The 72,089-nt window shown below is 34.0% G+C and overlaps 4 protein-coding genes across 4 annotated transcripts; 1 reads left to right on the top strand and 3 right to left on the bottom strand.

Moving 5' to 3' along the window:
- The first annotated feature begins 23,077 nt into the window (after nucleotides 1-23,077).
- Nucleotides 23,078-24,010, top strand: LOC125124582 (olfactory receptor 14A16-like). Its single transcript, XM_047774650.1, has one exon. It carries the CDS (start codon nucleotides 23,078-23,080, stop codon nucleotides 24,008-24,010), a length of 933 nt encoding a protein of 310 aa, XP_047630606.1.
- Nucleotides 24,011-30,272: 6,262 nt separating this feature from the next.
- On the bottom strand, nucleotides 30,273-31,283 carry LOC125124581 (olfactory receptor 14A16-like). Its single transcript, XM_047774649.1, has one exon. The coding sequence runs from the start codon at nucleotides 31,281-31,283 to the stop codon at nucleotides 30,273-30,275; it is 1,011 nt and encodes a 336-aa protein (XP_047630605.1).
- Nucleotides 31,284-42,224: 10,941 nt separating this feature from the next.
- LOC125124580 (olfactory receptor 11L1-like) lies at nucleotides 42,225-43,175 on the bottom strand. Its single transcript, XM_047774648.1, has one exon. It carries the CDS (start codon nucleotides 43,173-43,175, stop codon nucleotides 42,225-42,227), a length of 951 nt encoding a protein of 316 aa, XP_047630604.1.
- Nucleotides 43,176-63,841: 20,666 nt separating this feature from the next.
- Nucleotides 63,842-64,798, bottom strand: LOC125124579 (olfactory receptor 14A16-like). Its single transcript, XM_047774647.1, has one exon. The coding sequence runs from the start codon at nucleotides 64,796-64,798 to the stop codon at nucleotides 63,842-63,844; it is 957 nt and encodes a 318-aa protein (XP_047630603.1).
- Nucleotides 64,799-72,089: the final 7,291 nt, after the last annotated feature.

The following is a 72,089-nucleotide window of genomic DNA, read 5'->3' as shown; positions in this document are numbered from 1 at the left end:
TTCCATCTCTCATTATTCTTGTGGACAATGTAAATATAATAATATACATGCAGTCAAATGATATCATGTGTCCTGTAGAACACTGTGTCCAGCAGAACACTATGGCTGTAACAGCTTTATCCTTGGAGGTAAATCACAAAAAAAAGACATTATAAATGGGTCAATAACAGTAACCTTGTACTTATGATAATAAAGTAAATGTAAAGTCTTTATTTTCAAAAAAGAATGGATGTGTGTATAACATATAACAGAATTATTTTGTTGTAGAGCAGAAATTATCACAACTTTGTAACTCAAATGTACTTCAATGAAACTTTAAAAAACTGAAAAAATATATATCATATATATAAGAAAAAATAAAAATAAGAAACTCTTCATAAAATTGATTTAGCAAAGGTACATGTGTATTCTTAATTTTGTTGATTAAATATTATACAGATTGCACATTTTTCACAAACAAATCAATTGAATTCCAATAAAGATAAAACAATATTTTATTGTATACACATAAATTTATTATGATGGGCTAGCAGGATAAAAATATGAGACAGAGACAGACAAGACATTTTTACAAATGAAAAAAACTACAAAATATAATGATATAAACTATGATTACAGGATTCATGCTGTGTATCTAAAGTAATATTAGGTTAAACCACATATAATTAGTGATTAATTTTATGAAGAAAAACTACAATTTTCTGTATTTCAATGTAATATCAATTTAGGTACTTGAAAAATATGATAGAAGAATTTGAACAAACATCACAATAGAAGGCCAAATTTCTTTAAACTGACTATTTGTTAAAATATAAAAATTTAAGAAGTTGTTTTGAGGGTTCAGAAGGAAGTGAGGATCATTATACACAAGCCCTATATTGTCTTAGAGAAAACCTAATACATTGTGAACAGACTGATAGGAAAAATCTGAAACTTAATGTGTATGTAAGTTTAAAAGTAAGAGGAGCATGTGTTATTGGATTATGGAGTAAGAAGGATGCTTGATAACGCATTACAGAAATCATAGTGAAATTGTGTCCTGTGGTTATGTGGGAAAGCATGATGAACTGGATTTTGAGATGAGAAATTTTCCAACCAAAGCATTGAAGATGCAACCTGGTGGCTTCTTGCTGATTATAGCAAAATATGTCAGGGAAAGAGATAAAGTGAGGAAAAATGCTTTTGAAAAGGAACCATATCTTGAGGAATTGGAAAATTGTCAGCATATACAAATATACAAAGACATTAAAAATTAGAAATGTCTTCTGAAAGTATCATATAAAGAAAATATTGATTGTGTGTTTCCACTATCTTTTGTTTAAACCTTAACAAAATCAAATGGTCAAATTATTTAAGAATAAGGATATTTCTTATATTTTTCTTAGTCAAACCAGAGGACCTCTAGTGCATCTTAAAAAAATTACTTCAACCATTTCAACATAAGCAAAAAGAAGAAAAAAAACTATCTAAGAATTTTTTTTTGTCTTTTTGCTATTTCTTTGGGCCACTTCCACGGCATATGGAGGTTCCCAGGCTAGGAGTCTAATCGGAGCTGTAGCCGCTGGTCTACGCCAGAGCCGCAGCAATGCAGGATCCGAGCCACATCTTCAACCTACACCACAGCTCACGGCAACGCCGGATCGTTAACCCACTGAGCAAGGGCAGGAACTGAACCCGCAACCTCATGGTTCCTAGTTGGATTCATTAACCACTGTGCCACAATGGGAACTCCCTGAAAAAATTCTGAGGTCTTTTTTGGTAGGTCACTTTTTTCAATTCTTTTATAGAAGAAAAGAACAAACCCCCAAAAATATTAGCAGAGAAATCATAAAAAATCATAGCAGGAGCTAAAAAAATAGAGATTAAAAAAAAATCACAGACACATCAAGAAAAAGGCATATACATCAGTAAAAATTTAAAAAATGAAAAAGAAGTTATAACTAACACCACAGAAATATGAGGGCTCATAAGCAACTACTACAAGCAATTATACATCAATAAAATAGACGATCTACAAGAAATTGAAAGGTACACACTTCTAAGTCTGAATGAGGAAAAAAATAGAAAATATGAACAGACCAGTGGAAAGTACTGAAACTGAGTCAGTAATTTTAAAAGTGCCAGCAAAAAAATCAGACTTGATGGCTTTGCAGGTGAATTCTACTAGACAGAGAATAGTTAACACCATTAACTAGGTAATAGTATCCTTCTGAAACTATTAAAAAAATTACAGAGAAGGAAAATTTCCAAACACAATCTATAAGGCCATCATCCTCCCTATAAAAAACAAGACAAAAAAAATCACAGAAAATAAAATTATAGGTCAATATAATCGATTAACATAGATACAAAAACCCTCAATGAAATATTAGCAGACTGAATATGCACTATATTAAAGTAATCATAAAACATGACCAACTGGAATTCATCCCAGGGAAGCAAGGGAAGCAGGGAAGCAAGCTATTTTTTTAAATATTCACAAAGCAGTCAGCATGATTCATGATATTAACAAAATGAAGGATTAAAATATAGATGAATTAAAAGAATTTTAAATGGTGAAGAAAAAGCTATTGATAAAATTTAACATACATAAAAATTCCCCAGAAAGAGGGCATAGAGGGAACCTAACACAATAAAAGTCATATATGACAAACCCCAAATTAACATCATATTCAAGTGAAAAGCTGAAAGTATTTCCTCTAAGATTAAGGATGTCCACACTCACCACTTTTATAGAACATAATTTTGGAAGACCTAGTCACAGCAATTAGAGAAGAAAAAGAAATGAAAATAATCCAAATTGGAAAAGAGGAAATAAAACTGTCCCTATGTGCATATGGTATGATGCTATATGTAGAAAATCCTAAATATTCTACCAGAAAATTATTAGAGCTCATCAATGAATTTGGTAAATTTGCGGGACACAAGATTCATACACAGAAATCTCTGGCATTCCTATACACTAACAAAGAAATATCAGGAAGAGAAATTTAAAAAATAATCCAATTTTTCTTTGCATCAAAAATAATAAAATAAAACAGTTAAGAATAAATGTACTTTTGGAGGCAAAACCCCTATACTCCAAAAATTATCATATACAGATGAAAGAATTTGAAGATGATATAAACATATGGAAAGATATGTTTGGGGATTGGAAGAATTGTAAAAATGAGTATAATACCCAAGGCAATCTACAGACACAAACAATCTCTATAAAATTACTGATGACACTTTTCACAGAACTATAAGAAAAATTGTATGGAAACACAAAAGACCCTGAATAGCCAGAACAATATTTTTTTTTGTCTTTTGTCTTTTGTTGTTGTTGTTGTTGTTGTTGCTATTTCTTGGGCCGCTCCCGTGGCATATGGAGGTTCCCAGGCTAGGGGTTGAATCAGAGCTGTAGCCACCAGCCTACGCCAAAGCCACAGCAATGCAGGATCCGAGCCGCATCTGCAACCTACACCACAGCTCACGGCAACGCCGGATCGTTAACCCACTGAGCAAGGGCAGGGACCGAACCCGCAACCTCATGGTTCCTAGTCGGATTCGTTAATCACTGCGCCACAACGGGAACTCCCAGAACAATATTGAAGAAAAAAAAATCATGAATCCTGGCTTCAGACTAAACTAGAAAGCTACAGTAATCAAAACTATATGGCACTGGTACAAAAACAGAAATATAGATAAGTGGAACAGGATAGAAAAACAAGAAATAAACCCAAGCACTTATGGTCAATAATCTACGTAAAAGAAGGCAAGACATACAGTGGAGGAAAGACAGTCTCTTCAATAAGTGGTATGAGAATAACTGGAAAGCTGCAAGTAAAATAATTAAATTAAAACACTCTAACACCATACACAAAGATTAAACTCAAAATACATTAATAATCTTAGTATAATGCCACATACTCTAAACTCCTAGAGGAAAACATAGGCAAAATGCTCTTTGACTTAAAGCACAGTGATATCTTGTTTGATCCACCTCCTTGAATAATGGCATTAAAAACAAAAATAAACCAATGGGGCCTAATTAACCTTAAAAGCTTTTGTACAGCAGAGGGGACCATAAAAAAATGAAAAAAAAAATGCACAGAATGGGAGAAAAATCTTTGCTAATGAAGTGACCTACAAGGGATTAATCTCCAAAATTTACAAACATCTCATTGAGTTTTATTTTAAACAGCCAACAAACAAAAACCCAAAAACCCAATGAAAAAAATGGGTGGAATATCTAAACAGACTTTTCTCCAAAGAAGACAGAGAGCTAAAAAACACATGAAAATATGCTCAATATCACTAAATATTAGAGAAACGGCAATCAAAACTACAATGAGGTATCACCTCACACCAATCAAAATGGCCATCATCAAAAAGTCTACAAACAATAAATGCTGGAGAGGGTATGGAGAAATGGGAACATTTCTACAATGGCTTTCTAAGGTGATCAGTCTAATATGGAATAATCTCATCAGATAAAACCAATTTCTTCTAAAATATAAAAAGTAAACTAAATAAGTGTGAAATAAACCTGCCTGAGTAGAGGATAAAGACAAAATGTCTACTTCATCTGTTGTGCCTTCTCTTTCTTAAAGTGAGAGAGAGTTGCTTTGGAGCGTATTCCGAACGTATAAGATTTGATTCCCTACTTAAATTATGGCTTTTAGCCTCTCTTTTTTTCTGGCAAATACTTTCACCAAAATCTGTAGATTTATGTGCACTGCTATTTACCTACAACAGAAAAATTTTCGGTTTTCCACAATTAGAAAAAATCTGGTATTTCATAGATGCAGGGAAATTTGAAAACAAAATAAAATATATATTCATACATTATGGGAGAATCCATTCCTAAAATTATTATACATTTGCATATGCCTAATATAAAGTGAGTGTTCATATATTTGCTCATGTTATCTCTCACAGTATATATATATTAACACATGTACCCATGTCCCTGAACTCTCAGAATGTAATTTATCTTTTGTTTTTCAACTGATTATATGAGAAAGAGAAAATTAAAACCTTACCAGAGATTTTATTGTCATGTACATGAATAAAGAGATACCGAGTTATATCAACTCTCTTAGTCAAATAGAATATATTCAGTTGATTAAAAAATAGTCCTGGCTATGAGATCATAGAGTCACCTCCTAGTATCTTCTCTATTTGAATGCCTTTATGAGGATTAAGATTAAATATACTGACCCATATGTGAAATATTTAAGCAAGTGTAGCATCAATTTTTTTAGTTGTTTCATCTCATAAGGGCTAAAAATAATTTATAAGCCCAAGGTATAAAAAAATCTTTTAATCAATAGTAGTATAAAAGAATAGAGGGAACTCAGCTCACTTAGCATAATTCTGCATGGTTTCTCAATTTCATCACTCTCAAGAAGGCATTCTTTTTTATTTTCTTTTTTTTTAACTACTCAAATGAATTTATCGTATCTGTAGTTGTATAATGATAATAACAATCCAATCTCACAGGATTTCCCTCCCATAACCCAAGCACAACCCCCACCCCCAAAATTTCTCCCCCAGAGACCATAAGTTTTCAATGCCTGTGAGTTAGCATCTATTCTGCAAAGAAGTTCAGTCTGTCCTTTTCTCAGATTACACATGTCAGTGAAAGCATTTGATGTTGGTGTCTCATTGTCTGACTCACTTCACTTAGCATGACAATTTCTAGGTCCATCCATGTTGCTAAAAATGCTGGTATTTCGTTCCTTTTGATGGCTGAGTAATATTACATTGTGTATATGTACCACTTCTTCTGGATCCACTCCTCTGTCCATGGACATTTAGATTGTTTCCATGTCTTGACTATTGCAAGTAGTGCTGCAATGAACATCGGAGTACATGTAGCTTTGCGAGTCATGGTTTTCTCTGGATAGATGCCCAGGAGTGGGATTGCTCGATCAAATGGTAGTTCTATTTTTAGTTTTCTGAGGCATCTCCATACTGTTTTCCACAGTGGTTGCACCAATTTACCATCCACCAACAGTGTACTAGGGTTCCCTTTTCTCCACACCCTCACCAGCACTTATTTTTTGTAGGCTTTTGGATGCTGACCATTCTGGCTGGTGTAAGGTGGTACCTCATAGTGGTTTTGATTTGCATTTCTCTAATAATGAGTGAACATCTTTTCATGTGTTTTTTGGCCATCTGGATGTCTTCTTGGGAGAACTGTCTGTTTAGATCTTCTGCCCACTTTTTCATGGGTTTTTTTTTTGTTTGTTTGTTTGTTTTTTTTGGTATGGAGCTGCAGAAGGTGTTTATAAATTTTGGAGATGAATCCCTTGTCAGTCGATTCATTTGCAAATATTTTCTCCCATTCTGTGGGTTGTCTTTTCATTTTGTTTAGGGTTTCCTTTGCTGTGCAGAAACTTTGAAGTTTGACTAGGTCCCATTTGTTTATTTTTGTTTTTATCATCAATATTCTAAGAGGTGGATCTGAGAAGTAGTTGCTGTGGTTTATGTCAGAGAGTGTTTGGCCTATGTTTTCCTCTAAGAGTTTGATGGTGTCTGGTTTTATATGTAGGTCTTGAATCCATTTTGAGCTTATTTTTGTGTATGGTGTTGGGGAGTGTTCTAATTTCCTTCTTTTCCATGTGGCTGTCCAGTTTTCCCAGCACCACTTATTGAATAAGCTGTCCTTTCTCCATTGTATATTCTTGCCTCCTTTGTCAGAGATGAGTTGGCCGTAGGTGTGTGGGTTGAATTCTGGGCTTTCTATCCTCTTCTGCTGACCTATATTTCTGTCTTTGTGCCAGTACTATACAGTTTTGATGATTGTTGCTTTGTAGTCTGACGTCTGGGAGCCTGATTCCTTCAGCTCTTTTTTTTCTTTTTAAGGATGTCCTTGGCTATTCTGGGTCTTTGGTGCTTCCAAACAAACTTTAAAATATTTTGTTTAGTTCTGTGAAAAATGTCCTTGATAATTTGATAGGGATTGCATTGAATCTGTAGATCGCCTTAGGTAATATAGTCATTTTGATAATATTAACTCTTCCAATCCAGAAGCATGGTATATCTTTCAATTTATTTGTGTCACCTTTGATGTCTTTCATCAGGGTCATATAGTTTTCAGAGTACAGGTCTTTTGTCTCTTTAGGTAGGTTTACTCCCAGGTATTTTATTCTTTTGGATGTGATGGTAAATGGGATTGCTTCCCTAATTTCTCTTTCTGTTCTTTCATTGTTAGTGTATAGAAAGGCAGTCAATTTCTGTGTATTAGTTTTGTATCCTGCAACTTTGCCAATTAGTGGATGAGCTCTAAGAGTTTTCTGTTTGAGTCTTTAGGGTTCTCTAGGTATAGTATCATGTCATCTGAAAATGGTGATAGTTTTACTTCTTCCTTTCCAATTTGAATTCCTTTTATTTCTTTTACTTCTCTGATTGTCGTGGTTAGGACTTCCAGAACTATGTTGAAGAGTAGTGGTGAGTGGTGGACATCCTTGTCTTGTTCCTGATCCCAGCGTGGATTCTTTTAGCTTTTCACCATTGAGAATCATGTTTGCTGTGGGTTTGTTATATATGGCTTTTATTTTTTTGAGATAGGTTCCTGCTATGCCCACCAAGAAGGCATTCTTTACCCACTGCAGAACTGGAGCCAGAAATTAGAATATTGAATATAATTTCAATACTCATGAAACAATATCTCTGGAAAAATTGAGTGTGAATGAAACTGACAGTTTTTGGGGTTTTGTTTGTATTTGTCTTTTTTTTATTTTATTACTCAAAGAATTTTAAAATTTATCATTTTATAATGATCATCACATCCCAATTTTACAGCATTTCGATCTCAAACCCCCAGCTCATGCCCACACCCCACAACCTGTCTCATTTGGAAACCATAAGTTTTTCAAAGTCTGTGAGTCAGTATCTGTTCTGCACAGAAGTTCATTGGGTCCTATTTTAGATTCCACATGTAAGTTATAGCATATGATGTTGAATGTCTCACTGTGTGAGTAACTTCACTTTGTGTGATAATTTCTAGGTCCATCCATGTTGCTGCAAATGCTATTATTTCTTTCCTTTTAATTGCTGAGTAAGGTTTCATTGTGTTCATGTACCACTTCTTTTTTATCCACTCCTCTTTCAATGGACGTTTAGGTTTTTTTCCATGTTTTTGCTATTGAATGTAATGCATCAATGAACATTGGATTGCATGTATATTTTCAAGTCATGGTTTTCTCTGGGTAGATGATCAGGAGTGGGGTTGCTCGATCAAATGGTAATTCCATTTTTAGATTTCTGAGAAATCTCCATAATGTTTTCCACAGTGATTTGAAACAATTTACATTCCCACCAACAGTGTTATAGGGTTCCCTTTTCTCCACACCCTCTCCAGCATTTATTGTTTCTAAACTTTGTGATGACAGCCATTCTGGCTGGTATAAGGTGGTACTCCAGCAAGGTTTTGATTTGCATTTCTCTAATAATTAGTGATGTTAAATGTCTTTTCATGTGTTTTTCTGGCCATCTATATGTATTCTTTGGAGAACTGTCTGTTTAGATCTTCTGCCCTTTCACACATGATGGAGTTGTTTGTTTGTTTTGGTATTGAGTAGAAGGAGATGTTTATATGTTTTGCAGATTAACCCCATGTCAGTCACTTAATTTGCAAATATTTTCTCCCATTCTGTGGGTTGTCCTTTTGTTTTGTTTATGGTTTCCTTTGCTGTGCAAGATCGTTTTTGCTTTGTTTTGTTTTGTACTTTTGTGAGTTAATACCAATTCAATATTAGATCACAGTTTTTCTTCTCTTCCATTGTTTTGATGACTGTGGCTTTGTAGTATTTCTTGAAGTCTGGGAGAGTTATGCCTCCTGCTAGGTTTTTGTTTCTCAGGATTGCTTTGGCGATTCTGGGTCTTTTGTGGTTCCATATGAATGTTTGGATTGTTTGTTCTAGTTCTGTGAAAATTGTCATGGGTAATTTGATAGAGATTGCATTGAATCTGTAGTTTGCTTTGGGTAGTATGGCCATTTTTACAATATTGATTTTTCCAATCCATGAACATGGAATATCTTTCCATTTCATTACACCTTCTTTGATTTCTTTGATTAAAGTTTTATAGTTCTCGGCATATAAGTCCTTTACCTCTTTGATCAGGTGTATTCAGAGGTATTTGATTTTGTGAAGTGCAATTTTAAAAGGTATAATATTTTTGTATTCCTTTTCTAATATTTCATTGTTGGTATACAGAAATGCAACTGACTTCTGAATGTTAACCTTCTATCCTGCTACTTTGCTGAATTTTCTCAGGTCAGTCTCCCAAAGCAATAGAAATTAGAGCAAAAATAAACCCATGGGACCTCATCAAACTGAAAAGCTTTTGCACAGCAAAGGAAACCCAAAAGAAAACAAAAAGACAACTTACAGAATGGGAGAAAATAGTGGCAAATGACACAACTGACAAGGGCTTCATCTCTAGAATATATAAACAACTTATACAACCCAACAGCAAAAAAGCCAATCAATCAATGGAAAAATGGGCAAAAGACCTGAATAGACATTTCTCCAAGGAAGATATACAGATGGCCAACAAACACATGAAAAAATGCTCAACATCGCTGGTTATAAGAGAAATGCAAATCAAAACTACCATGAGATACCACCTCACACCAGTCAGAATGGCCATCATTCATAAATCCACAAATAACAAGTGCTGGAGGGGCTGTGGAGAAAAGGGAACCCTCCTGCACTGTTGGTGGGAATGTAAACTGGTACAGCCACTATGGAGAACAGTTTGGAGATACCTTAGAAATCTATCCATAGAACTTCCATATGACCCTGCAATCCCACTCTTGGGCATATATCTGGACAAAACTCTACTTAGAAGAGACACATGCACCCGCATGTTCATTGCAGCACTATTCAGAACATCCAGGACATGGAAACAACCCAAATGTCCATCGACAGATGACTGGATTCAGAAGATGTGGTATATATACACAATGGAATACTACTCAGCCATAAAAAAAGAATTACCTAATGCCATTTGCAGCAACATGGATGGAGCTAGAGACTCTCATCCTGAGTGAAATGAGCCAGAAAGACAAAGACAAATACCATATGATATCACTTATAACTGGAATCTAATATCCAGCACGAATGAATATCTCCTCAGAAAAGAAAATCATGGATTTGGAGAAAAGACTTGTGGCTGCCTGATGGGAGAGGGAGGGAGTGGGAGGGATTGGGAGCTTGGGCTTATCAGATACAATTTAGAATAGATTTATAAGGAAATCCTGCTGAGTAGCATTGAGAACTTTGTCTAGATACTCATGTTGCAACAGAACAAAAGGTGGGGGAAAAATGTAATTGTAACATATACAAGTAAGGATAAATCATCCCCTTGCTGTACAGTGGGAAAATAAAAAAAATAATAAAATAAGGTAATTTTTTAAAAATAAGATAAATTGTAATGTAGAAACACCAAAATCAAGAAATTGATAGTAATGGAGTTCCCATCGTGGGTCAGTGGGTAATGAATCTGACTAGGAACCATAATGTTGCGGATTTGATCCCTGGCCTTGCTCAGTGGGTTAAGGATCTGGTGTTGCTGTGAGCTGTGGTGTAGGTTGCAGACACAGCTTGGGTCCCGAGTTGCTGTGGCTCTGTCATAGGCTGGGGGCTACAGCTCCGATTAGACCCCTAGCCTGGGAATGTCCATATGCCATGGGTGCAGCCCTAGAAAAGGCAAAAAGACAAAAAAAAATGAAAGTGATAGTAAATAGCTGAGGTGACAAAAAACTGTGTATGTTGCTATTTTTATTTTAATAGATATGAGTCATTATTATTTATAGAATTAACCAAGAATAAAAACTAAAGAAATTATAAAATTCAGACTTCCCTGAATTAGAATCAGGTAAAAACTCTTCTAAGTCATTAGAGTGAAAGTACACTTAAATGAAACAAAATATAACAAGTATGGACTACATGAAAAAAGCTTAAAAAATAAGGGTATAGAGTTAAAAATAAATTGTCATAAGTGTAAATGGAGTCAATGTATAAATATATAAATGTGTTCTGTTTGCTTAACTCACTGACAACATTTATAAGTAGTAGTTTATTTTATGAATAATCTCAGATTGATTGCAATGTTATATGTGTTATCATGTCGCTTGAAACTTTGTTTCTAAAGAGATCCCAAATGGTGACAGCAATAAAAAGTATAAATTTAATGTCTTTCAGTAGGCTACAGGTTAAACAAATCATGACATTCTTAAAAGAGATTAATACCTGCTGTTAAAAATAAAGGTATTTAACATTTTTACATATACCTGTTATTATATTAAGAATTATGTTTATATGTACATAAAAACATTCTGAAATTCTGTGCAGTATATAGTAGTTTGATAAGGGCCCTCCCAGAACAAAGGGAAGGGAATGTAGCATAACCAGCATCTGTGTGCCCATGTGTAACTCTGCAGCAGCAAGACATAATCCCTATCTATGTGCAACTTTGTAACATAGACCATCAAAACAGAATTAAGATAATGTGTTTTACCTTATAAGGGGGAAAAAGGGACCAAAGTGTAAAAGAAACACAATAATGGAGGGTATATAAGACAGCACCCTGCTCTGCTCAGGGCTCAGCTTTTGGATATGAATCTGCTGAGCCAGTGCCAGCATAAATAAATGCTGCTTCCTGGCAAAAAGCCTCAGTGTCCCATCTCTGTGTATGAGAATCCTGCAACATTTCTTGGGGGCTCTTCCAGGATTTAGAGATGGTTATTTAACCTCCTTTGTCACCAGGGGGTGACCCCTGGGATGCCATGAGAGGTGACCTCACTTGGCACTAGTGGACCCATTGATCCTTGGGGGACTAGCCCTCCCAGTGTTAAAGGGCAAGGACTGCAGGAGCACAATGGAACCCAGTGAGGCCCAGGAACCAGCCAAGGGAGTGCCACCCATCAGACTGGTAAGGACCCAGGTTTTGTTTTGTAAGCCTACCCCTAAGAGGCAGAAGGGGAGCCTGATTGCCTCCCAGAATTGCCCATATAATCTCACAGGAGACAAAACCGTGGCTCTAAGGCACTGGGCGGTGGGTTGGAGATGTGTCAATGTGAGTGAATAAGATGGACAACAAGAGAGTTCTGACTTGACCAAGGGTCGAAGTGAGTGTGGAGTCCTGATCCGTGGTTCCATGGAGATCTTCATATGGCTTATGGTGGCTCTCTTCAGAGAGACCCCGACATTGAGCTTTATTCATTCCCACCAACACTGAGGCACCTGAAATATCTCCATGCAGAGACTGGCCAAAGATGGATGAAGATATTGTTTACTGCTTCCCTTTCCTTTCTTGTGTGTGACTGTCACCTTTTAGGGGGAGAAAATGAGTGGTAAACAGAGTAAACAAACCTCCTTAGAATGTATATAAAAAAAAATCAAGAGGGGATATTCACGAGATTATGGCATTAAGTTGACTCCCAGAAAACTCCCAAAATTCTGTGAGATAGATTGGCCTTTATTCAGGATGGGTTGGCCCTCTGTGTTGTCACTAGATAAAGAACTAGTTAGCAAAGTATTTAGAGTTGTTGCAGAAGACCCAGGCCACCCTGATCAATTCTTTTACATTGACAGCTGGAAAGACATAGTCCTCTCTTGGCCACTTTGGCTGAAAGCCTGTCTGGAAGAAAACTGTAAAATCATGATGGCCCAAATGACAGCTTCCTCAAAATGCTGACCAGAATATGAGAAGCCCATTCTGTCTGGGGAGCCAGATGAAGTTCCCCTACCTTATGCATGACTGTATCCCCCTGTTAATGCTGGCACTCCCTGCACCTATTGCAGCCAAAACCCTGCCATTAGCTGACCACACCCCTGAAGCCACCCCTCCCACAAAGCCTCCTGTGACAACCCCTACCATAGCCACTCTGGAGCCACCAGTCTTAACCCCATATACTCTGGCCCAAGGTGCCAGGAGGACCCTGCTGACAGTACCCCTTCTCATAGGTGCCAAGATGCCTTACAAATGCCACTGAGGGAAACTCAGGGGCCCCTCTACTGTGTTCGGGATGGTCAGATACAAGGGGGACAATGTACTTTCTTATATCAGCCTTTTATCACCACTGATCTCCTGAACAGGAAGAACCATACTCCCTCATTCGCTGAAAAACCTCAGGCTATGATTGATCTAATGCAACCCATCATCCAGACCCACAAGCCCACCTGGATTGACGGCCACGAGCTACTCTTGACTTTGTTCAACATTGAAGAGCACTGTCAAATTACTCAAGCTGCTTTCAAATGATTAGAGGAACATGCCCCACAAGGGATAATGAATGCACAGGATTATGCTCAGGATCAATTCCCTGAGAAAAATCCTCAGTGGGACCCTAATGATGCCAGGGGATTTAAAATACTTGAGCACTACCAAGAGGCTTTTTTAGGTGGCATTAAGGATGGAGGGAGGGAAAAAGTCTATGAACACGAGCAAAATCTCAGAGGTGCTCCAGGGACCTGACTAGAGCCCAAGCCAGTTTTATGAAGGGCTATGTGAAGTGTTCCAACTTTATACTCCCTTTGACCCAGAAGCTGTTGAGAATCAATGGATGAGTAATGAAGCCTTTGTTGGCCAAGTCCCGGGAGATATCTGACATAAGCTACGAAAGTTAGAGGGCTTCGCTGGAATGAATGCCAGCCAACTGTTGGAGGCTGCAATGAAGGTATTTGTCAACTGAGACCAAGAGGCATGACAAGAAGCAGACCAAAAAATGAAAAAGAAGGAAGACTGCTTGCCACCACCCTGGTGGATTGAGTGGGACACTCCCAGAGAGATGCCCCACAGGGCAGGGGCCAAGGTCAGAGAAGGAACTGACAAGAGGGACCACCTCACTCAGAGATGAGATTGGGATGAAATAAATGCACTCACTGCTGCCAGGAAGGTCACTGGAAGAAGGAGTGCCCAGAATGGTCAGAAAAGTATTATGCAGCTCCTGGACACAGGAAGAGGGTCCAGATGACTCAAGGATGGTATCAACCAGTGCAGTGACCATATGAGGCCCCTGAAGACAGTTTTGTTGGTCTGGTTGTCATGGGAAACTATGAGGAAAACTAGGACAGACTGGGCTCCATTCTGTTAGTCCCCTAGGAGCCCATGGTCTGAATGACCATAGGAGGCTGGCCTATTGACTTTATGGTAGACACCAGGGAAGAACATTCTGTGGTGACCCAACCCATGGGCCCCCTCTCACAGTGTCTTGTGACACTGTTGTGGGAGCCACTGGCAACTGAACCCATCATCCTTTCTTACTACCTTGATGATGCAATTTAGGCGGCTATGAAGTCATTCATGAATTCCCATACCTCCCTGACTGCACTGTGGTTTCAATTGGTCAGGACTTATTGGGAAAGCTGCAGGCCCAGATAACTTTCAACTCCCATGGCCAAGCAGCCCTAACCCTAAGGAAAACAGGAGCAAAAATCATGACTCTCATGGTCACCTGAGAAGATTGGCACCTCTACAGTCTTATAGAGGGGCCTCAGCAGGGATCTAAGGACACCCCTGGAGTACAGAGTGTTGGAGGGCCCCCATTTTAAAACATATTTGTGGATTTAACTGAGCTTCCCCAAGTCTGAGGCTATAAATATCTGTATATCTTGGTGTATACTTTTTCAGGCTGGGTAGAGGCCTCCCCTACTCACACGGAGAAGGTACAAGAAGTGGTCTGATCTCTCTCTTGAAGGAAATCATTCCCTGATTTGGAATCCCAATCACCATGGGATCGGATAATGGGTCAGTGTTCATGGCTGAGGTGGTACAATTGGCACATCACCCCCAGAGCTCCAGGAAAGTGGAACAAGTGAACCAAACTCTAAAATTGCAACTAAGTAAACTGTGTCAGGAGACCCACCTACACTGGGACCAAGTGTTGCCAATTGCTGTGTTAAGGATTAGGCCCAGCATTAATAGACAGACATGGTTTTCTCCTTATGAGATTCTTTACAGATGCCCTTCTCCCATTATCAGGTGTATATGAGGGAATCTAAAATAACTGGGCAACATTACCCTGATACAGCATATGCAAGCTCTTGGCTCAAAACTAACCACTCCACACCATTGGATTAGGGAACCTGTGAGCTTGACCATAGGTGCCCACCCCTCTAAACCAGGAGATGCTGTATGGGTAAAAAAGTATAATGTCCAACCCCTGAAACCCCTCTGGAGGGGTCCATTCACTGTCATTTATCCTGCAGTGAAGGTAGCCGAGGTAGTCCCTTGGATTCACCACAGCAGAATAAAACTGGGTGGGAATGCACTTTTGATCCATCAACACCATACAATCTGACCATCCAGAGGAAGTGAATTGAAACATCAGAGGCCTTAGAGGAATGCAGCCCTGCTCTGGTCACTCCAGAAGTGAGTAATCTATGCACAGCAGAAGCTTGAGGAGTCAGCTGACTGACAGGATAAATAGACTCATTTTGTTTTCTATTTTGGTTCTCTTACTGCGATGCACTGTCATCCCTTGTCCCTGTCTGTTGTTGTGATCCTTGACCTAATCTTGGCCATAGGGATGATGGAAGCCACTCCAGTTGACTGAAAATGTGACAAAAGGCCTGGAACGAAGTTGACACAGACATCGAATGGTGGGACCCAGGTGGACTATACTGGATATGTAGGAGAACAGCCTAGACTGTACTTCCCCCAAACTGGTCAGGATCTTGTGTGTTAGGATCTATTCTTCCATCCTTCCTCTGCTCCCATTTGCCAGAGGGAGACACTTGGGAGTCCTAGTATATGAGGATTGGGAGACCCAGAGAAAATAGCATGTCCTACAGATTGGCAACTGGAAAGATGACAAATGGGTCCCTGAACATTTAATCCATTACTATGGTCCAGTCACCTGGGCAGAGGATATGTCTTATGGATACCGTATTCTCATCTATATGTTAAACCACATCATCAGGCTACAGTCAGTTATTACAAATTTATTTGAAGGATAGTTTTCAACTATCAGGGGATTCAAAACCCTCATAGGTGTTGTGTTTTTAATTTAGGGGACTTGCTTGATCCTACCCTGTCTAGCCCCACCTAGTTATAAAGTGTGTCTCCAACCTCATTGAGGCCATGGTCAAAAGAAAAATGGCCACACATGTAATGATGTTATGGAAATATAAACCCCTAAACTAAGGTGATGCCCTTTTACCTCAGAGGGGGCTCTGAGCATTAAAGAAGGGAATGTGGTAAGGGCCCTCCAAGAACAAAGGGAATGCAACTTGGCATAACCAGTGTCTGTGTGCACAAGTGTACCTCTGCAGAAGCAAGACATAATCAGTACCCATGTACAACCTCATAACATAGACCATCCAATCAGAATTTACAGAATGTATGTTATCTTATAAGGGGGAGAAAGGGACCAAAGTGTAAAAGGAAAACAATAATGAAGGGCATATAAACAGTGCCCCGCTGTGGGTCTCTGCATTTGGATATGAATCCACTGAGCCAGTGCTGGCTCTAGTAAATGCTGCTTCCTAGCAAAAAGACTTGGTGTCCCTTCTTTCTGTACAAGAATCCTGCAACATTTGAAGATGATTATTTTGCTTTTGTCTTCAATATAACATCTTTATCAAGATGTAATTCATGAATCATACAATTTATTATTTTAGTATATTCAGAGTTGTGCAACTATCACTACTATCTAGTTTTAGAATATTTTCACCATTTCAAAACCAAACTCTCTACACACACAAAAAAAAGTCACTTATAATTTTCTCCTCACACAATTCCTTGGCAACCATGAATCCACTTTCTAGCCCTATGAATTTGCCTGTTCTGGACACTTCGTATACATGGAGTGATATAATAAATGACCTTTGGAATCAAGATTATTTCACTGAGCATAATGTCTTAAAATTTCATTCATGTAGCACAGCTATACTACAAAGTTCACTTAGGGAAGAGACATTGGGACTAAGGAGATTTGATTTTGAATTGTTTGCTTCTTTTATTTTTTGAAAACATTCTTGATTTATTTAACATGCATATATGATTATAAGGCTTATTATAATTTTTTGCATTCTGCATTTTTTAAAAAAATCTACACAGTGAATACTCAGAAAAAATATACAATATGGGAGGTGTATTTCTTTTTCTTTTGTTTAGTGATTTTTATTTTTTCCATTATAGTTGGTTTACAGTGTTCTGTCAATTTTATACTGTACAGCTAAGTGACCCAGTCATGTACACACACACACACACACACACACATACATATATATATATATATATATATATATACATACATTCTTTTTCTCACATTATCCTCCATTATGTTCCATAACAAGTGACTAGATATAGTTCCTTGTGCTATACAGCAGGATCTCATTGCTTATCCACTCCAAATGCAATAGTTTACATCTATTAAACAAGTGAACATATATGACTAAAGCAATATTAACTGTTATCCAAAAGCTGATAAAACCTATAGCATAGCAATTGATTCATTCCATGGGTCAAATTGGTTTCAGTTACAAGAAATTTATTAATATATTTCTCTATTAAATTAAAAAATAATCATGTCCATCTTAAACCTCAGTACTTTTAGTAAAACCTAATAATAATTTAAGCTTATTACTACAGTGTGTATAAAATGTATGACATAACGTATAGTTCCAAAAATGTCAGAAATAAGAAAAGTGTCTTTGCTATTCTTTTTTCCTATTTAAATATAAAAAATAAATCTGAGCTTTGAAATTGGAAGAAATGGTTATTATTAATAGAAGATTATGATTACACACCTGGAAATATATTAAAACAGTAATTCATTAATCAGTTGTTACAATGCCTGCATTAATCAAGTAGTCATAATCTACATATAATTAAACAGTTAATATCTATGAAATATAGTGGAGGAATTGATACATTGATAGATTAGTTAATTATCATTTATTAACTTCCCTGGAAAATGAGCTATAAAAGAGTTTTATATAATGCTGCAAAAATGAACACTCTGCAGTTTTTTTGTGGCACAACAAGTTAAGGATAGAGTGTTGTTCATGCAGTTGTTTGGGTTGCTGCTGTGGTATGAATTCTATCCCTGTCCCAGGAACTGACACACACAGTGGACACTCTCAAAAATCAATAAACAAAAAAAAAATTACCACTTCTGAATGAGGAGAAAAAAGGATATGTACTTGAAAAAAACTGGAAAACCATATTAAAAAATAAATTGCACAAAAAATAGTGAGGGAGAGAAAATACTTTCTATTCAAGAACCCATACTAGAAGCCATGAAGAAATAGAATTTGACTAGTTTAAAAACATCTCATGGACAAAATATCATTACAGAAGAATTGAAAACAAACAAACAAAAAAAGAAAATTGCTCATATCTGAGAAGCATGAGGCTGACTAGATCTAAATTTCCTGATATATAGAGAGCTTAAAGAAAACATTAAAGATCAATAAAAATAGGGAAAATCACACACAATTAAGACAAATGGCTCACAAATGTATTAAAACTTGCACAACCTGACAAATATATTCACTTGAACATAATAAAGCTTCATAGTGTTAAATAAAGCTGACTCATGATTAAAATATTGAAATTTATTTTTATTGTTGTTTCCCCCAACACACTTTTTTTCCCCCACTCTACAGCATGGGGACCCAGGTACACATACATATATTCATGTTTTTTTCTCCCATTGTTGTGCTCCCTTGTAAGTATCTAGACATAGTTCTCAGTGCTACACAGCAGGATCTCATTGTTAATCCATTACAAAAGCAATAGTTTTCATCCATTAACCCCAAGCTCCCAATCCCTCCCACTCCCTTCCCCTCCCCCTGGGCAACCACAAGTCTATTCCCCAAGTCCATGTTTTTTTCTTTTCCATGAAAAGTTTCATTTGTGCTGTATATTAAATACCAGATATGAGTGATATCATATGGTATTTGTCTTTCTCTTTCTGATTTACTTCACTCAGTATGAGAGTCTTTAGTTCCATTGTGTTGCTGCAAATGGCATTATTTTGTTCTTTTTTATGTAAAAAAAAATAAAAAATAAAAAATTGAAATAATCTGTGTCTTTTGAGATTTTGTCACACCTCTAGTGATAAATGAGGCAACTCCTCTAAAGCCCTTTTCTTTCAAGGTACAACCAACATTTTTTTTTAATTTGATTCTATTTACAGGGTATTTGCTTACCCAGTTTAAAGAGAAACACTATAAAATGTGAAGAAGTATGGACAGGAATCATGTTTCACCATGTCTGGGAAAATTTAATACATATACTGAAGCTGCAAAAAAATCCAGTGAAATTCATGCCACTGATAGGTTCTGAATCTATTGTAACTCTAGTTGAATGTCTACACTTCGGTATTTATTTTCTTTTTTTTTTTGTGTGTGTGTAATCTGTTTTGAAGCTCAGAAGAAGTAACAGGAGTGAAGTAGGCAGAGTAAGAGTATTATAAACATTAACTCTTAGTATTATGCTCTAGAAGCCCATAAAAAAATGGTAGAAAGGAGAAGATACCATTAAAGAAACCCTCTGCCAGCCACTGTACTTTGATGTATCACTTCTAGAAAAATAGCGAACTATTGGGATATGAAGTCTGTTTTCATAAAATGAAGCATCATACAACAGAAGAGGGCAAAAGAGATCACCTCTGCAAAAATGCTTAATGACAACCTGGGATAAAATAAATCTGAGTGTTTACATAGCATAATGCATTCTAGTGTATACATTTTAGGAATGAGGCTACCTGTATTCTAATCCTGCTTCTATCCTGGTGATGTGAGCTTAGTTTCTTAAGCTCACCACAGATCTGAGCTCTATGTATAAAGAGTGTATAATGTGTTGTTTTGAACATGTAAGCATATCGTCACACATGGAAACATTTTAGAATGTGGCTAGTGAAGGTAAGTGCTCAAGATCTCACATTCCTAATAGTACATTTCACCAACTATGAATCATTCTTGCCTTGAGATATCCTGCCAAAATGCAAGCTTTCTCAGGACCACTTAAAGAAAATGAAACACCAGTCTAAGTATAAAGTCTGTTATACTCAGAAGGAATAGAGTGATAGAGTGTAATGATGAATAAATTATCCTCCACAAGTACATAGATCTGACTTCTGAGCTATTAAAAAAAAATGAGCAGTTAACATCAAAATTATCTATGGACCTAGAATATATTAAGAGCCTTGTCAAAATATAAGAAACTTCAATTTCATTCCAAAAAATATCTGTTTTAGTTGACTTATTTAAATCATTAAAATAAAAGACTTTTCGTAATATGTTGGTTTGGTCAATGAAAAGTGTTTGCCAACGATTCCCACAGGTATGGCTAGGAGTCTTTCTGTTGGTGGCAGGAGTAAGGAAAGGAAGAGAGGACAGTGCCAGTTTCATCCTAACCCCAGGGTGAATGAGGCTATTGGAAGTCTGCTAATATTTAAGGGACAAATAACAGCTTTATCATCCCCACAAAACACCCCCAACAATGCATTGTTGATGCAAGGACATTCTTAAAACCAGTAAGAATTATTATTTTTAAACATTTTCTTTCATAATTTACACAAATGCACATAACCATTTTATATTGGGATGTAAAATAAGTTGTCCATCATCCCAGAAGTAAGAACAGTCTCTTGCAGGCCTTTTCTTGCAAGTCTTTAAATGAGCAGGGAAATTTGCTATTGCACTGGGGTTCAGAACATAGACAATGTGGGAAAGAGGCAGAGTAATGTGAAAACAGACAAGCACATTCTACTTCTTGCCTGGTTTCAAAGTATAGGTAGAACAATTCATACCCCACCTGTGTCCAGAGTTTTATTTTAACCTTTCATGTGTTCAATAATACATTCAAAACTTCCACATGTCTTTCTCATGTTTAAGTTATTTTGTCTTTTCTCATTGCATTTCATACCTGCTTCATTCCAGATGTTCTTTTAAGAAACATGCATATATTATTAAAACAATATGCTCACTGTTTTTGCTTCATCAAAAAAAAAATCTTCCTTTTAAAAGTTACTAAGCATGAAGAACTGTTAAGTTCTTGGAAATGCCACCTTTATTATGTCACCCTCTTTCAGCCCTAAAGTTTCCATTGTGATCAGTGTAGACACAGTGAAAGCTGAACCACTGAGCTCATGACCCACAACTCCTCACTTCCCCACTTCACGTCACATCCACACACACTTACTTATTGAACATTCTACCTACACATTCCTTAGGCTGCTGAAGTCCTGCTTTGTTCATCTGTTCCCTGGCTTTGAAGAAGTATTATTCTCATTTTGCCTCCTAAATAGTACCAACATTCCTAAGGTTAAGGATTTCATTTCCCACATTTCTCCAGCCAATCCACAGTGATGCCCTCAGAACGAAGCATTAGTGCCTACCAATTTGGCCCAATAAATACCATCTTACTTATTTATTATAATTGTAGAGTAGGGAAATACTATGATTGCATTTGTTAACTAAGATGTAAATTCAGAGTAAATTTGAGATAAATTACTGTATTATCAGAGGAAAGTTGGGATTGTTGCTGAGAACGTATTTTGATTGCTGAAACCTCCAAAGTAGGCTTGAAGATGGACAAGAAGAAAAGCAAAAGCAAATTGGGTAAAATAAACTATTTTTTACAGTTATCTTACATAAGTTTAAGATATAGAGTATAGACATTATATATATGTATATATAGCAAAGTGATTATTGCATGTGTAATTAACATATGACACCTCACATAGTTTTGAGGGCTTTTTTTTGTTTATTTTTTGTATGGTGAGAATTTTAAAATTTACTTTCTTAGTAAATTTCAGATATACAAAAATGTATGGTTAACTATAGTGAACCATGCTATTTATTAGTCCCCAGAACATACACATCTTTTAACTGGAACTTTGTACCATTTGGCTATGCTCACTGTTTTTCTCATACCCACTCTCAATCTTTGCAAAACACCAATATCTATTCTATGTCTCTAATGCTGGCTGTTTGTGTGTTTGTTTGTTTTTTCACATATAAGTGGGATAAATTACTTTTATAGGGGAATAAAAAAGTTCTTAATACCAGCAGTTGCTATTCATGTCAAGTGCTAAGAGATATTTTTAAAAAGAGGAAAAATGCACACAAAAGCAAACAGAGGTCAAAATTTTATTGAACTCATTAATTATAAGGGAATCAGCAAGCTATTTTAATGAATTCAAAGGGAGGTAGAAAATTAAAGTGCCACATATATAGGGGCAGAAAAAGAAGAGTATATACAAGCAGATGTAAATGGGTCTGACCACAGAGTGATAGTCAATATTCTATAGAATGCACCTAATTTGTATTTCAATGAACAAGAATAACTTGAGTTATTGACCACTTCCTACAACTACAAGAAATGTAAAACACCTCAAAGATAATAAAATGTAAAGATGATCTAGTAAACAGACACACACACACATGCATGGACATGGGTGTGTGCACACAAACACACACATAGTTTTCTTATTTCATAGTTTTTCATAATTTTCCTGACTCTGAAATAAGGAAGAAAGATTGAGTAGAGAAAATTATGTTTGTTAAGGATCTTTCTGTCAATGAGTTATTCTAGTTGCTGCTATATGTATTGTTCAATTGAATCAAAATTATAATCAGATGAGAAAGGTCACTCTGGAAATGAGTAAACTAACACTTGGATAATTTACTCATTGAAAAGGAAAGGAATGGCTAGGTGAAATTTGTATTTGGGACTGATGGCTCAGAATCCATGGCTTTTCACACTACATTTTGCACAATATAATATGTAAATTTCACTTGAGTGTGATACAGGGCAAGGGCATTGATTTAGATAGAAACATGAGGTAGATGATTTGAACTGGAAGTATCTACCCCTTTAGTAATATTGCAATATGATCAGTGTAGAAAAGCAACCTCAATGGAAGCTTCCTGGTGTTAGTTCCACGTGGTCTCAAATTTTCTAACAGATGTGCAAGTGAATGGGAGAAAGAGCAGTGAAGAAATCAGAACAGGAAAACTTCTCAGGCTGAGTCTCAAGTTGTTTGCTTCTTTTTTTCCTTTTCTTTATTTTTTTTATTTCTTCTGCTTTTTTTTTTAGAGAGAGAAAGTGATTAAAAGAAATGAACAACTTTACTTCTGGAAGCACATTCTTCCTCATGGCATTCACTGATATTCGGGAGATCCAGATCTTACATGCTGTGTTCTTTTTGCTAATTTACCTGGCTGCCCTATTTGGGAATCTTCTCATTATCACCCTCATCACCAAGGACCATTGCCTCCACACCCCAATGTACTTCTTCCTGAAGAACTTATCTTTTCTGGATCTCTGCCTCATTTCCATCACTGTCCCCAAATCCATCATGAATTCTCTGATGAATCACAACAGCATTTCATTCTTTGGATGTGTTTCACAGGTATTTTTCTTTTTCCTCTTAGCCACTACAGAAGTAGCACTGCTCACAGTCATGTCCTATGACCGGTATGTTGCCATCTGCCACCCGCTCAGGTATGACGTCATCATGAGCCACAGATCCTGTGTGGAGATGGCTGCCTCTTCATGGCTCAGTGGAGGACTCAATGCCATCCTGCATACAGCTTCTACCTTTTCCATACCCATGTGTGGGTCTCCTGAAGTTCATCAGTTCTTCTGTGATGTCCCACAACTGCTCTCTCTTACATGTTCATTTAACATGGGGGAATTAGTAGTCATTGGGATCAGCCTAGTGTTCGATTTTGGTTGCTTTGTGTTTATCGCTATTTCTTACATTCACATCTTCTCCACAGTGCTGAAGTTGTCCTCCAGAGAAAGCAGGTCCAAAGCTTTCTCTACTTGCTTGCCTCACCTCCTTGTTGTGACTTTGTTTCTCTCTTCAGGGTTTTTTGCCTATCTACACTCCTTACCCAAATCTCCATCACTCTTGGACTTGTTAATTTCAGTATTCTATACTGTGGTTCCACCCACCATGAACCCTCTCATCTACAGTCTGAGAAATAAGGATATGAAAATAGCGCTTGGAAAACTGAGAAAGGCCAGATACTTTCAATCAAATTAGAAGAATTAATTTCACATACATCATGATCTTTTAATTCACAGACATAATTGTCTGAGTCATTTGTGGCATACTCTGACAATAAATTTAGTATGTGGATTAAAAACGATCATGAATATTTTGGTTTTAACATATTAAAGTTCTACTAGTGAGTGAGGTGCCTGTCTAGACCAAATGGATGGCAAAACCAGTAAGATTCTCCTTGGATTTGGTCATATATATGTTGCTCTTACATTTGGCATCCTAATGGGAACTCCTTTTTCTGTGACAAGTAAATTGGGCAGGATTCTGGGGCATCAGACATAAACTTGGACTCTCTGAAGTAAATCAAATTTATAGTCACTCAGCACTAGTGATAACTGAAATGCCATGTGATTTGATATGTATAATTCATTCTCATATTAAAGGAAATAGAAGTTATGTGAACCCTGCAGCACCCTGAATATACTAAATATTACTGAATTATACAAATTAAATACAAACAAAGCAGCAGGCTAATGAGGAATATATAGGCTAATGAGGAATGAATCTGGAAGAGGAAGCAGACACGAAGTGAAAGCAGATGGAAAGTAAAAACAAACAAACCCCAGACCAAAATGCAGCAAAGGTTTAGAAAAGATGTGTGACTGATCTAAAATTGGAAACCACAGTGAGTTTTGTCCTAAAATACAATGAGAAAGACATAGTGAAGAACTAGAGTAGGCAGAGATAATGAAATTAAATATGGTACATATACACAACAGAATAATGCCATTTGGAGCAACATGGATGGAACTAGAGACACTCATACTAACTGTAGTAAGTCAGAAGGAGAAAGACAAATACCATGTTATATCACTTATAACTGGAATCTAATACACATAACAAATGAACCTATGAACAGAAAAAAAAAAAAACTCATGGACATAGAGAATATACTTGTGATTGCCAAGAGGGAAGGGGAGAGAGTGTGAGAGAGTTTGTGTTTGGGGTTAGTAGATGTAAAGTTTTGCATTTGGAATGGAGAAGCAATGAGATTCTGCTGTATAGCCCAGGGAACTATATCTGACCATTTGTGATGGAATATGATGGACGACAATGTGAAAATAAGAGTGTATAACTGGATCACTTTGCTGTAGAGCAGAAATTGAAAGATCATTGTAAGTCAAGTATAATAAAAAAATTTCAAAAAAGAAGTTGAATAGGATTTCAAGAGTCTCAAAACATAAAGAGAATGATGAAGCTTGATCCACAGTTGGTTAGGTGAGGGTTAGGGTCAGGGTCAGGGTTGCGTTTAGGGTTAGGGTTATGGTTAGGTTTAGGCTTAGAAGGCTAGTTGCTTCCAGGGGATGATTATCCATGTTCCTGTGGTATCAGGTACCAGGACTCATATAGTTCATGGGAGATACTGTAAAATACTTTTTGGTTTGGAGAAGGACAGGGAAGAGTGGTTAATCTTATGTCTTCTGTCTCAGAGAAAGAAATGATCTCTATAAAGTAATCTTAGAAATTTTTATTATGCCATATTCCACTAGAAGTCAGATGAAATTCCTGGTAAGTAATAGCATCTATTAAAATGCTTGATTTGTTCATCAGATGTGTTAGAAAAACTATTAACCCTAAGGGATTTGTTTTATTTCATCTCTCTTCACACTAATCCTGGGCCTGATCTTCTGCTTTCTGTAGCCAAACATAATCTCATTATTTTGGTTCTTTTATTTTTTCTCAAAATCTATGATAATATATAGGTTAGTTAAGATAAAGCCATTACTCAGTTGATGCCATGACCCCAGCATATCCTCCAACTTATACATTATCTGTAATAAGACTGACATTTTCTCTCCATGGGTCTAATTTCTAAGGTGATATCTAAATTATTTATGAAAAAATAAAAAGGGCTTCTACTTATAAGTGCCCTAAATTCTTGGCAACACTCTGATATAATACAATGCACTATAATATAACATATAATAACCATTTTCTCACTTCTCCCACTTCTTTTGAGCATGTCTCTGAATTTCAACTGACAATGTTATATGAGCTTTATGAATTATCTATTTACATATAAATATGTTAATAATATCATAGATATATATTTAAAATATTTACTAGTAGGTCATTTGTACCTTTATTTTGTTTAAATTATAAACAAATAATATCTATTTGTACACAAAAATTATAGTCTGTTCTTCATTGATACTTTTCCCTAGAAGTTGCTCTAAACCATAAAATGAGGAAAATATCATTCTGAAATTTCTCATTTACTTTTAGCTTAATTTATCTTATTCTATTTTTCAGTTGCACTGAGTTGGGGATTGGGTCATCTATAGAAAAATAACTTTCACAAATAATAAACTCACTTTCCTAGGAGTCACTTGTTGTGTGGTAATTTCTCTTTCCAATAAAATGTAATTATTTATTTCACATACACAAAATTTTTCATGGGAGAATAGTCACCATCTGTCATAAAGGAATGTTTCTCCTGGTTTTATATTTCTGATTGAATTCAGCACCATCATATAAATTCAAGTTTTATATCAATTTCAACTGCATCAATCATATAAATAAGGAAATCTATCATTTTCTCTAGACTATTCAAAGGACATTTTATCAATCTTCATCAGATATTATAGTTTTATTTATGCAGGTCCTCATTTCAATTTGTTATAAACATTTGATTCTCTATTCAAGATTATGACATGATCTATTGTTTTAATTGCTTTTGTAACAACTGCTTCATAAAAGCTTATGAAATAAAAATGATAATCAAATTAATTCAGAAACAGAGAATCAATTTGTAAGATTATTAACAATCACTATACTATAAAAAAATTAAAATGAATGATTGAAGAAGCAATATAAAATTGTATTTGGTATCAGAGATTTGCATGAAAAAAAATCTCTGTTATGAAAATTTGAAATTCCAACCTGCCTCTTGGGTTCTTGAAGAATAAGATAAAAACTAAGCATTAAAACAGTCAGGATCTCTGAAACAAAAAGAAACACTTGCATATGTACACACCAAAGAGCTCCACATTTTTTCCACATATACATGGCACATAAATACACTACACCATTAGGTCCTCGCCCTGAAGCCATTACAAGCAGTGGCATCATCTCCAGACAGCATCCAGGCAGAAGGCTTACATTCTAAGTGATTAAAGACATAAAAGCAGGAGGAAGTAAATCTGTAGCTAGACCATTTGTTTGAATAGAGGCTTTTAAAATATAACAAATGGAGTCTCAATAAATAGACGCTATATTCATACAAATTAAACATGCAGCTGATGTACTGATGAAGATCAAACTAGTGGTCTGGAAAAGGTCAGATAATATTACATAATATGTGAGACATAAAATGAGATTATTTTTTCTTTTTCTTTTTTAACCTTCATGATACATGAAAGTTAGGAGAATAATTCCAACATTCATCTGTCTGTAGAATTTCATGGTGAAGTGGGATTGAGAATGCTGCCTAAAAGGCAAGTACAGTTTTTCCCTGTATCAATGAAATCGTTTTATCTCACATCTGCCAAATGCTCACTGTTGCTCCCATAATATTTTCAGCCATTCTCTAGTATCAACTGTCTTGGCACATTTCAGTATTTCCCTACTTCTTAGACAGTTCTTTAAGTGTTCATTGGAGATAGTGGCCACTTTCCATCCACCATCTGTTCTCAACCACTATTATAAGCCTCTTTTCCCTTAAACACAACACAGAACTCGTGTTTCCTCTTTGTCTTTCCAAACTGTTGTGCTCTCTGAATATCCACCTTTGATTGTTGTTGCACCTGAACTTTGGATATTCTGTTCCAGCTTACTGAACTGCAGTGTACTCCAGTCTCATAGTAATTTTGAGATTACACAAAGTGAAATCTCATGCCATTTTGCCTGGTTGGTCCATTATCTTGCTAAATGTTATATATTCTCCTGACAATAATAAATTTATATATGGTTAAAATATGAAATATGAAGGATAATAGTGATATTTAAAGTAGAGTATCTGGGAATTCCCATTGTGGCTCAGGGGAAATGAACCCAACTAGTATACATGAGGATGGGGGCTCCATCCCTGGCCTCACTAGTGGGCTAAGTATTCGCTATTTGCTGTGAGCTGTGGTGTAGGTCATAGAAATGGCTCGGATCCTGCTTGGCTGTGGCTGCGGCCACAGCTGGAGCTCCAATTGGAATCCTAGACTGGGAAGTTCCATATTATTAATAATAATAAATAAAATGGAGTATCTGAGTAAGAGTTCAATAGGCAATAATAGGAAATTTTTTATTTTAGAGACTTTATGTGTATGTACAATATATACACAATTTATACTTTCTAATGATTTTTTTAGGAAAGTATCACTGAATTTATACGTAAGTGTAAACTTAGGCACATATACTCAAAAATGCATTTAAGAATTGCATGTATAACTAGGAATGATCTATATAATTTTTAATGTTTTTGATAATATTATTATATAAGGGCAACTCTTTATGGGATGGATACATAAAACATCATGAGATCATTACGTGAGGCATGCTACAGCATCTGTCTAGTGCAAATCAGCTTGTAAAATTTAGAGTAGCTGTGGGAAAAAAATAGCTACAGACATCCTGTGATATGCCAGAACATTATTACTGATAATATCAGAGTCTTTTAGTTTACATGGTCAATCTAACTCAAAATAATAAATATATATATACATATATTTAAACATGAGCAAACATTTACACATAGAAAACAAACTCAAATGTATACATTATAGGTCACATTCTAATAAAAACAAAAATAATTAGCTTTATTTCTATATAATCAAATAAAGTATAACAAAAGGAATATTTATGAATTGGAACTCAGATCCATGCTGGCGTCTAGGACTATGAGGTGTAATACATTAGGCACAACGACAAGTGGCTATTGAAATGTAATTGGTCTCAAATGCCATGTGGTATAATTATAAGTACACACTGAATCTAAAATGCTTAATATGAAAAAATACAAAATATTTAGTATATAATTTTAAATGGATTATATACTGGAATGATAACATTTTGTGTCCATTTGTTTTAAAATTAAATGAGTTAAATTTAGCTGTTTCTCTTTTTTAAAATTTAATTTTCTAAAGTTACAAATGCATTTTATGTTATGTTTCTGTTGGACAGAACTGGCACAAGTAGAAAGAAATGAGAGTGTTCCTATCCTTGAAAAGGCCGCTGTCTTTTTTTTGTGTGTATGCATAAGCTTTTACAATATTGAAAAGAGTAACATTTATTTTCTTAAATACAAAATTTTATTAAAAATTATAATAGTTTATTTCACAGCAAATACTGAAAGCTATGAGATATAAACAAAGATGGAAAATTTAACAGTTTAAAGCAGTAAATGGGTATTGGGTTTTTTAGGGATGCTCAAAATGTAGTACAAGCCCTTTCGTATATCTCAGTTCAGCTGACTAAGGCACACATAACAAAGCTCAGTTAATTCTAATGTTTTACAGGTAGAAAGAAAGGACTTAAAAAGGCAAAGAGAGAGATTGGGATGATGGGAGGAATAGAATAAAGCAGAGGCAATAAAGAAAAGAAGCAAGGAATTGAAGAAGAATGGAAGGAGAGAAAAGAGAAGCAAAAATACAAATACAGTGAGAAAAGGCATCCATGGAAAAGGTAAGTGATGTTTAGAGAATCAAAAACATGTGAGACAATAAAGAAAAGTAGGATGATAAAAAACACAAATTTCTCAAGACTGAAAAATTTATTAAATTTTTTGCTAACATTCCATTTTAACCAAGAATGTGTAGTGAAAGATGCCTCATTTGGTATCACTATCCATATGATTCTTGTTTGTGACTAATTATTCATTGTACCTACTTAATTGTCTAAGTTTAAGGGATCTGTTTTAAACAGAAGCTGAAAGTGAGTAAATTATTACTTATTCTAAATTTCTAAAAGGAAAAATCAAAATAATAAAAATATTCTCTTTACTCAAAATTTCTGTTATGAAGTAGTAAAATATATTGCTAGGAAACAAAACATAATATGTAAATTTTGAATAAATAATATAATCATGTAAGAAATAGTGTGTGATTCTAGTTACAGAAGTTAAACCAACAGAATAATCCAAACTGGATCTTTTGATATGAAATTAATGATTTAATGCATTTAGTGTTTCCTACACCTTCCTCAAATTTACAGGAAAATACATATTATTGGATATGAATTAACATAAAATTTAAATCTATTGTAGATGTTGCTGGAGAAATGGAGACTCTAATAATGGTAATAGGTCTAACTTTTAAGAAAATTTTCCATTTGCTTTATATAATATGTAAGCCATGTGATCTAATGTCAGCAGAGTATTTACAAAAATTGGTAACATTTTAACACTCAGTCTTTTATTTAGGGATGCCTTAATATCTTTGTTTCTTAGACTATAGATGAGAGGGTTCAGGCTGGGAGGTAATATAGAGTATAATACAGACATGAAGAAATTCAGTGATGATGCAGATTTATAGTTGCTCCCTAAATAAGTGACAATACCAGAAAAGAGAAACAACATCACCACAATGAGGTGGGGCATGCAGGTAGAGAAACTTTTGAGCCTGCCTTTTGCAGATGGGATCCTCAGGACAGCTGAGAAAATGTAAATGTAAGAGGCAATCAGGAAAAGAAAGCATATGAAGGCAAAAATACAGCTAGCAATAATAAATGCATATTCTAGATTTTCTCCAGAGCAAGCAAGTGTGAGCACTGAAGGAATATCACAAAAGAACTGATGCACTATGTTAGGACCACAGAAATGGGCAGAGAATGTACCTCCAACATGGACAGATCCATAGATACACCCACTAGACCATGATGCTGTCACCATCTGCCAACAAGTGCCTCTATTCATGATGGCCTCATAGTACAGAGGATGGCAGATGGCAACATAGCGGTCATAGGACATTGCTATAAGGAGGGCATACTCTGCGCCAGACAAAAACATAAAAAGAAAAATTTGTGAGGCACATCCCAGGAAAGAGATGGTTTGGCTTTTGGTCAGAGCGTTTATGATGGCTTTGGGCACAGTGACAGAGATGAAGCAGATATCAATCAAGGACAAATTATTTAGGAAGAAATACATGGGGGACTGGAGACACTGGTCAGCGGTGGTGAGGGTAATGATGAGGAAGTTCCCCATTAGTGCTGCCAGGTAAATCAGGAAGAAGAAGGTAACATACAGTCCTTGTAGCACCTGGTCATCAGGGAATCCCATGAGCAAAAATTGTGTTGTGGTAGTAACATTTCTTGATTTCTCAGGCATGCTGATTGCTATCTGTAAAAGTAAAGATCATGCTAGTAGCTAGTTTACTGTGATACAATAATATTCACCTTTACTTAACTCTTGATATGGCTTGATTTTGGGTGAGGGATAGTTTACTTGATGTTGAGTAAGAGATAGAGTAACACTGGGAAAATTCATCATATATGTTTCCCTTCTTATTATAGTACAGAGAGTACGTAGAAATATGACTGACCTTGAGAGTTTTAAAAAGGCTGAAAGGGAAATGAAAAGTTTTATTTCAGTTGTCCATAGAGCAGAGGAATTTTATTACATTTCATGCTTTAGGGATATAAAGCCTTTGAGACAAATTTGTGTGTCAAGCAGCTAACACACTTTACAGGTGCAGGGCAAAAAGAAAACAACAATTTTTCCTACTGCAAAAATTATTAATTAAACACTACTCCAGAAGTTGAGAAAAATGCAATTAAAAATACAACAAAATGTAACTAAGTAAAATAAAAAATGGTAATAATGCATGGGTTTGTGAACAAAGTTCAAGATGATACAGGATATATCCCAGGCAAGATATGAGAAAAGCATAAATTAGTATAACACTGTAAGACTAAAATTTTTAGTTGATATTATACAAAAATATTCATAATAGAAATATGAGACATCAAGACTGACATTTCCTAATCTACTTACTGTAGATGAGTTCCTTGTACATTAGCCTGCCTATCTAATTCCTTGAAACTACACAGCAACAGTGGCCTGTCAGTGGCCATAAAATGAGTCAGTGGCAATAGCTTTCATTTTTTTTTTCAAATGTGCACATTTGCTAGACATTCAGAAACAAGCATCATAATCATTCTCTAATCACCTTTGAGACAAATTTGTGTGTCAAGCAGCTAACACACTTTACAGGTGTAAGGTCCTTGAAACAAGTTGTTTAGATAATTTTCTTACCAATTTGTGCAAGTTTCATCCACAGTTGCAAATGACAGTACTGCAACTTCTTCCTGAGGGCAGAGGAGGAAAATCACTTGAGCAAATATACCCTTGAAATGTACCAAAATTAGTAGGCATATATCTTCCCATTCATTGGACTTGGTAGTTAGACATGAAATAAGAAGATTATATGCCAATAACCATGATGTGATGCAGCACAGTTTTTTGTTCTATATCGACATTCCCTATAAATGTGTAAGGAAGGGATAGTCATTGGTAATAGTCATCAAAGACACTTTTATTCAAGAATAGCTGTCTGGCTCCATGACAAACAGTGCTTAATTATCTGTATAATTAGTGTAAAACTGCTGATTTAGAAGCTTTATTTTCAGGCCCTTGCATTGGTTCCAGGTTAATGATCTTAGCTTTTACATGAGCTTACATTCATAATTGGTTAGAAATTAACTATATAAAATGGCCAAGGGTTCTGATGAGAGAGACTTGAGGGACCAGAGGACAACCTTAAATTCCTAGATTTAGGACCACTTAGAAGTTTGATTTACTTGCCCATACTAACTTTCATTTATCAACCTATCACAACGACTCTATGAATACATTCAAGTTGTGCCTTTCTATTTTTGATGTATTATAATGCTAAGATTTTAGTGGAAAATACAGAATTTTAATTCATGTATTGAATTTTAAATTCTGGAACACTTTTAAACCATGGATTCTGTTTTATTTCCTTTTTGTTCTGATTTTTTTGTATTTTTAATATAGTATATATTCAAATATTATTCATATAAAATACAAACAGTATAGAAAAACTAACTTAAAACTTGCCTCACTCCCACATTTCTTCCCAGAGATTATGGGAGGTGCAAGTGTGAGAGTGTTTCTTCCAATTTTAAATTAAGTGGCTCTTTTTCCTGTTTATTTTCACATCACGATGTGCTACTAATTTGAAAATTCTGAACAGTTTACATTTACCATTAATGTTTGCAAACACATCATCATCTCACATTTTCAGGGCAGTCACAAAAAAATAGCACATTTTATTATTATTCCAGAAAGCATACTTTATATTTAAAGTACATGTAGTTAAAATGAGGCTGCACAATCTTAAAACTTGACATTAAGGATTCTTTTTGGCCATGCTTATTAAACATTCATTACTGGGCTTCAAATGAGTGGTCAAATTTCTGTGGTCTGTGGTCACTCAGGAATTCAGAATGTCTATAGATGATAATGACAATGTTTCCATTAAAGTTCTGGTACAGAACAGAACCTCATCAGGAATGCTTTATTTTTTTTGGAAATAAGTTAAAATCACAAAAAACTATGATGATTCTGAACATTCTAATTTTGTCCTTTTTTTCTTTTATATTTTGTCCTATTTTTCTCTTCAATTCCTTCTTCTTTCTTGTCATTTAATGATGTACTTTTACTTTTAATTTCTCTTTATTTCTTTCTACTTCTGTCCTATTTTGGTCTTTTCTTCTTAAATTTAAGTATATATATATATTTATTCTAGTCACTTTTATAAATTCTTCAGTGCTACTTTATTCTCTCTTCTCACTGATGAAATAAAAATTGCATTTTAAGACTGAACAAGAAAAAATAAACATGAAATTCTCTCTTTGTGTTAGTTTGGGCCTCTTCTCTCCCTCCCTCCCAAGTGTTCCATGTACATGTTCTTACATATTAACCAGAGCGCCTCAAAGATGGGAGTGCATGGTCATCATTAAAGATTTTTTTTGTACAATATAAATTGTCACAACATTGTAAATCAACCATATTTGAATAAAAAAGAAAACTGAAAGATGAAGAAAGTATTACTTAGTAAATTATGTCCAGTTTTAACACATTTTCATACATTTACACCTTCAAAAAAATGAAAGAACATGGTTCTTCCATAATTCTCCTGGAGTCTTTGTGTCTCACTGCTCACTTTGTATGTGCTTATCTGCACTAAATATCCATGGTAAAACACGTAAAAAATCAATGTGCTATTCTTATGTATGATCCTTTCTCTCTAAAATGTATATGACTGTGTCTTCAACTTTTTACAGGTAGGACAGTTCTTAGAGATTTCTGGGAGTCTGTCTTCCAGCTTATAATCTCCATATAACTCAAATAAAATTCCCTTATTTTTCTTCATAACTTGGTTATTAATTGATTTTTTAAAATATTTACTTGGTGTAGTCAACAGAAAATCAGAGCTATCCCCCAGAGGACACCTGAAGCCTACCCTGAGCCAGTACTTGGTATACCAGCATGAGTCTTTTGAGCCCCAGTCACTTCGTGGTACTCCTCAGGTGCATTGGTGATTTCTCCTGATACATGGACATTATTGTTTTAAATGACATCCAAAATTTTACTCCAGCTGTTTCTTTCTTTGTAGTCCTAAGGGTACATTCCTAGGAGGGAAATTCCCAGGCAGGGGCCTAGGGTTGATTTTGCAGTGAATTGGGTTAACTGGCCCTTTTTAAAATTGGCTAAAATTGAAAATACCATCAGTATATATGATATGATCAAACTGTTTGCTGGTAAAATGAGAGACTGAGCCTGTTCATCATCTCTGAGAAAAAGGGTCATTTGTTCCTTTTGGTCACAAGGCAGTCTCAGAAGACTAAAAACACAATGGACATGTCTGGATCAATCATTGTTACTGCAGAAGTGCTACAAGGGATTCCACTACAACAATTGTGAAAATACCGGGAGTTCCTTTTGTGGCTTAGGGGGTTATGAACCCTCATATTATCTATGAGGAAATGGGTTCAATCTTTGGCCTTGTTCATTGGATTAAGAATCCAGCATTGCTGCAAGCTACAGTGTATTTTGGTGTTCAGATTTGGTGTCGCTGTGGCTATGGTGCAGGCTGGTGGCTGCAGCTCAGATATGACTCCTAGCCTGGGAACTTCCATATGCCAGAAGAGTAGCCCTAAAAAATAAAGAAAATGCTGCTCACCAGGGAGACACAATAAGGCTGATCACTTAGTGCTCTAAGCATACATGGCAGATTCTCCTGGAGGGAGAAATAGAGCCATATAAGAGGGTCAAACAAATTCAAGGGTAACTCCTTGGGGAGCTAGACTCAAAAGAACCTCACACTCAATCCATCACACAGCTCTAATAAAGTTTTTCAGATCATTTCTGAACCTTAGGCTACCAAATCCATAAAGAAACTGCACATCAATGACAGAACAGCTTCGCGATGGACAGCCACTCACTCAAATACAGCTGGATTCAAGTAAAATTAGAATGAAGCCAATGCTTGAAAACAAGTATTTTCAAAATTCTGACCTTGAGAGAACAAAATTACTCCTACGAAAAAGTTTAAAGTTATAACCTATATCATATCTTAGAAATGTGAACACAGCCCACATCACTTGAAACTACAGCCTTACCTCAATTAGTAGAACTTAAAACTGAAAGAAAAAAGGGGAGTTCCCATTGTGGCTCAGTGGTTAACAAATCCAACTAGGAACCATGAGGTTGTGGGTTCGACCCCTGGCCTTGCTCAGTGGGTTAAGGATCCGACATTGCCATGAGCTGTGGTGTAGGTCACAGACACAGACCCTGTTGCTGTGGCTCTGGAATAGGTTGGCAGCTACAGCCCCAATTAGACCCCTAGCCTGGGAACCTCCACATGCCACGAGTGCAGCCCTAGAAAAGACACGGGGACAAAAAAAAAAAAGGGAAAAGAGGCCTTTTAAAACTCAAGCAAATACTATAAAATCTGTTTGTGTCCATTTCAGGTATACATGTCTGTGTGTACATTTAAAAATTATATGTCCTGGATTTTTGTGTTATCAAAATTAATTGTAAAAAAACTGTATTGAATTAAATTAAGCAGTTACAGATCACATATTTCTAAATTTGACTTAAACAAGCCCCAATTATTAAAGTCCCATTATTAAGGGATTATGTAATTTAGGATTAAACTTAATAAAAACATGTTTATATTGATGATTTAATTAACACAGACATGCCTTTAGAATCATCAACTTTTAAGTATATACATGTTATCTGTGTTACAAAATTTGTCCATAAGAAAATTAACACGGTATGAAGATGTTTTCATGAGTAATATGATAGAGATAAATGGAATAAAAGCCTTTGTGTAAACTATTTAAGAAAAGTTATGTTTTATGTTATATCCACCTAGAAAGATTTTCTCCAAAATTTTGGTAATTTGAAATTTTATAGGCCTGCTATATTGATTAAGTAATATAAATTCTTCAGATGTCTAGCTCGTTGTAAATGCTGAAATTTTAACTGCTAAAGAAATCTATATATACCTACTTTTGACCTCTTATAACAAAAAGAATAAATGTAATTAAGAATTTATATATTTTGTGCTTTATAGAGTTATTATACTATGAAAAAACACACTCAGTTAATTTTCTTTCAAACTCTTACCGTGCTCAATATAATTCTGTAAACCTCCTAATTTTTTAGGAAGTGTCTTTGCTTTCTGCACCTAATGTTATCTTGGTTCAATGTAATAACCATTAACATTGTTATATTGCTTCCAGAACCACAAGGAAGAAAACAACCAAGACAGTGTTTTGTTAATAGATTATCTTTTTTAAGGTTGTTATCAGTTGCATTATATATTGTGGTGAACCTATGCTGTGTGCGTAGATATTTAAAATTGGTATATCTTCTTCTTGGATTGATCCCATGATCATTATGTAGTGTCCTTCCTTGTCTCTTAAAATATTCTTCATTTTAAGGTCTATTTTGTCTGGTATGAGTATTGCTACTCCAGCTTTCTTTTGATCCCCGTTTGCATGGAATATTTTTTTCCATCCTCTCACTTTCAGTTTGTATGTGTCCCTATTAGTGAAGTGGGTCTCTTGAAGACAGAATATATATGGGTCTTGTTTTTGTATCCATTCAGCCAATCTATGTCTTTTGGTGGGGCATTTAGTCCATTAACATTTAAGGTAATTATTGATAGGTATATTCTTATTGCCATTTTATTAATTGTTTTGGATTTGTTTTTCTTGCTACCAGGAATGACTTACAAGAAGCCCCTACTGATAAGACTGAAACAATTTGATTCACACATGGGTCCTATTAAAGGGATGAGGACGGTCCAAACTAGACATGCAGTAACATCCACAACGGCCATAACTGAAATCTCTTAGGTGCCAGAAACAAAGTCAGCATAACAGGAAAAATGAATTGCCTTGACCAGAGCCTCTCAACTAGCTAAATACCAGGAAGTGCCTGCCTTGAGAGTAAAGATCTTTTTATCCCCCTCTCCTTTGATGCTAACAATGTAACTTCTTAATAGAATAGTGTGCCTTCCTAATTCTGAAGTGGGTCATGGTGACTTGCTGTTCCCTTTGTACCTGCTTATTTGGACTGTTTATTCTTAGTGAACTTTATGCAAAATATCAGTATGCCAGTATGATTCTTCGTCTTGAAAAATGTATATAACTATCTTTGACTTCTAACAGGTAGGATATTTCTCAGAGCTTTCTGACAATCTGTCTCCTAGTTTATAATCCTGAGTCTGGCTTGAATAAATTCCTTTCTATTCTCCTTGATTGTTAAATTAGTCTTCACTGACACCACTTAGAATACCACATTCTGTACCAAAAACCCACATTAATTCTACTTTAATATTTTTTTCATGATAATCTTGGTGCAAAAACTAACATCACTCAAATGATGGTTCCAAGTGTTGCATTTGGATATTCAGCCTTGCTCCAGGGGATGTAATTGTCCTAAATTTGTTTTTGCCCATGTACAACAATGTCTTTTTTTAATTTTTATCTTCCTCCTTATGCAGCACTTTCATTTTAATGTAATGTCTTATAAAAGTATAATGCTGCTGAACATTTTTAAAGCAGACCTCAGAAAAGACTACCTAAGCAGAAACACTGCATTTTTATATTTATTTTGGACACATATGACACTAATATCAATTTACATTGATTTTCAATTATTTTATTTACTTTTAGTCTCTGCTAGGATTGCACTCAAATATTTTCTGCTTTTGGATATTTTACCCCTCCAGTTGTTCTGGACCTTTTTTGGTATAACTTTGAATTCAATTTATCTTTCGACCACCTAATTAAGCACATAATTTATATTTTATCTTTTTTTCTAAAATTATATCAAATTACAGTGCAGCCACCAAGGGTCGCAATGCATTTACATGACATTTAAATTTTGCTACAGAGCCAGACTTTTTGTAGCAGCTTCCTTCCTTTCTTTCCTTCACTTTAGCCTATATTTGCAGATTGATATAGAAGCAACACTAATAGCTTCCAAGGTCACACCAAGTATAAGCAGGGAAAATTCTAATTTGCCAGACTTTCCAGCTTAAATAATCAGGGGTCACTTCTCAACAGACCCTTTTATTCCCCTTGAAAATAATAAAATAAAGCTGACTTTGGTTTTCTGCAATTAAGGTTTCATAATTAAAGTTTCTTTTTGTCAGGTATTAATCAGTTAGCAGATAGGTATTTTACAAAGATTTCGGTACACTAGTATTTCAAAGGAAGATATAAATACAGATTCAAAATATAAATTGTAAGATTTACTTTAGTAAATTTATGCCACAGAAAAAGTTACAATCAAACACATAAAATGTATACAAACTATTTTCTGGGTCTGGAAGTTACTTAACTACTTATAGTAATTACCTTTATGTACATTGTTTTTTGGTTCATAAAACATCATATATAAATATATTGTCTATATTTAGAGAATGACTTGTGAGAAAACACTGTTCTCTCTGTAAAACATTTCTTATCTCCTTTACACTCTATGAAGTTTTATCCATATTCTTCTAGCTTTATTACCAAAATGAAATTTAATATTATTTTACTTTAAAATTTTTCTCATGTTTTCTTTTTTTGTCAACATTGACTCAGGTTTTTATTTTATGATTTTACATTGCTTTACAAAGATCACCAGTGGCATAAATTCTGATATATGATAATCAGCTTTAATACATCTTGCCCAAAGGAAATGTGTTACATATTACCAAGTTCATCCCTTTCCAGTAAAACCATATTTATTGCAGTTTTTGATAGTAAAACCAAAGTGTTTATTAAAATATAAAAACTGAAAGAAAATGAATGAATGGAATAGGTAAACTTCTTTGTGTATCCTTAAAATGTAGTTGGGATAGGTAAAAAAACTCTATTTTCCATAAATAACTCAATACTACCCTCAGCTCCTGGCATATCCTAGGCAAAATTAGAAAAAAAAAAGAAAAAGTCAGTTTGTTTTTGGATAAATGGTGTAATAAAGGGAGGGAACCTTAAATATACATTCTGCCAAGGACTTGGATTTGGAAAGATTGCTACCATTAATACAATAAGAAAAGGGGTTAAGAACATACCACCACAAAATATGTTGCTTTGACATAGTCACTATTATGTGCTGAAAGCTCTTAAGAAACAACACATATAGGAAGGGAATCTATGACTTTTCCTTGCTACTTAAAACAGGTCATAACCTTTCCCTTTAGAAGGCAACCACCGGTTCCAGGAAGAGAAGAGAATTCTTATCACTGGAAGTTTGTCATTGAAATAAATATACTTAAATAAAGTTTATTGTTAAATAAGTTATTATCCATATATTCTTTAGTCACTCTCCCAAAACCTACTACTCCCATCCCAAGCATCTAGGTCCTGACACATCTCCACACTTTTTCCTTATTTGTTAAAATGTTATGTAAACTCTTGGGCTTAAAGTGTTCTTCTGATTTCTGTTTACTTGAAAAAATAACAACACAAAAGTCATGAGTTCAAGTTTTATTCAGGGTCTTATTGAAGACTTTAGTCTGGGTTTCAGTCTTTCAGTAAATCTGAGGAATCTGCTGTGAAGAGGTAGAGCAGAAGCCAGTATATATGCTTTTTTGCTAGGAAATAGATGCAGTCAAGCATACATCTTGGTAAAAGATTACTATGATTCATAAGGAGCAGATATCCCAGTTAATTATTTTAGTGTTTTTCTCTGTATTGGAAAATGCAAAAATCTTGGTTTATTAAAATTATTATTTTTTTATTCTTTTTTAAGGACCTCACCAGTATTATATGTAGGTTCCCATACTAGAGGTTGAATTGGAGCTACAACTGCTGGTCTGCTCCACAGCCCACAGCCGCAGCAATGTAGATCTGAGCTGTGCTTCTTACCCACACCACAGCTCACTGCAATGCCAGATCCTTAACACACTGAGCAAGGCCAGGGATTGAACCCACAACCTCATGGTTACTAGTTGGATTTGTTTATGCTTCACCACAATGGAAAAAAATAATTTTCTTAAAGTATACATCGAACAATCTAAGCAGCTTGTTTTTCCAAAAAACAAAATGCCTCATCTGGTTTTCATCCTGAATGCCTTTCGAGGTGCAATGTCATTAACAACTGCTTTGACTTAATCCTTGTAGAATGACATGATGAGTAACATTACTTGTATTCTTTTGAAACACCTATGTTCAGGTAAAAAATTAAAACACAGTGTATACTTTTATACTGTGAATCTGTCTTTTGTTAGTTTAATACTTAGACTTAACCAAAGAACCTAAGAGTATAGAATGACTTTTTTCCTTTCCTACTAAACGGCATCCAGAAATACCTGTGTGAAGATAATAGAATGTTTCCCTGTTATTATGAGAATTCATATATTGCTTTTGATATTCAGATGGAAGGGAAAGGACTTGAAAACATGTCCGTACATATATTTTTCACTTACATGTACAGGCTATTTTGATAGTAGTTTCTATGAATACATCCAGTGTTAAAAATGAAAAATAACCCCCAAACTAATTAGATATTGGGGTAAAGAGAATCTATAATTTTAATATATAGCAGAACATGACATGTCAAAAATTTAAACTAAGAAAAAATTCAAGCGTTGGCAAGGAATTCTCGAATTTATTATAATCTCTTGTGATTTAAAAAGGATTTTTTAACATCTTGATGGCCTAAATTAGTGCTTCTAGTTGTTTAATCTGTATATCAGTCATATGTCGATCTTGTTTCAGTACATAGTCACATTCAAGAGGCATTTCTAAAGCTCCCAGATTACTCTGATCCTTCTGGTCCAAAGACAACACTCTGAACAGCAAGACTTTCAGAGACAATCAAATAGAGAGTACTCATCCTAAAAAGATTTGATAGAATTTCTTTCAGCACACATCATCTTTTTCACTAAAATATTCTGAAATAATTAAATTTACCATTTTTTTTAATAACATAGAAAAATGGACAACATAATGGAAAATGTATTTTGTACTAATCTCTTCTTCTTTTTTCTATCTCTTTCTCTCTGGCTGAATTGAATAGTTTATGCTCAAATTATTTTCTTCTAGGCTCTTTCATTAAAGTTGTTATTTGTTTTCCCATTTCAGATGTTCAACTCTTATATTGTCTACTTCTATTTTTTCCTTTTTTCTCTATTTCTAACATTTTGCCATGTTAATATTTTAAAATTTTGTAATATTATCTAGAAAAGTTCTAGTTTTCTAACATTTTCCTGATTTTTTCCAATGATAATCTTTGTTAAGTGTATATTCATAATAAATCAGCCTCTATGCTTAAGAATAGTTCCTTGCTCAATATATATGTTTAATAAATATTCCATTGAAAGATTTTGAAGTACAAAGTGACATAGTTATAATGACATCCCACTAGATATAGTAATACTGCTTTAACAGAAACAATTTTCGGCCCTCAGTTACTGATAAGGTATGAATTAAAAATTTTTTTTAACTGAACTATTTTATGGGGATAATTCATAAAATTTTCCCCTCGTAACTCCATTGTAGGTAGGAAATTTGTGATATGTATCTATTTATTACTATAATATTGCATGGAGGCATTCTTAAACATGATAATTATATAATATCTACTTCAGCAGAATTTCAACCAAAGGGTAAAGGGCAGAGGTTTTCATATTAGATGGTAGCAATTTTATAAGTTTCACTACTTACCATTTGCAAATGTGCTTTGAGAATCCATTCTGAATTGCACATTTTCTTTGATCTCTCAAATCTCCTACATTTTTCTGGAAAAGAGAAGTCTCTTTTGTGCTAGAACTTTTCTGAGAGCTTTCTTCACATCTTTGTTTCGTAGGGTATATACAAGTGGATTTATCAATGGAGTGACCACACAGTAGAACACTGAGATCACTTTACCAATGGTAAAATTGTACTTGGCTGGGGGACGAACATACGCAAAGATGATGGTGCCATAATAGATGGTGACCACAGTGAGGTGGGAGGCACAGGTGGAGAAAGTTTTCTTCTGAGCCTCCCTGGAAGACAGCCTGATTATTGTGACCACAATGTGTCCATAGGAAGACATAGTGAGGAGAAAAGAACTTAGAATCACAACAGAGCTACATGTGTAGCCCAAGGCTTCCACCAAGAATGTATCTGAGCAGGAGAGTTTAAAAATTGGGTCTGAGTCACAAAAGAAATGATTGATCTTCTGGGGTCCACAAAAGTTTAAATAAGAGATGAGTATAGTAGGTAGGAGGGGGGCAATGAAGCCCCCAACCCAAGATCCAGCTGAAAACCGCAGACACACCTGAAAACTCATGAGGAATGAGTATCTGAGAGGGCTGCATATGGCCAGGTATCGGTCATAGGCCATCACAGCCAAGAGAATGCATTCTGTAGCCCCCATGGAGAAAAAAAAGTAGTACTGAGTTATACAACCAGAAACAGAGATCATAACAACATGTGAGAGACAGGTAGCCAGCAATTTAGGCACTGTGACTGTGGTGTACCAGATCTCTAAGAAGGACAGATTTCCTAAGAAAATGTACATGGGTGTTTGGAGTGTGGAATTCATCAAAACCATGAAAATGATGAGAGTATTTCCCATAAGGGAAAGAAGATATACAGTGAGAAACATTAGAAATAATGTAAGCCGAAGATACAGACAACCAGAAAAACCCAGGAAAATAAACTCTGTCACTGTGGTTTGATTTGCAGCATTCATATCTCATCCTCTCTGATCTGGAATGAGTCAACAAAGCCTAGAATATGGAAGATTAGCAAAAAAATAATATTTAATATTTATTTCATGATGATAATGGACAATATAATAATAAAAAACTATGGCTGGCAAAGAACCATAATTGTCTTTATAAGCATTTTACACAATTGAAGTTTATTTGAATTAGGAAATATATTGCAAAGGTAAATATCAAATAATTTACTGTACAAGTGAAGACATTAAAGGAGTGAATATTTTTCCTAATTACATCAGTTTAGGTGGTGTGTGACAGAGATTGTTTTAAAAGGCCCCAGTTCAGTGAATATAAAAAAATGTGGCTATTGAAAAAAAACTGTTATTATCTGATCTCTGAGGATTTTATATCCTAGAGGATTGTGAAAAAATCAACAATGAGTAGCTCGGAGGCCACTGTATGTGGGTGGTGCTTTCAGAATTCAGCTCCTGGAACATACTAGTTGCCTTATGATGACAAAGATTTGCCTACAGTTTTAACTTCATAGACCCTTTTATATGTCTTTAGTTAGGGTTTGGTGGGAGATTAGTACATGAGCAAACTTTATCTCCAGAAAATATAGCAAAGTGTGTTAATTCAACATCTGTGAAAAGTATTTGTTCATAAATATTCTTTTTAACTTTTCTAATCTTGGCTTGATTTTTCTTTTCTTTTCCTTTTTTTTTTTTTTTTTTTTAGAATCACTGCATCTAGCAATTTTCCTACATTGTTTAGGAACTTTCAAACAAATAATATTAAAGTCATACATCCATTCATCCTACAATGGACGTAGTATTTTTTTTGTGTGTGTACCTTATTTTTAAGTATAATTATGTTAAGTGTTCTTTCCAAAATTTAAAAGAAATATGTTTTTAGAGAAACAGTGTTTTTTAATAGTTATATTAATGTATATATATCTTTAATACCAAAATATCCAGATGTTAAGTGCAAGTTATAGTAGAAAAAACTTAATACCCATAATAAAAACTTTCTTGTATATGCAAAATAGATTTTTTTTACTCTTTTTTTTTTTTTTTTGTCCTTTGTCCTTTTAGGGCTGCACCATGGCATATGGAGATTCCCGGGCTAGGGATCGAATCAGAGCTGTTGCCTGCTGGCCTACACCAGAGCCACAGCAACTCAGGATCCAAGCCGTGATTGCAAACTACACCACAGCTCATGGCAATGCCAGATCCTTAACTCACTGAGTGAGGCCAGGGTTTGAACCCACAACCTCATGGTCCCTAGTCGGATTCGTTTCTGCTGTGCCACAATGGGAACTCCGATTTTTCTTTTACTCTTAAAAACAAAAGTTCTCAAGGTAAAAAAAAAATAGACTTTATATCACAATGAGAAAGCTGTAGAATGTAAAAAGAAAGCAATATGGTTCATATTTACATGTTTCTATCATAAAATTTTATGGAAAATTTAAATTCTAAACTTCTATAGAAAAATGTGTATAGGACTTGTGCCACAGTATTCACACTCCCTGTGGTGTACTATTGATAAAGTAGAACTTCTCAAATATATAATATTATTATTTAAAAGGCTAGGTTAGTATGGTCAAGGGATATTTTATGTGTTCCACTAAGCCAACTATTTGATTTAATCCTCTAAATATTTGATATTTTTGTCACTTGCTCTGTCTAAAAGAATTAAAATTTTGCTTTTGCTGGCTATACAGCTATTCAAAATTCTTTTAAAAATATGACTAGAAATCTATCTAGAATATATAACTTAAGGAAACCATTTTGAGGAAAGAACTGAGATAAAAAGTTAAAATGTATTTTCTAAGTTTGATAGAGATTTCATAAGAGAAATTTTAACATTTATTTTATTCATATAAGACCAAATGTCCAGGGAGTTCTCATTGTGGCTTAGCAGGTTGCAAACCCAATTAGTGTCCATGAGAATGTGGGTTTGTTCCCTGGCCTCCCTCAGTGGATTAAGGATCTGGCATTTCTGTGAGCCGTGGTATAGGTCACAGATGCAGCTCAGATTTCACTTTGCTGTGCCTGTGGTTTTGGCCAGCAGCTGAAGCTCTGATTTGCCCCCTAGCCTGGAAATTTACACATGCCACAAATGAAGCCCTGAAAAGCAAAAAAAACAGTGTCCAAAGTAACTCTTATTGCTATTATCTGTACATCTAATTGAATGCTACAGTCATGCTATAAGATATCACATGACTATTTCTTCTATTGTTATTATTACTATTCTTGAATTAACAAAATAAAAAGAAAAAATGATTTGGAAGGAATATCAGTATAAATTTAACAACAGAATCTGGTTGATGCCATCTTCAAAGAAAATTTATTTTCTTTCCCTGAAAGATATCAGAATTATATATTCTGCCTTTAGAAAAAAATAAAGGTTATAACTCCCTATCTATGTATATATATAACTTTAGCAGCAACGTGAATGAGAGATAAAAAAATAATTTCCAATCAGCATTTTAATAAAAAAATAAAACAGCAATTTAAATACAAGGAGAAAGTTATATACATTTTTTTATTTATTTAATGTTTTAATTAACTCTTCCTACATGCCAAATAAATATCTGAATAAGAATATTGCCTCAGATTACAGAAATAACCAAAATGATATAAGTACTGTCATGTAAATCTGCTATTACCTAGAAAAGTGAGAAATAACACATATTATATCCTCTAACGTATACTCACAACCTGTATGTTTTGCTTATTTCCCAAGAATTGAATGACTTTAGTTATATTTCCTTAATTACTCCTTTTCAACATGTCTATGAATTAGAGCACACCACATTAAATTGGTTTGTAAGGGAGATAAGATAAGAAATTAGCTCCCTGCTATGTCATTGGCTGTGGAACACCATTTATACTACAGCTAAACATGAAGTTCCCAGTATTTTTTTCTCTTTGGTTTTCCCTGTGGCCAGGATGCTAGCAAAGGTATGACATGAGATCCCCCCTGTGAGAAGCAGTAGGATTTCATCAGTCTTGAGCCTTGGAGAGCTGAGCTGTTCTTTGCCTTGGGAGATCCAAAAGTTCCCCTGAAGACTTCCTTTTGTTGAGAGACAGAGTAGTCTCTTCTAAGGGGCCAAAGGAAAAACAAAGTATAGGGAGCATTTGAAATATCTCTACATAAACTGGAGAAATAATCTCCTAAGTGACTTTATGAACTAGCACTGCCCATGGAATTCACCCTTCAAAATACAATTTCAGAATTTTTATCTCTCAATATTTCAGCCTTTACACAAGGTAATATTCAATAGCATAAAAAGTATAAACTAGATCAACATTGAAAAGTCTTTCTTCCCAGTAGAGAGCTACAAAACCAATAAAACAACAAATGAAAAACAGCAACAATGACTTGGCATCTCTTCATGGCAAAAAACAAAGCATTTATCAACTCTGTGTAGAAAACACTATTGTCCATTAATGCAGATAACCAGATTAAGACATTTCACAGACAATTTATATTACAGATGCATACTGAATATATGCAGAGAGTATGAAAGTATGAAAAACTTTGGTATCAGAAAAATAAAATGGAAACCTAGAATAGTGAATAAAATATAGATGATATCCGCAAATGCGGAAAATAAGAAAAATAATATTCAGCATGTGTTCTATGAACATTGATTATCCTCTAGGTTAAATAAAATAAAAAATATTTTCATAAATGACAAGCATATCAATAACTCATGCATTAAAGGAATCAATTCTAAACCAGTGGTAATTGAGAAAGTGGAAGTCACCAAAAAATATTTGAAAATGTGTGGAGATAGGTTTTTTTTAAGTTACTTGGGGATACTAGTTTCCTATATTGGTGCATAAATTATGCATAGATAAGAATGCTTATCTAAGGATGAAAAGTAATCCACACAGGGTTTTAATAGTGATCCTTCTAAATATAACTATCCAAAGCAATAGAACACATAATTTTATAAACTTTTAGATTTATATTTGTCATGTAATAAAATACACCCATTATAACTAGAGTGAATGTTTTGACAAATGTACACACTCATATAACTACAAGCATAGTCAAGAAATAAGCATTCTTATTTACTCCACAAGTTTCTTCATGCCGCATTCACTCAGGTTAATTCTCCCCTTAGACAATCTCACTGCTCTACTTTTTGTCACAATAGCTTAAAGCTTATTCTATATTTTCATATGTACAGAATTCATATATTCTTTTTTAAAGTTTTACTGAATTATAGTTGACATAATATTGTGCTAATTTCTGCTCTACCACAAAGTGATTTATTATTCTTTCCCTATATAAGTTATTACAAAATATTGTGCTATACAGCAGATCCCTATTCCATATTCAATAGTGTGCATGTGCTAATCCCAACTCACCTATCCATCCTTCCCACCAAGTATCCCTTTTGTTAACTATAAATTTGTTTTTGAAGTCTATGAGCTGGTTTCTGTTTTGTAAAGAAGTTCACTTGTGACATTCTTTTAGATTACAGATATAAGTGATATCATAAAGTGTTTGTCTTATTCTGACTTACTTTACTTAGTATGATAATCTCTAGTTGCATACATGTTATTTGAATGGCATTATTTTGTCCTTTTTTATGGAGGAGTAGTATTCCATTGTATATCTATGCCATGTCTTCTTAATCCATTCATGTGTCACTGGACATTTGGCTTGCTTCCATGTCCTGGTATTGTAAATAGCACTGCAATGGACATTGGGGTTTATTGACCTATTTGAATTATTGTTTTCTCTGGATATATGCCCAAGAATAGGATTTCTAGATCATATGGCAATTTTTAATTTTTGAGGACCTGCCATATTCTTTTTTTTTTAATTTTTTGAGGAACTGCCATATTGTTTACCTGAATGATTGTACTAATTTACATTCCAACCAAGAATGTAAAAAGTTTCCTTTTTTCTATATCCTCTCCAGAAGTTATTATTTATAGTCTTTTTGATCATGGCCATTTTGACAAGTGTTAGCTGATACCTCATTGTGGTTTTAATTTGCATTCCTCTAAAAATTAACAATATTGACCATCTATTCATGTGCATTGTGGCCAAATTTATGTTTTCTTTGGAAAAATGTCTATTTATATCTTCTGTCCATTTTTTGATTGGGTTGTTGATTTTTGGATATTGAACTGCATGTGTTGTTTGGTTATGAGTCATTTGTATATTTTGTAGATTAGGCCCTTGTAGGTTGCATTGTTTGCAAATGTTTTGTCCCATTCTGTGAGTTGTCTTTTCATTTTCTTTATGGTTTACTTTGCTGTGCAAAAGATTTTAAGTTTAATTAGGTCTCAGTTTATTTTTATTTTTATTGCTTTCTCTAAGAGGTGGATCCTACAACATATTACTACAGCTTATGTCAGAGTATTCTGCCGGTGTTTACCTCTGGTCTTAAATTTAGGACTTTAATACATTTTAAATTTAATTTTGTGTGGGATGTTAGAGAGTGTTCTAATTACATTCTTTTATATGTAGCTGTCTAGTTTTCCCCGCACCACTTATTGAAGTTAGTCTTCTCAATTGCATATTCTTGCCTCCTTTGTTATAGATTAATTGACCATAGAGTGTGTGTGTGTGTGTGTGTGTGTGTGTGTGTGTGTGTTTGTGTTTATTTAGGGGCTTTCTATCCTGTTTCACTTATCTATATGTCTGCTCTTATGCCAGGTCCACCCTATTCAATTGCCATAGCTTTGTAGTAGAGTCTGAAATCAGGGATTCTGATTCTTCCAGTTCTATTTTTCTTTGTCAAGATTGCTTTCGCTATTCAGGATCTTTTGTGTCTCCATACAATTAAAATTTTTCATTTTGTTTTGGTTCTTTGAAAAAATGCCACTGATAATTTGACAGAGATTGCATTAGTACAGTCTTTGTGACAATATTGATTCTTCTAATCCAAGCGCATTCATCTGTTTATGTCACCCTTGATTTCTTTCAACAGTGTCTTATAGTTTTCAGAGTACAGATCTTTTGCCTTCTTAGGTAAGTTTATTCCTAAGTATTTTATTCTCTTTGGTGTAATGGTAAATGAGATTGTTTCCTTAATTTCTCTTTCTTATTTTTTGTTATTAGCATATAGGAATGCAAGATATTTCTTTGTATTCCATTTTATATCCTGTAACTTTATCAAATTCATTGAGGAACTCTAGTAGTTTTATAATAGTATTTTTAGGATTTCCTTTTTATAGCATTAAGCCATCTAAACTGATAGTTTTATTTATTTTCCAACTTGGATTCCTTTTATTTATTTTTTTTCTTTGCTAATTACTGTGGCTATGACTCCCAAAACTAAGTCAAATAAAAGTGGTGAAAGCAGATCTCATTAACTTTTTCCTGATCTTAGCAGAAAATCTTTCAGCTTTTCCTTGTTGAGAATGATGCTAACTATTGTTTTGTCATATATGCCCTTTTATTATGTTGAGGTGGGTTCCCTCTATGCTCACTTTTCAGAGGATTATATCATAAATTGTGTGGTTTCTGGTTAGTGCTTTTTCCACATCTATTGAGATGATGATATGCTTTTTATTCTTCAGTTTGGTTATGTGGTCTATTACACTGATTTGTGGATATGGAACATTTCTTGTATTGGTATAATCAATCCCACTTGATCATGGTGTATGATCCTTTTTCTGTATTACTGGATTCAGTTTGCTTATATTCTGTTGAGGAACCCCCACTATTATTGCATTAATGTCAATTTCTTTTTTGATGGCTGTTAGCAATTGTCCTATATTTTGAGGTACACCTATATTGAGTGCATATATATTTACAATTGATATATTTTCTTCTCGATCTTTTGATTATTATATAGTGTCTTGCTTTTTCTCTTAGACAGTCTTTATTTTAGACTCCCTTTTTCTAATATGCGTTTAACTACTCCAGCTTTCTTTTGATTTCCATTTGCTTATAATACACTTTTCCTTTGACTCACTTTCAGGATTTATGTCCCCTAATATCTGAAGTGGGTCTCTTGTAGACAGTGTACACACACACACACACACACACACACACACAGTATTCTTTCAGCCAATCTATGTCTTTTGGTTGGAACATTTACTTGATTAACATTTAAGGTAATTGTTGATACATATGCTCATATTGCTTTTTTTTCAGTTGTTTTGGATTAGTGTTCTTTAGCATTTGTTTTCTTCCCTTTCTCTTTTGTAGTTTTCTCTTGTGCTTTGATTACTATCTTTAGTGTTGTCTCTGGATTGTTTTTTTCTTTTTTTTTTGTGTGTGTATCTATTATAGACTTGTGGTTCACACTTACCATGAGGTTTTGATATAGTTTTGAGATATATATATAGTTTGATATATATATATATATATATATATATATATATATATATATATGGAGAGATGTCACTTTTCTCTTAATTTCAAATGCCTTTCCAATATTCTGCACTCATACTCCCCTCTTCTCATGATTGTTGGTTTTAATATCATATATGTGTGTCAATGATTTCTTACCTTTACTATATGTTTGAATTTACTGGAGAGCCTTCTCCTCTGTAATTTATTTATTCTTAGTTATGGCCTTTTTTTCATTCTGGAGAATTTCTTTATCATTTTGGTAAAGCTATTTTGTGGTGCTGAATTCTCTTAGCTATTGTTTGTCTGTAAAGCTTTTGATTTCCCCATCAAATCTCAATGAGAGAGATGCTAAGTAGAGCATTCTTGGTTGCAGGTTTTTTTTTTCTTCCCCTTTCATCACTTTAAAATATTGTGCCACTCTTTTCTGGTCTGCACAGATTCTGCAAAAATTGTGATAAGCATATGGGGGGTTCCCTTGTATGTTTTTTGTTGCTTATCCATAGTTGTTTTATTACTTTTTCCTTGTCTTTAACTTTTGTCAATTTGATTAATATATGTTTTTTCCAAAAAACAAAAATTAAAAGTATAGCAATACTAAACCCATTCTAAAAGAAATGCTGAAAGTCCTCCTCTAAATAAGTAAGAAGAAATAGGATGGAGGAAACCAAAATTGGAAAGTATCCACTTAAGCCAATATACAGAAAAAAAAAGAAAAAAAAACTTTTGTAAAAGAAATAATAAACTAAAAGAACAGCAAAAGAATAAACATGATGATGTTAAAAAAAGTACATCAAAATCATAAATTGTGGAGAAGGAAATTAAAATCTAGACTCTTACTTTTTATAATATTTTTAAGCCTACATGACTCTGAGGCTAATGAAAGCAAATATAGGAAGGGGTTAATGTATTTTAAAAACAGGGCATCCACTAAACAAAACCAAACAATACATTCACACAAAACAAAACAAAAATAGGAAACAAGTATAAAATAAAATGAAATCAACCAAACAAATGAAAAAAAGAAAAAATGAAAAACAGAATCAACTGGAAACAGGTTTTAACCTGGCAATAAATACATATTTATCAATAGTTACCTTAAATAATAATGGACTGAATGCTCCATTCAAGATATAGAGTGGCAGACTGCATAAAAAAACAAGAGCCTAAAATGTGTTGCCTACAGGAGACTCACATTAGGGAGAAGTACACATAAAATTGTGAGGGAGGGGATGGAAAAAGGTATTTCATGCCAGTGGAAAGACAGGAAAGCAAGAGTTGCAGTACTCATATCAGACAAAATAGACTTTAAAATGAAGGTGATAAAAAAAACAACAAACACTATTTAATGATAAAAGGAACCATTGAAGAAGAGCATATTACACTCAGCAACAATATATGCCCATAATATAAGAGCACCCAGATACATACAACGAATACTAACAGACATAAAAGGAGAAATTAATGCAAATACAATAATAGCAGAAGACATTAACACGATACGTCCATCAAAGGACAGCTCCTCTAGACAGAATATCAACAAGCAACAGAGATCCTAAATGACACAATAGAAAAGTTAGACTTGGAGTTCCTGTCGTGGCGCAGTGGTTAACGAATCCGACTAGGAACCATGAGGTTGCGGGTTCGGTCCCTGCCCTTGCTCAGTGGGTTAACAATCTGGCATTGCTGTGAGCTGTGGTGTAGCTTGCAGACTTGGCTCAGATCCAGCATTGCTGTAGCTCTGGCATAGGGTGGTGATTACAGCTCCAATTAGACCCCTAGCCTGGGAACCTCCATATCCTGTGAGAGTGGCCCAAGAAATACCAAAAAGACCAAAAAAAAAAAAAGTTAGACTTAACTGAACTTTTCAGGATATTACATCCAAAAAATCAGAATATACATTCTTTGCAGATACACATGGAATATTCTCAAGGACTGACCACATACTGGAGCACAAAAACAACCTCAACAAATTTAAGAATATGGAAATTATTTCAAGTATCTTCTCTGAACAAAATGAAATGAAATTTGAGATCAAACACAGAAAAAGAAATGAGAAAAAACTGACTAAATATAGACTAAACAACATGCTGCTAAAAAATCAATGGGTCAATGAGAAAAAAAATAAATTAAAAAAACACCTTGAGACAAATGATAATGAAGACACAATGATTCAAAATCTATGGGATGCCACAAGAGCAGTGCTTAGAGGGAAGTTCATAGTGATATAGGCCTTCCTCAAAAAAGAAGAAAAATCTCAAATCAATGACTTAACCCAATGCCTAAGAGATTTAGAAAAAGAAGAACAAATAAAGTCAGCAGAAGAATGGAAAGCATAAAGATCAGAGAGGAAATAAATAAAATAGAGATTAAAAAACAATAGAAAAAATAAACAAAACCAAGAGTTGGTTTTTTGGAAAGGTAAACAAAATTGACAAACCTCTGGCCAGACTCACCAGGAAGAATAGAGAAATAACGCAAACAAAATAAGAAATGGAAAAGGAGAAATCTCAATGGATATTGCAAAAATACAAAAGAGAGAGAGAGAGAGAGAGAGAGAGAGAGAGAGAATACAGTGAACAATTATATGCCAACAAATTTGACAACCTAGAAGAAATGGACAACTTTCTAGAGACATACAGCCCACCAAATCTGACTCAAGAAGTAATATATCAATCAAACAGACATATCAGTAGAAATGATATTGAATATGTAATAAAAACATTCCCTACAAACAAAACTCCAGGACAGAAGGCTTCAGAAGTGAATTATACTAAACATACAAAGAACGATTAAACCCATCCTTCTTAAATTTTCCAAAAGTTTGAAGAAGAAGGAAGAATTTCATAGACATTCTATGAAGCCACCATCACCCTAATACCAAAACCAAAGATACTACCAAAATAGAAAATTATAGGCCAATGTCTTTGATGAATATAGATGCAAAAATTCTCAACAAAATTTTAGCTAATTGAATCCAACAAAATATAAAAAAAGATCATACACCACGACTAAGTGGGATTCATCCCAAGTTCACAAAGATGGTTCAACATAGAGAAATGAATCAGTGTCACTAGCCACATTAACAAAGTAAAGTGAAAAAACACATGATCATCTCAATAGACGCAGGAAAAGCATTTGACCAAGTTTAACATCCATTTATGATGAAAACTATTACCAAAGTGTATGTAGAGGTAAGATGCCTTAACATAGTAAAAACCCACAGCAAATATAATAAATACTCAATGGAGAGAAGCTGAAAGCCTTCCCACTTAAATCTGGATCAAGACAAAGCTGCCCACACTTACCACTTTTGTTCAACATATTATTGGAAGTCCTAGCCATTGCAATCAGAAAAACAATGAAATAAAATGTACCCAAAATGGAAGAGAATAGTTACAATTGTCACTCTGTGCAGATGACATATATTATTTATAGCAAAACCTAAGGACTTCACACAAAAATTACTAGAACTTATCGATGAATTCAGAAGTAGCAGTATACACAATTAACATTCAGAAATCAGTTGCATTTTTGTAGATTAAAAGTGAAATATTAGAAAGGGAAAATAAAAATAAATTCTAAAATTGCATCCAAAAAAATTAAACACCTGGGAATAAATCTGACCATGGAGGTGAAAGACACATATGCTGAGAACTATAAAATATTAATAAAGGAAATGAAAGAGGATTCAAAGAAATTTAAAGATATTCCATGCTCCTGCATTGGAGAATTAATATCATTAAATGACCAGAGTACCCAAAGCAATCTACAGATTCAATGTAATCCCTATCAAATTACCTATGACATTTTTTCACAGAACTATAACAAACAATCCAAAAATTTATATGGAAACGTAAAAGACCTGGAATTGCCAAAGAAATCATGAGGAACAAAAACCAAGCAAGAAACATAACTTTCTCAGACTGCCGACAATATTACAGAGCTACAATGATCAACACTGTGTGGTACTCATACAAAAACAGGCATATTGACCATTGGAACAGAATAGAGAAATAAACCCAGACACCCGTGGTCAATTAATCTTTGACAAAGATGCAGGAATATAAAATCGCAAAAAGTCTTTTCAGCAGGTTGTGCTGGGAAACCATTGTAAATCAACTATAATATAAATTTAAAAATCCATAAAAATAAATAAAGAAAAAACTAAATCTACATAAAATAAAAACCCAGGATTTCCCATAATGACTCAGCAGTAAGAAATCCAACTAGGGAGTTCCCGTCATGGTGCAGTGGTTAACAAATCTGACTAGGAACCATGAGGTTGCGGGTTTGGTCCCTGCACTTGCTCAGTGGGTTAACAATCCGGCATTGCCATGAGCTGTGGTGTAGGTTGCAGATGCGGCTTGGATCCCGCGTTGCTGTAGCTCTGGCATAGGCCGGAGACTACAGCTCCGATTAGACCCCTAGCCTGGGAACCTCCATATGCCGCAGGAGCGGCCCAAGAAATAGCAAAAAGACAAAAAAAAATCCAACTAGTATCCATGATTATGCTGGTTCAATCCCTGGCCTTGCTTAATGGGTTAAGGATATGTGTTGCAGTGAGCTGTGGTATAGGTATCAGATGCAGCTCAGATATGGGTGTCACTGTGGCCATGGTGTAGCCAGCAGCTGCGCTCCAATTTGACCCCTAGCCTGGGAACTTCCATATGCCATCGGCCACAGATATAGCCCTAAAAAAGCAAAACAACAACAACAACAACAAGAAAAACCCTCCTAATAACAAAATGGATATGTTGGTGAAAATTCAAGAAATAATCAAGTTAAGAAGAAAAAACATTAAGGAATTTTATTGAGGCTAAACTGAGGAATATAACATAGGAGCTAGATTCTCAGAAAGCTCTGAGAACTCTTTTACCTGTTAGTAGTAGAAGGCATAATCATATATATTTTCAAGAAAAAGAATCACACATCAAATTAATGTACTGATCTTCTACCCAAAGGTCATCAAGACTACATAGTCAATGTAAGCATATACAAAGTAAAAAGTCACCATGACCCCTTACAGAATTGGGAAAATATGCAATTATTTTATGAAATTATAATGCTAGTGTCAGAAAAAAGGTAAAAATACCAATATTTATGATCAAGCAGACATTCCCATCTTTGAGGATCTCTGGTTAATATGTAAAGCAGATGTGCAGTGCTTATCAGGGATGTAGAGAGGCCAAAACAAAAACAGAGAGGGATTTTATGTCTAATTTTTCTTGTCCTGCTTTAAAATATGAATTTTATTTCATCAGATATATACTAGTGATTCAATTATATTATTTAATCTGTCCACATTTATTAAAAATGTAAATATTCAAGCAGTGTTTTTCATGTCTATAATTACATAATCATATTAGTGTATACATCTATATCTCTATATGCCTCTATATCTGTATTATATTATTCTAACATACCGTAGATAATCACACATTATATATATTTTTTTTGGCTGCACCTACAGCATAGGGAAGTTTCTGTGTCAGGGACTGAATCTGAAGCACAGCTGTGATCTATGTCATGGCTGTGGCAATGCCAGATCCTTTTAACATATCTCACCAATCCAGGGATTAAATCCATGCCTCTGCAGTGACTAGACCTGCTGCAGTTGGATACCTTAACCCACTGAGCCACAGTGGGAACTCCACATATTACTTTCAATTGTCATTATCTTTTTTCTCTAGCTTTACTAATTTTTGAATGAAAAATAAAAATGGTGTGCATATAAAGTGTAGATGTTTTTTATATATGCACACATTGTGAAATTACTACAAAAAATCAAGGTAATCGTTCCATCACCTCACATTGTTACCAGTTTTTGTTTGTGCATTGTGACAACACATGACTTACCCTCTGCAATAGTTTAACTACACCTTATTGTATTGTTAAGTATAAGCCCTATGTTGTTCAATAGACCACTAAGACATTCATCTTGCATTACAAAAAAGTCTGTTTTCTTTGAGTAACTCCTTCTTTTCCCTTACACTAGTCACTTATAATACTCTTCTAGTTTCTGGCTTATTTCTTTATTTCTTTTTTTTTCCTTTTTCTTAATTGCTTTGTCTAGGTCATTGAATACTATGTTCAATAGGAGAGATAAGAGAAAATATCTTTTTATTCTGCATCTTAAGGGAAAGCTTTTAGCTTTTCATCATTAAATATGTAGACTTCTAATAAATATCATTTACTACATTACTAAATCCTTCCAAACTTATTTTGCTTAAACTGTTCTTTTTTATTGTTTTCCCAGTGCAATTTTTTTTTCTACTGTACAGCATGGTGACCCAGTTACACATACATGTATACATTCTTTTTTCTCACATTATCATGCTCCATCATAAGTGATTATTTAATTATTATAAAATACTGTTGATTATGTCAGATACTTTCTCTGCATGTATTGAGATAATTCTGTGACTTTTATCTTTTATCCTCTTAGTGTGATACATCGCATTAGTTGAATTGCACAAGGTGAAACATCCTTACATCCCTGAAATAAATTATACTTGGTCATAGTTTTTTATTTGATACTTCAATATACTGTTAAATTTGTTTGGGGTAGCATTTTATTGGAGGATATTAAATATGTCATCAGGAATATTTATATGAAGTTTTATTTTCTTCTGGGGTTTTTATCTGGTTTTGTCATCAGGTTAATACTGGCCTCATAGAGTAATTTTTAGTGTTCCTTCTACTATTTTTTATTGAGTTTAAAAAGGTTTTGTACTGATTCTTCTTCAACTCTTTGGTGGAATTTATATTTGAGGGCTTCTGGTCTTGTGCTTTCACTGCTTGGTATGTTGTTTGATTACCGCTTCAATCTCTGTGTTTGTTATTGGTTTGTTCAAGCTTTGCAGCTTGCCCTTGTCTTGATTCAGACTTAGTAACTTAAATGTTTTCAAGAAATTATACATTTCTCCTAGGTTGTCCAATTCTTTGTTGTAAAGTAATTCAAATTTTCTCTTACTATTTTATCTCTGTGACATCAGTTGTAATTTCTCCTCATTAAATACTGATTTTTTATGTAAATCTTAATTATTATTTTCTAAGCTGGTGTATATAAATGTAGATTTTGTTCATTTTTTCAAAAAATTAATTCAACATGTTAATTATTTTTTATTATCTATTTTATTATTTTTCTTGTGACATTTGTTATCTTCTTCCTTTTTTGCTAAATTTGACCTTGAAATCCTTTTTAAAATCTAATCTGTTCAGGAAATAAAAGCTAGCTGTTTGTCTTTAGATTTATTTTCTTAATTTCGACACCTATTACTATAAACATCTCTCTTAGAATTGCTTTTTCCATATCTCATATATTTTGCTATGTTTTTTCCCATTTGTGTAAAGATTTTTTCCTTTGTTTTTGACTTAATTGATTGTTCAGGATTTATTAATTTTCAAATTTTTGTGCATTATCCAGGTTTCCACCTGTTATTGATTCCTAATTTAATACACCTGTGATTGGAAAAAAAGTTTGATATAAAGTCAGTCTTTATAAATTTATTAAGGCTTATTTTGTGGTTTGCCACATAATTCTATCTTGGAGAATGTTCCATGTACACTTGAGAAAAATATGGATTTTATTGTTATTGGAAGGAATATTTTGAAAGGTCCTTTTGGATTAAAGGGTGTCAAGAGACATGTTTCTACAATATTTTCTTAGCCTCTCTGCTTCTATTTTCTATGCTAAAAACTCAGTTTTGTCCTGCTTTACCTTTACCCTACATTCCTGCTTGAAAAACAGTCACGGTGATACTAAATGACTTAAGCTTAAGAACAAAGACCAAAAGGCATAAGTTATTCATGTGGTCAGCTGAATGAGGACATAATGCTTTGGTCTAGGCATGCTGGACCTATGCAGATAGGAATGCTATTTTCACAGCATGATATGTCCTGTTAAGATAAGAGAAAGATGAGCCTCATGGCCCCAAGGGGTTTATGAAGGGTCATTAGCAGGATATGCATCAGCAAGGAGAACAAGGTGTAAACCTAGGCACTCTGGGTTGCTGCAGATAGGCATGCCATCTGTGGAAGCACAATGGTGATTCTCTAGATTCTATGCATAGATAGCTGAGGCCAGGCTATTGATTGTTAAATGCCTAAAGGTCAGAGTAAAAGCTTAACCAGCTACCTGTTATGTGACTTTAAAAAAAAAAAAACAAAAAAAAAACTATATTCTGCACCTACAGCGTCCTCCTCACTTGATGTAACCTAAAGAGCACAATAAAAGAAGTGTGGTTTCTTGAAGCGGCGTTCTTGCTCCCTGAGACCTTGAGTCCCCTGGTTCCCACCTTTGATTAAGATAAATGTCTCCGTGTTTTGTTTTATGTTAATTTTTCTTAAGTTTCACAGTGCTGTTCTTCAGCCCTTACCTGCTGAGCTGGTCTCAGCAAAAATGTAGTTAAAATCTATTTTTTTCTTACTAATTTTCTGTTTGTATGACTGCCTGTTTTTAAATGTGTAATATTGAAATATCCTACTAATGTTGTATTGTTTTATATCTCCTCTTTAGATTAGTTAATATTTGCTTTATATACTTAGGTTTACTGATACTAAATTCTCATATACTAACAATTGTTATAGCCTGTTGATCCCCTTATCATCATATCCATCTCTCTTTTGGTTTCTATTTTCATAGAATATCTTTCCATGCCTTCACTTAAAGCCTATATGTGTTTTAAAGCTGAAGTAATAATGTTGTGGAGAGAATATGGACAGACATTTTCCATTTGTTTAGCCACTTAGCCACCTGTCTTTTGATTGGGATCTTTAATCTTCCAGCTTGAGAGACCATTACAAAAAGATAGTTCAATGATTAACATCCTGTATATGACAAAAAAAATCTACTCTATGGCAAGTCCCTATCATTAGCCAAATCCAGAAAGATGCCCTTCATGGTACACTTGTTGATAAAGTCCAGATAGTTTAGATTTCAGGACATTGTTTGAGTAATAACAAACACAGGATTTAGATGATTTTATGAAATACCCCCTACACACAATTTATACATTTTGTTTTTATTTATTTATCTGAATTAGTATTCCTGAACACATGGATTAATATATTTTATGATTTTTAAAATGTAGTTGTTAAGCAAATTACCACTTCTCTTTTATTTCTTCTTTTCTCTTCATTCTCTGTATCTCTAACTACCAGTGTTTTCTACATCTCTATATTTTCTTTATCTTTAAGTGTATGTGTGTCTGTGTGTGTTGAATGTGTATATGTGTGTTCGTAAAATTATATTCCCTTCTCCTCTATAAAATGTTCTGGTTAATTTATCTTGGTTGAGTTCTTTAAGTAGTTTTGATATGGAATTTTTTTTTAGTTTTTTCATTGAATTTTTAATTTAAATAATAATCTGCTTTTATTTTTCCAAGCTTTACTTACATATTTTCCAAATATTTGCATTTAATAATTAATATCCATGCTTTGATTTTAAGCTCCTTGATTCTATTCAATTATTAAAAAATGTAGACTTCTTGAACACTAAGAATTTTTTGAACAAAATTTTAAAGTGCTGAAAGTTTTTCATGTGTTTTTCTTTAACATTTTTAGTTATATTAACTATAAATTACTTTTAGGTCATTAGTAAAATAAATTATATAAATTAATTTAGTGACTCAACATAATGTAAAATCAGAAATCAACATAATTTTATTAATTGATTAAATAGTTGAATGCATACAACTTTGAGACATTATTTAATATTTCATTAACTTAGTTACATATTTTAATTGCATTATACAGTCAAAGTTGATAAAAATGTCACTAACCAGTTTAAATATGATCTAATGTATTTTCTTAATTGAATATGTATATTTAATTTTTTTATATCTCATTATTTGAATAGTGACACTTATTACAGTATTACGTAATACTATTACGTATTATTAATTAATATGAACTAGTGAAATAATTTGTAAACAAAAATGTCAAGTATTTAAAAGAAAAAATTACAAGTTAACATAACAAATTCAAAAGATTTCACCATCTTTTCTATCCATTCATGGGTGCCATACAAATATATATATTATATCCTGTATCAAAATCAATTGAGTCAAATTCAGAACTGATTGTCACCATCATAGAATGAACCATTTGAGAATAAATCTGTATTATCTGAAATGTAATTAGAACAAAATGTTTATTATTATAAGTACTTTGAAATTAAATTTTAAAATATTTGAGTAAAATGGAAAGAAAATATTTTGAGTAGGCAACAACTGAAAAGCTTCTGGATCAAGTTTGCACATGTTTGTGGTACAGATTGATGCTTATCTTCAACTAAGTTTAGGAAGAAAGCAATAAATAATGAAGATATTTTATATTTCCCAACTGTGAATTCCTTCAATATTTGTATACTTTATAAGTATACATTGAAAAATATTATTTTATTATGCAACAATTTGATGAGTTCTCTCCTTTTTAAAATGTGAATATGCCACAAGTAAATATTCTGTGTAAGACCTATCATGAGAAAATAAAGTATCCAATCAGGATATTTTTCTTAATTTCCCATGCACACTATGTAATGAAATAAATGTAAAAAATATATACTTAGAGTGTAATGTTATGATGGCTATTCACCAAATATTTCTGGAAATATTAGAATTATGATACAGTCTACTATCCTGTATTTTGCTTTTACCATTATAAACTAGTTGATTTATCTTATTTGCTTTAAAGATATTCTTATCCAAGAGAACTTTGTATATTTTTAATAATTATTCTACATATGAAGGTAACTTTTACAATTATAATTACTAATTGCCAGTGTCCCTGTCACAATAAATATATGCTTTATTTTAAATGAGTAATAGATTTCCATATCTCATATTTATAAGATGGTCTCATTCATATAACATCTTTAAGCCTTGCCCATATTAGAAAGTAATTACTCATGTTCTAGCTACAGATCATAATACATAGTTACATATGGTATTGAAGTTCTTATAATTATTGATAATGTGATATTCTGTGTTAACACATGGTTATTGCACAAATGCTTAGAGTTGTAAGTGGCATGGAAACAAGCAATTAGCTTTACAAATATTAGAGATAAATTAGAAGACACTTGGAGAGTATTTGCTGAACAGTGAGGCTTAAATTCAAGTTTGTTGCATTTCTAGGAATCAATGGAGGAAAATAGAAAATATAAGATTCTACTACTTTCTCTTGTATACAGAATATCAAAAATAATCTAAGAGTTAAAAAGAGAAAACATGAGCTAATATAGTATGTAAGTAAAATACTATGTTCAGTCTCCTTAAGATATATTTTCAAAGAAGAGTAAACATGTGTATATATGTAATTAAAATGTGTGGAGAAGTATAATGTTAAAATTCATAATAAGTAATTTCTAACCAAAATTCCCATCATGGCTCAGAGGAAAGGAATCAAATTAGCATCCATGAGGATGCAGGTTCAATCCCTGGCCTCATGCAGTAAGTTAAGGATGTGGTGTTGCTGTGAGTTTTGGTGTAGCCTGCAGTTCAGATCCGACATTGCTGTGGCTGTGGTGTAGGGTAGCAGCTACAGCTCCAATTTGACCCTTAGCCTAGGAACCTCCATATGCCATGGGTGCAGCCCTAAGAAGCAAAAAAAAAAAAAAAAGGTGTTAGTAATGAAGTCATAAATGTATTCACCCAAGTACATTTTTGAAAACATATTTTTTCTATGTTAAATTTTATTGTAAGTATTAAATGTGTTTCAATGGTGACAGCGGTAAAATTCTAATGCTCTATTGCAAAAATTAGTCAATTATTTTAATGAATGAAGATTTCATAAAAAAATAAAGGCATAAGCAAAATGAAGACATATCATCTTTACCCTCCCCTTATTCTCCAGTAAATTTTAACTAATGTATCTTCCTTTCAGAATATTTATTTGCTGAAATTTATATATAGCTAATAGGCCAGAAAATATAGAAAATTATAAACAAAAAAATATATCAACCAGCAGAGTTATCACAGAAATTTGATTGTGTTTGGGTTGTAGTAGCTTTTTCCTCCTAAGTTATTTGGGTGGGATATTGAATGAACAGTGCCAAAATGGAACACTAACAAACCACACATCAAGGAATACCACATAGGTTACTTTTGTGTACAGGTCATTTATAATAGAGAATTAAAAACATTTCAAATATTTCACAAGAAAAATATATGCGGAGATCTACATAGACGTTACTCCACAGAAGACATTTCGATGGCCAACGGAAAAATAAAAGATACCAAACTTCACTCATTTTTAGAGAAAGGCAAATGAAAACATCCATGAGGTATCACCTCACACCAGTTATAATAGTCATTATCAAAAGTCTACAAATCATAAGTGCTGGAGATGTGAAGAAAAAGGAACCCTCCTACACTATTGGTGGGAATATATAGTGGTACAACCACTATAGAGATCAGCATGGATGTTCCCTAAAAAAAAACTAAAAATAGAGTCACTATATGATATAGCAATCTCACTTCTGGGCATATATCTGGAAAAAAATCAAAAATATTCAAACACCCCAATACTTATTGAAACACTTTTAACAATAGCCAAGACACAGAAGTAACCTAAATATCCATTGACAGATGAATGGATAAATAGATTATTACTTAGCCATAAAAATAATGAAATAATTCCATTTACAATAATATGAATGGATTCTGAGATCATCATACTAAATTAAGTCAGTCATGAAAGATAAATATTATATGCTATCACTTACATGTGGAAACTTAAAAAATGTTAAAAATGAGCTTAATGACAAAACAGAAATAGACTCACTGGCACAGAAAACAAACTCATGGTTACCAAAGGGAAAAGGTGAGGGATAAATTGAGAATTTGGGGTTAATATATACATACTACCATATATAAAATAGATAAACCACAATGAGCTCTGTATAGCATAGAGAAATATACTCAGTATCTTATAATAAGTTATAAGGGAAAAGAATATGAAAAAGCCCCAGGCTCAGATTTCAGGGGCCATTCTTAGAAACAGAGAATGTGCTTCTTTTCCAGAATACAAATCAGGACACCTGGGTATTCAGTCTCTTTCAACTAGGAATATAATCTCCAGTCAAGTATCCAAAACCAGAATGTGTAAAATGATTTATTAAGCAGAAATCAAGATAAACTAATAGTAACTAGGTACAAACTATGAACGTGCAATTTTTCAAGCAATGTTCCAAAGCTGGTGCTGTCAGACCTGAATTCAGCTTCATTCATACTAGATATCATATTTTATTCCAGTTTGATCAAGAATCATCACTATAATTCCTGGTAACCCTGAAGATAAGCACAACAAACCAGCCAGATTAATCCTGAATTTAGGCATATATTATGACGTGTCTCTATTATTGGAGAAACATAAGAATATTCTCCTTTGTCAATAGCTTTCTAGTGACCAGCTTATCTAAACCTGCCTTTATGGCCTTGTTTCTTAAGCTGTATATAATGGGATTAAGGGAAGGGGGCAGAAAAATATAGAAAGAAGATAGAATGAGATCAGTGAATGAAGTGGACCCTAAAATAGGTTTCAAATAAGCAACAAAAGCAGTTGAAAGAAAAAGTGCAACAACTGCCAGGTGTGGGAGGCAAGTAGAATAGACTTTTGACTGTCCCTCTATGGATGGAATCTTTTTGACAGTGGAGAAGATGTATATGTATGAGATTATGATGCACAGAAAGCAACAGAAATCCAAGACTGCATTAACAAGAATGAGCACAATTTCTGCAGTTATATTCTTTGAGCAAGTAATAGCTAACAGCTGGGGAATATCACAGAAGAATTGCTGGATTTTGTTGAGGCCACAGTATGATAAGGAAAAGGTTCCTGTTGTGTGCATAGCAGATAACAAGCCACCACTGAGCCAAGACAGTGCAACAATCTGGACACACCTGTCCCTGTTCATAATGACTTCATAGTGCAGGGGATGGCAAATGGCAGTGTAGCGGTCAATGGACATTCCTGTGAGGAGCAACAATTCTGCCACTGCTGAAAAAGGTACCAGAAAGACCTGGATGACACAGCTAAGAAATGAGATGGAATTCCTTTGTATCAAAGAGTTAAAAACAATTTTAGGCACAACAGCTGAAACAAGGCAAATATCAAACAGGGACAGATTTCTTAAGAAGTAGTACATGGGTGTGTGGAGGGATGGGTCTAAGGATGTGATGGCAATAATGAGGCTATTTCCCATTAGGGCTGCCAGGTAAATTATTATAAAAAACACAGATTGTAAGAACTGAAACCTCCATGTGCCAGAAAAACCCAAGAGAAGAAATTCTGTTAGCACTGAGATATTGTTCATTTTGATGAAACATTCTGTGTGAAAAAAAGAAAAAAAATTGTTTAAATTATCAAGAATTCTAAATATAGTATATTTTCCTTCAATAAAACTGAGAAATAAAAACTTTAGGTGTTTCTATTTAATGTTCATCATATAATGAATGTGTTGTGTATGTGCATGAAAAAGAGAGAAATAAAAAATAATTTCAACAGTATACTTTCTCCATCAATACAGTTCAATTTATTAATCATATGTTTGTATGTATTATTTTATCGTCTTTACTTCTTCTTCTTTTTGTGTGCCCAAATGTCATAATGCTATGCAAGTACATAGCAAATTGTTTCAGATTCACAACAAAATGCAACCTGGTCTCATAAATAACAATCTAATTCACATATTAATGAAAATAAGGGGACCAATATAGAGTATCCATTGATCCCATCTCATATATTATATCCACTTGCTTTTCATTTTTTGTCTTTAAATCAACTGTTTTACTTAAAATTATTTGCTGATTTTCATCTTAAAAATAAACCATGAAATAAAGAATTTTCTCCTCTCTACTTTACATTTCATTCCTTCTTATACTTTTTAAATCTCTTCTTATTACTTATAAGATTTTAGGTTATTGTACAATTGATTAAATGTCATATCCCATAATTTCTTCTTTTGGTCTTTTGAGTTTCTATAATTCTTCCTTCACACTCTCTTATCATTTTGGTTACCTAGATTTCACTTTTTTAAAGTTTTTCAATTAATTTTCAAAATCCATATGCTTAGACACAATGATAGAAAGCTAGAAAGAGATAGATACACACATAAATGTTTATGAGGTTATACTTATTAATACAAAATGTAGAAATATGTGAAAGGTTAAATTTCTGTCTATAAAACTGTATTTTCTTTCTCTGACTTTTAATTACTAATATAATTTTCCTACAATTGAAAAATGTTTCCTAGATCATGAAATCTTTGCAAATATTTTGCCTAAATATAACCCCATATTAAAGGGAAAATTCCACGTATTTCTCTACTTGATTTAAAATTGACCAAAACTTTGATGGTGAAGACATCAAAAAGGCATTGTTATAGACATAGACAGATGCAAAAATATACATAGATATGCATATATAAAATATCTATATATATATAAACTTATCTCTCTTCTAGTTATCTAGTCTTGTCTCAACATGTTTCTGGTATTATTGCTTTAATGCCATAATTGAGACCATTAGCTAATGGCCTGTCTTTTCCATTCAACAATCAACAACTATTCCCTATTCATTTAAGAATCCAATTAAAATAGCTGAATAAAATAAAGAAAATATATTTGTTTTGAAATTTGGGTGAATCAATTTAGAGTAAAATGTTGAAATAAACTGACATGTCTATTGATATATGTGTGCCACTTTGTTCAGTGCACAATTTTCATTAAAATACTCCTTCATTTAAATCTTGCAATTTTGTTAATATTTTGTTTCCTTCCTAGATTGGCTAGTGTTCTTTATTTTTATTAATGTCATTCATTCTCTCTCTCTGTTTTTCTGTCTCTGTCCACCTCTCTCTTTGTTTCTGTCTCTCTCTTTCCCTAAATAGATATACAAATCTATTTAGCTAGCTAGCTGGCTATCATCTAGATACTTTTTAAAATTCTTTGAATAATGTAGATAGCTAAAAAATACATGAAAAAGAAACTATTGTGAACGGATGCTTGGAATGCAATATATTTGCTCATATTTTCTTGGAAGAAAACTACCTAAAACTAATCATTCCAAAATTATATTCATTTAAGAGTTATCAAATTTATTAGAGTATAGAAGATATGTATATTTGAGATATATCTGAGCCTATATTCTAGATTTTCAAATGCACAGAATTACAAAAATATTTTTCTTACTACCCCTAAATGTAGTCTGTGATCTCCACAATATCCAGGACATTTTATTGTTAATGATATTACCAAATTAGTTACAACTTTTTGATATCTCCCTTTATCATTTTACTTACTTTTTTTTTCTTCCTGGACATAATTTAAATAAAATATTTTCAACTGATTTTGCATTGATTGTGGTGAGCTCAGATAGTTCTCTATATTACAAATAAGTTATGTAAATAGCAATTACAATATCTCATAATGTCCTTTGTATGAGCTCATTTCAGAATTTACTTTTTTAAACCCATGTTTTAGAGATCTTAAATTAAATACCATGGTACAAGAAAATTTCTTACCAGAAAATTAAGAAATAAGGGTTTTGGCAGGCTTCTCATTTTCTGACTGAAATTATAACCAACAACTGGAATAAAAGAAAATAACAGTCACTAAAGTATCTGTTCTATAGAAGATAAAGGAAGTCAGCAGGCTTTTTATGCAGTTGTTGGTGAAAATATTACTCACCATTAATGTTAATGGACAGAACTAAGTCTGACTTTCAAATATTAAGAAACTCCTTCCTTCTCTAATAGGAACTTTCTTTTTTGCTCTCTTGACTTTAGCATACATAATGTTGGTGAGAACAGAGCCTAAAGATAGTGATGATTTTATATCTGTTGCCTGTGTCTCAAGGGCTTAAAGTCTGAAATTCTCCAAAGGGATATGCTGCTGCTTTTGTGTAAATTGGCTTGTATCTGTCCTTCACAATTATAAGAGATAAATCTTGGCACTACCTAATATGTGGAAATAAAATACCACAACTGAATTTTCCTTACCAAAAAGTCTCTTCCAATACTGGTATACAACCAAGAGTAACATTAGTTTCTAAGAAGGAATTTAAGGAATATACTTATCCAATCACCAATGAGCCTTTATAGAAAATAAGCTATGTGATTGGCACATTCCAAGGTATTGGTTATGTCACTCACAATGGGCTTTTTGTTTGTTTATTGTTTTTTTGAGAGTTAGGTTTTATTTGGGACAAAATGAGGACTTAACCCTGGGAGACACCATCTCAAGTAACCCTGAGAAAACTGCTCCAACGAGGCAAGGAGGGTAGTTAGGAAATACAGGTGTTTTGCAACAAAGGTTAGGTAGTAGAGAAAGAAGGATTACTGCTAATAACCAAAAACCAGATTGTCCTGTTAAGAAATTTAGCATTTTTCTATGGGAAAATGCAAGTGTCTGGGCTCACTGAAATCATTCCGTTGGCACCTCACCTAACTGTGGCCAGTATCTTATATTTTCACAGCCTGAGTTTCCTCATGGCTCAGTGTTAAGAGTGGTTGCAATCTGATGGCTGCTAGATGGCAGGCATTATTTTTTTCCTTCCTGAGTTCCCTCAGGGCTTTCCAGCAGCTGTGCACACATTTTATAGAAGTTTGCTGCTGGTCTTATGAAGGTTACTACTAGTCATGAGGAGCAGAGGTTACCATGAAGAATCATAGTGTTTTTTCTAGATACTAAGGGATGCAAGAATTTGGTTCATACAATATTCTCCTAAAAATATCTAGCTATCTGAATACTTGCTGTGCCAGTTTCCCCAGAGCACAAACTACCTCACCCCTAATCTCCACCTTGAGCCCCCTCGGGGAGTGTTGAAAGCCAGCAGTTGCAATGGCTCATGATTTAATTCATGTAGAGGCAGATGGCAAATAATATCAAGTGCCAATTTCAGTTCAGCAAAGTAACCAAGCCATATATATATATATTCTTTTTTTCCACATTAACCTCTATCATGTTTGATCACAAGTGACTAGATATATTTCCCTGTGCTATACAGTAGGATCTCATTGCTTTCCCACTCCAAATGCAATAGTTTGTATCTGCTAACCTCAAACTCCCAGTCCAATCCACTCCCTCCCCCTCCCTCCTGGCAACCATTTGTCTGTTCTCTAAGTCCATGAGTTTGTTTCCTTTCTATACATAGGTTAATTTGTGCTGTATATTCAATCTAAGATATATGATATCATATGGTATTTTTCTTTCTCTTTCTGACTTACTTCACTTAGACTCTAGTTCCATTCATGTTGCTGAAAATGGCATTATCTTGTTCTTTTTTATGGCTGAGTAGTATTCCATTGTGTATATGTATCATATTTTCTTAATCAGTTAATCTATTGATAGACATTTAAGTTGTTTCCATGTCTTGGCTATTGTGATTGTGCTGCAATGAACATACAGGAGTATGTATCTTTTTCAAGAAAAGTTTTTTCTGGATATATGCCCAGAAGTGGGATTGCTGGGTCATATTGTAATTCTATATTTAGTTTTCTGAGGTACTTCCATACTGTTTTCCATAGTGGTTGTACTAATTTATGTTCCCAACAACAGTGAAAGAGGGTAAGTTTTTTTCCTTGCATCATTTGAAATTTCTCCCACTCCATAAATTGTCTTTTTTTTCTTGTTTCCTTCCTTTGCTGTGCAAAATCTTTCAAGTTAAATTAAAACCCATTGGTTTATTTTTGTTTTTATTTCTATTGCCTTGTGAGACTTACCTTTCTATGGTTAATGTAAGACAATGTTATGCCTATGTTCTCTTCAAGGAGTTTTAAGGTATCTTGTCCTACATTTAAGTCTTTAAGGCATTTTGAGTTTATTTTTGTGCATGGTGTGAGGGTGTGTTCTAGTTTCATTGATTTACATGCAGCTGTCCAGTTTCTCTAGCACCACGTGCTGAAGAGACTATTTTTTGGTAAGTCTATTTAAAGTTTTGTCAATTTTGTTTTTGTTTTATAAAAAGACAGCTCATTGTTTAGTTGAGTTTTCCTATTTTTAATCTCTATTTATTTATATTTTGTCTTTATCATGCCTTTCTTACGTTAATTGTGGGTTTAGTGTTATATTAGTTGTAGGTTTTTTTTGTTGTATTTCTTATTATTGTTCCTTAAAACATAAAGTTAATTTCTCATTTGAGATATTTATTACTATAATATAGAATCTATTGCTACAAACTTTCCTTTTAGAATTCCTTTTATTTGTACCATAATTGCAGTATGTTTTATCTCCATTTTTATTTATCTACCATATTTTAAAAAATTTTTCTTTGACCAATTTTTTCAGCAGAATGTTGTTTAATATCCATGTATTTATGATGATTTATTCTTATAAATTGACTTACCTTTTATCACATTATATTAAAATACTCTCTTCTAGCTTCTAATTTTTGGCTCAAGCATGAACTATAAGCTTATTGAAACTCTATTATTTGCTTAGTTTCCTATCTCTGGTTACTTTCGAAATTCTTTTTTTTTTGTCTTTGACACTAGATAGTTTAATTATAATTAGTCTCATTATGGCATATATTTCAACCTGATCAAATCAGGTATTGAAATCAAGAAATGAATTTTTCGCTTCAATTATTGTATTTCAGCTCCAGAATTTCTGGTTTTTTTTCTCCACAGTTCCTAACTCTTTGTTGAGTCAATATTGTCACTCTTGCATAATCTTCCTCATTTGATTTAGTTGTGTATCCGTATTCTCTTTTAGTTCATTGAACATCTGTATAAGTGTTATTTTAAGTGTTTTCATCTGGCTAATAGATCTTAATTTTTTTATGGTTGATATCTGATGTGTTACCTTATGTCTTTGTATGAGTCATGTGTCCATTTCCTCTCTTAGTTTTGTGATGATTTAGTCATTTAGGAAAATAAGTACTTCTCCTAGATTTTATACTGGATTTGTACAAGCAATGGCATTTACCACTAAGTATATCTGGGGGTTCTAGGACATCCCACATTTTTTCTAATCCCTTTCTCACCTTGCTGTCTACCCACAGAATACAGCTCTAATGTGGTGCTTAACTATGTTGGCTGTGTCGTCTAAATTTTGGAACCAGCTCTGTTAACACTTTGAATCAGATGAAAAAGAACATCAGCATTCTGGAGTTCCCAGCATGTCTCAGTGGTTAACAAATCTGACTAGTAAGCATGAGGTTGTGGGTTTGATCTTGCTCAGTGGTTAAAGACTTGGCATTGTTGTGAGCTGTGGTGTAGGTCACAGACATGGTGCAGATTCCATGTTGCTGTGGCTCTGGCATAGGCCGGCAGCTACAGCTCCAATTAGACCCCTAGCCTGGGATCCTCTATATGCCACAGGCCACAGGTGCAGCCCTAGAAAAGACCAAAAAAAAAAAAAAAAAAAAAAGAACTCCAGCATTCCTGTTTTGGTCCAGCAGATTATGAACCTGACATAGTGTCTGTGACAATGAAGGTTTGTTATGTGGCCTCACTCAGTGGGTTAAGGATCCAGAATTGCCATAAGATGCAGCATAGTTTGCAGATGCAGTTCAGAGCTGGTGTGGTGCTAGCTGAGCAGCTGCAGTTACAATTCAATCCCTAGTCCAGGAACTTTCATATGCTACGTGAATTATGTGAGTTTAAAAATACACTAGAAGGAATCAGTAGCAGGTTAACATAAGCAGAAGAACAAACAAGTGAGGTGGAAGACAGTAGTGGAATTCACTATAACAGAAAAAATATAGAAAAAAGAATGAAAAGATGTGAGGAGACCCTAAGAGATATCAAGGACACTATTAAACTTGCCAACGTATGTATCATAAGAGTTTCAGAAGGAGAAGAGGATGAAAGGGCCAGAGAAAATTGTTGAAGAGATTATAGAGAAAAACTTCCTTAATATGGGAAAGGAACACTCACTCAGGTTGAAGGAGCTCAGAGAATCCCACACAGGATAAACCCAAGAAAAATCATTAAGGCACATATTAATCAAATTAGAAAATTAAATATGAATAAAAATATTGAAAGCCACAAGGGGAAAACAACAAATAATATACAAGGGAACCCCTAGGATCATAGCTGATTTGTAAACAGAAATTATGCAAGCTAGAAGGGACTGGCAATATATATTTAAAGTAATGGAGGGGAGGGACCTAGAACCAAGAAGACTCTATACAGCAGAGACCTCATTCAAATCTGATGGGGAGATCAAAGATTTTCAGACAAACACAAGCTAAGAGATGAAGCACCTCCAAACCAGCTCTACAACAATGACTAAAGGAAATTGTCTAGACAGATAAAATAAAAGCCAGAATTAGAAGGAAGAAATTTTTAAATGATAAAACTCACTAGTAAATTCAATGATAATATAAAGATAGAAAATCACCCGCTGACAAATATCATATCAAAAATAGCAAGCATTAGAAGGGGAGAGGACAAAGCAGAACATTGAAACTACATTTAAAAATTAAGAGACCAGCAACGAGAATTAATTCTGTACATATACCAATGACTATATCAAAATCAAATTGGAACCACAAACCAAAAATCTATAGTGGACACACACATAAAAAAAGAAAAGCAATCCAACACAACACTAAAGATAGTCAGCAAATCACAAGAGAAGAGGACAAAAGTGGACGAGAAG

Source organism: Phacochoerus africanus, chromosome 4, assembly GCF_016906955.1.
Source record: "Phacochoerus africanus isolate WHEZ1 chromosome 4, ROS_Pafr_v1, whole genome shotgun sequence".
NCBI lineage: Eukaryota > Metazoa > Chordata > Mammalia > Artiodactyla > Suidae > Phacochoerus > Phacochoerus africanus.
This window is presented reverse-complemented; position numbering and strand designations above follow the sequence as displayed.

What these genes read in the sequence shown, in the direction of transcription:
- LOC125124582 (XM_047774650.1), top strand. Translation starts at nt 23,078, where the DNA reads ATGAACAACTTTACTTCTGGAAGCACATTCTTCCTCATGGCATTCACT.
- LOC125124581 (XM_047774649.1), bottom strand. Translation starts at nt 31,283, where the DNA reads ATGCCTGAGAAATCAAGAAATGTTACTACCACAACACAATTTTTGCTC.
- LOC125124580 (XM_047774648.1), bottom strand. Translation starts at nt 43,175, where the DNA reads ATGAATGCTGCAAATCAAACCACAGTGACAGAGTTTATTTTCCTGGGT.
- LOC125124579 (XM_047774647.1), bottom strand. Translation starts at nt 64,798, where the DNA reads ATGAACAATATCTCAGTGCTAACAGAATTTCTTCTCTTGGGTTTTTCT.